At 45.0% G+C, this 72,089-nt stretch overlaps 1 protein-coding gene across 1 annotated transcript; it reads right to left on the reverse strand.

The window, feature by feature from the left end:
- Positions 1–1,536: 1,536 nt before the first annotated feature.
- RAB43 (RAB43, member RAS oncogene family) lies at positions 1,537–41,762 on the reverse strand. Its single transcript, XM_077452152.1, has 3 exons — positions 41,459–41,762; positions 16,809–16,992; positions 1,537–5,002 (listed from the first exon to the last, which is right to left on the reverse strand). The coding sequence occupies exons 1-3, from the start codon at positions 41,648–41,650 to the stop codon at positions 4,749–4,751; spliced, it is 630 nt and encodes a 209-aa protein (XP_077308278.1). The 5' UTR covers positions 41,651–41,762; the 3' UTR covers positions 1,537–4,748.
- Between the last annotated feature and the right edge of the window lie 30,327 nt (positions 41,763–72,089).

Consider the following 72,089-nt stretch of genomic DNA (forward strand, 5'->3'; position numbering starts at 1 on the left):
AACCACTTGTTACAACCAAGGTATGCAGAATACCATCTTTGAAACAGTTGGGTTCCAGCAGCAGAAGACCACACCAGGTGCCACTGTCTGTTAAGAACAGGAAACTGAGGCTACATTTTACACAGGCTCACCAAAATAGAAGATTGGAAAAACGTTGCCTGGTCTGAGGAGTCTCGATTTCACCTGTGACATTCAGCTGGTAGGGTCAGAATTAGGTGTAAACATGAAAGCATGGTTCCATCCTGCCCTGTATCAACAGTTCAGGCTGGTGGTGGTGTAATGATGTGGGGGGATATTTTCTTTGCACACTTTGGGCCCCTTAGTACCAATTGAGCATCGTTTAAACGGCACGGCCTACCTGAATATTGTTGCTGACCATGTCCATCCCTTTATGACTACAGTGTACCCCTCTTCTGGTGGCCCCTTCCAGCAGGATAATGCACCATGTCACAAAGATCAAACCATCTCACTACTGGTTTCTTAAACATGATAATGAGGTCACTGTACTCCAATGGCCCCTACAGTTACCAGATTGCAATCCAATAGAGCACCTTTGAGAGGTGTTGGAACGGGAGATTTGCATCATGGATGTGCAGCCAAAAAATCTGCAGCAACTGCGTGATGCCATCATGTCAATTTGGCCCAAAATCTCTGAGGAATGTTTTCAACACATTGTTGAATCGATTCCATGAATAATTAAGGCAGTTCTGAAGGTGAAAGGGGGGTCTAACCTGGTACTAGTAAGGTGTACCTAATAAAATTTCCCTCACTCATCTCCATACCTAGCAAGGAAGAGGATCCAATCGCCTCTGCAGACGCCTCCGGTAAGCGGCAGAGGGCACAGGAACGCGGTGGGAGCCCTCTCCTGCCCCCGATAAAAGTGATCTTGCGGCGAATCCACCACAGAGACCACAATTATCTGAAACCAGACCGCCGGCCGAAGAGGATACCGGGGTTATGGCACCTAGCTGCTGCCATAACAACGATTTTCCTCTTCAAAGTTAGGATGTATATCGCGGCAGTCCGGAAGTGGTTATCAGTACAGGTACATAGTGTTGTTGACAGTCCGTTCTAGGAAGTTAAGTTTAGAGGCTTTTTTTGGAATGCAAAAAAAAAAAAAAAAACACGGGTTCAGAAGCTGAGTTTAGAGGCATTTCAAGCGCCAACAGGCATTTTTCATTTTTGGCAATTTTGAAAATAAAAAATAAAAAATGTGTGTGTGTGTGTGTGTGTGTGTATATATATATATATATATATATTTTATATTATAAATATATATTGATATTATATATAGGTTGTGTGTATGTATATATATATTTTATTTTAAAGCTTCTAAATGCAAATGCTGACAGGGTCTCTAAGGACAAAGCCAACAACATCAGGCTTTATTTAAAAAAGAAAAACAAAATTACCTTTGGTTAAATTGGTAGACAATGATCCAAGACATCATTGTATACAGTATACGCACACAGCACCCATTTTGTTGTACATAACGACTGCTTAGTTATGTTTTTTTTTTTCACAAATAAATCAAACTTTTTACTTCTAAAATTATTTATTTCATACTTCTAAAATTATTTAAACTTTAAATATATCATCTATTTAAGAGAAAACACTTTGAGTAGTATATCAAACATCCTCTGAAATGTTAACTGATAGTATGATTGAGACATTGCACGTGACTCCCCGTCTTGAAATGTTCATTTGGTCACCCAAGTTTTAAAGATTCAGGAATGACTCCAAAGTCTTAAGAGGCTAAAGTGTCAAAGAAGAAGCATGAAAAATAAAATTAATAAAATAGATTTTTTTTTTTTATGTTCCAAATCTTAGAAAAAGATTCCAAAGTTTAGAAAAAATATCTACAAAAATGCAGGTTGTCCTACATATTTTTCAGTGGCTTCCTGCCACATGCAAAAAAAATTATCTTCTACTAAAAAGTTATTAAAATCATGTGCTATCATTATCAGAAAACAGCTAAGGTTCTCAGCCCAATGAGTACAAAGGCAATCGGTGTGGTTCATATACAAATTACAGTGCACAGATCCCTGTACTAACAGATTCTGCATCACTCACATAGGTGGACACCAGGTCCACTATTTTTGGCCATTGGTTCTCACTTCAACTTTTGCTCACTTAAAGGGAAGCCCTTGTGAACCAGGCCTTTATCGGCTTGTATTACAGCAGTGTGTACAGAAAACTTTTGAAAAGTATTTACAGAACTTTTAGCAAGCTTTGTTGAAGCCTTTAGGGCAGATCACACATGTGGCTAACATAGCTGCTCCTCTGAGAAGTGAGCCGTGGTGGATCATTTTTTTATAGAGGGCATTTGACAGGCTGCAAGACATGTCACCACCGCCTCGCCTGTTTAAACCCTTGAAATGCCACAACTGCAGCCCCATTCCAGTGGTGCTTCCGGCCAACAGTGACAAGCCATTCAAATCTTGCCACAAATGCACAGCAAGGGAGTCGGGGGTATTGGGGGCAGTGGTAAATCATTGGATTTTACTGCCCCCTGGCTGCTCGTGTGAACGAGACCTTAAAGCAGGGATCTCAAACTGGCGGCCCTCCAGCTGTTGCGAAACTACTAAAGTCCCATCATGACTCTGCCTGTGGGAGTCATGCTTGTAACTGTCAGCCTTGCAATGCCTTGTGGGACTTGTAGTTCTGTAACAGCTGGAGGGTCACCAGTTTGAGACCCCTGCGTTAAAGTGATAGTAAAGCCTCATTTTTTACATAAAAAAAAAAAAAAATGGAGGTTATACTTACCTGCTCTGTGCAATGGTTATGCACAGAGCGCTCCCTTTCCCCCTCTGTCCACTCCTAGCTGCTGGTGCCCCTTAGCAAGTCGTGTGCTATGCGGCACCCATGCAGGCATGCTCCTGAGCTGGGCTGTGTGTGTCCTTAGACACACATGGCTCGTTCCTGTCCCCTGCTCAAAGGATTTAACTAACAGTAGGAGGCTATGGCTTCTGCTGCTACCTCTGTCTCCTGTAAGATCAAGAGGAGGGAGAAGAGCTGCAACCAGGGCAGTGATGGATCACTGACAAGACTCTGGTAAGAATATAAAGTGGAACTTCACCCAAAAGGGCAGATCCTGCACTCCCTCCTCCTCTACATTTGGCATTTTTTTTTTGATTCCGCCAGGTACCCCCACTTTCGGTCAGATGGACCTGGTGATCTGAGCAGCCCCCCCCCCCCCCCCCCCAGCCTTATGGGACACATCACAGGACATCGCTGAATCCTGGGGCAGGCAAGTGTCCTTATATTAAAAGTCAGCAGTACTTTTTTTTTTGGGGGGGGGGGTCCAAATACTGCAGCTGCTGATTTTTAATAATCAAACACCTGTCCAGGGTCCAGCGTTGCGGTGGAACGAAACCCCGCTCATCTCTCCATCCTCTCTGCGGCGCTGGCATTGTAACTGTGGGCACCGCCACAGCCGGGCACCCACTGCGCAAGCTGCGCCACGACTGGCCAGGCAATCATCTAGGACCTGTGACATGTCCCAGATGATTGCCGAGAGGGAGGGGGAGGTGATCTGCCTTGCGGTGCACCAGGAGGGAGTGGGAGTATGGGACCCTCTGAAAAGTGACATGCTAAATGTGGCATGTCAGGGGGTCACCTCCCTTAAAGTGGAAGTTCCATTTTTGGGTGGAACTTCTCTTTAAGAGAGGGGGGAGACAGTTAACGGGGAGCTTTTGTTTTTCCCCAAGTTACAGTCAGTACTCCCATTATAATCTGTGTTGGATCTCCCCAAACTGGAAAGGTCCTTTAAAAGCTTCAACAAAATTGCTCATTAAACACACTGCTCTTGTACAAGCTGAAGCCCCAAGAATAGTGCCCCCTTCACAGGGGCCGTGTCTAATCAGTGGGAGATTCGTAAATAGATCCCCTGCTGAATTAGTGCAGAACATATCTTATGTCATTTGACAACACAAAACTTTTTTTTGCTGTAGGAGTTTTCCAGACCCATATTAGATCTTTGGGCAGCAGGATTGTAAATGGACTTGCACCCACCTCAAATCTATCAGGTTTAGGTCTGAAAAAATGGAAATACCTAGAAACCCTTTTCATTTTTTGTGCCAGATGCAGGCATGGAGGCAATCAGATGTAAACAGGTGCACATGCGTTTACATTTGCTTGCCCACAGACTTGCATGCAGCTTCTGATCAGGTCAGCTTCAGATTCTCCAAAGACCGAACCCAATTAGCTTCTAGTCCTTCAGATACCTAAAGTACAGATCTCTGGCAAAACTTACTTCTGAGCAGAGTTGGTTAGAACCTCGGTCAGATTTTTTTTTGTCATCTATGTCCAGACGGAGAGATTCTCCCTTACTTACTGTCCCGGTTACACAAAAGAAGGTAAGAAAATCTCAGCAGGGACACACATGACATCAAACGCCTAACCAGTATTCCAGCCTGAATTAAAGTGCTTTTATTGTTTTCTGTGTCCTCAGAGAGATTCAGCTCACTTCCTGCCCCAGTGACAACAAGAAGTTAATGGAAATCTTCACAATGAGGACACAGGCAATAAAACCATGACAGATTTTCTAAGCCTTCCCTACTCTATATAAAACAAGAAAAGTGCCCAGTGTTCTTCTTCCACCATAGGACCTGCTGCCTTTAAGTTCAACTAATACTGTCAGCATGCAAGCTGCAGATTGAGAGTTGTAGTTTTGATGAAAGTGGAAAAGCCCATTTACTGATGACACCAATCTATAGCTAAAGGTAACAGGCTAGAAAAAACGATCATCAACAGGCACATCCCCAAGACTCCCCAGCCATGTCTTTGCTGTCAAGTTTTATACTATCTGCTGGTTTTTCAGTGAAGACTGGTCCTCCATGCCTCATCATCAGCTCCATGGCCATCTTCACAAAGGCCTCCTCCACGTTACTGGAATCCTTTGCTGAGGTCTCGACGACGCTGATGATGTCATAATGTTTTGCCAGGTTTTCAGCATCTTGTAGTGGGACATCTCGAAAATCGTGCATATCAGATTTGTTTCCTGTAGAACAAAGGTTGTACTTCGTTATGGCACATACTGATCCACCAACCTCACAAAACTTAATATGCTATTCTACAGCCCTATGAAAAATATTTCAAAAATGTATTGAAGTATTATGTATTAAAGTGCCTGAACAAAGAACAGTCTATTCATTCTCCCAACCAATCAGTTTCTCCACTTACTGTTGCTAGGGCAGGTGAGAACATTTCTTTTGATAGCTGAACAGGGTTTTTGAATGGAAATATTGTGCCCTAACCTTGACCCAAGTGGTTGCAGTACATCCGTATTTGCTGCCTACCGAACGCAATATGGGGATCTTTTTTTTTTCTATGCCGCAAAAGGTACAACCCAATACAACTGCCTTACAGCTTAAAGCAATAATAAACCCAAAAGAAAAATGTAATATATTGCAGCCTACCAATCCCTCATACTGTGTAAGCTTAAAAAGTTGCAACCTGGAGCCCCCACATGGCCAACCCTCTTCCCTCTTAGCAGCAGAACCACAGAGTAGCAAAGAGAAGGTAAGTATGGGCCGCTGGTGGACCTGCCATTAAAGCGAACCTATTGCTTTGACTAGTATAGCCACAATAGTCACAAGCAAAGGTTCACCTAAGACTACTGGCTTATGGTATTGGCTGCATTATCAGACCCCAGACCAGTTAAAGGAGTTCTAAGTTCATAGAACATACTTTCATTTTATAACATCTGCACTGTAAGGCTGAGTTCACACTGGCATTAAGAGCAGGTGTTTGAGAGGCGTAAAAAAAGGCCCCTCAAACGCCTATGCACAAGATACAATAGTGCTGTTCACACTAAGCGTCCCTTCAAAATTGAAGCCTCGTGTTGAGTGAGGAGGCGTTTGAAGCCTTTCAACTCCTCCCATTCAAGTCTATGGCCAAATGCTCTGGCAGGCAGTTGGCGAGTGGTTGTGGGGCATTAAAGCGGAGTTCCACCCTAAAGTGGAACTTCCGCTCATCGGAAACCCTCCCCCCCTCCGGTGCCACAGCTGGCATTTTTCAGGGGGAGGGGGGTGCAGATACCTGTCTAAGATAGGTATTTGCACCCACTTCCGGGCATAGACTCCCACGGGAGTCTATGCTTCTTCCTGTCCCGCTGCGCTGTCTGCTGGGACACACACGGGTCCCAGAGAAAGCGGGGACCATTCCCATTGTGACTCGAGCATGCGCAGTAGGGAACCGGGATGTGAAGCCGCAATGCTTCCCTTCCTGATTCCCTCACCGAGAATGGCGGTGGCAGCAGCCGAGAGATCGATCGGCCTCAGCTGCCGACATTGCTGGACTCTGGGACAGGTGAGTGTCCATTTATTAAAAGTCAGCAGCTGTAGTATTTATAGCTGCTGGTTTTTAATATTTTTTTTCCAGTGGAATCCCTCTTTAAGATTCGTTCATTTACTGTAATGGAATAGGCATTTATGCAGCAGTTTTAACACTTGCCAAACGCTTCAAAACTGCCCATAGGGCATTTGGGGAGCATTTTTAACTCCTCATTAATGCTTGTAAAATGCCTGTCTAGCGTCCAAACTAAAGTTTGACGCCTGTCTTATGCCCATCCTAGCGCCATACAAACACTATAGGAGCGTTTGTTGTGCATTAGAAATTTAGTCAAGTGAGAACAAACCCTTAGAGCCCTTTCACACTGCCAGCGCCTGGGCGTCGGTGGTAAAGCACCTCTAGTTTTAGTGGCGCTTTACTGTCATTTTTGCGGCACTTTTCGGCCGCTAACAGGCACTTTTAACTCTGCTAACAGCTGAATAAAGGGTTAAAAGCACCCGCAAAGTACTGCTGCCGAGGCGCTTTGGCGCCATGCCCATCAATGGGCAGGGGCGCTTTAGGAGCGGTGTATGAACCGCTCCTAAAGCGCCTCAAAGAAGACTTTTTCTGGCTTCCTACCAGCGCAGCGCCCCAGTGTGAAAGCACTCGGGTTTTTACACTGGGGCTGCAGATGAGGCTTTTTACAGGCACTATTTTTAGCGCTAAAGCACCTGAAAAACGCCTCCAGTGTGAAAGCGGTCTTATAGAATTAAAATCCAATACAGGCAGTCCCCGTGTCATGAACAAGATTCAAGGTTCTGTAGGTTTGTTTTTCAAGTTGAATTTGCATGTAAGTTGGAACAGGTAAATTTTTTAGGTGCAACTCAAGCCAAAAAATATTACATTTTGGACAGCATAGGGAAGGGTTATCTGGCCATGCCGAGATGTGGGATTGCTGACAGGTCCACCGGACAGTTGGTGGCAGCATGCGGTGAGCAGCAAGATGGCCATCCAGGACCAGTAGGACGTCATGGTTCCTCCGTTCTTAAGTACGAGTCATATGCAAGTCAGATGTTTGTAACTCGGGGACTGCCTGTATAAGCTTGCTTCTCCTTTAGTATTGTGAGCTTTACCTGTCTGCTGGCAATCTCTTTCCACATTTTCCTGAATTCCTTGCATGCTTTGCAGCTTCTCTTCTGCCGTTTAATTTCTAAGGACTACATATCCCATGGTACCTTTCTGCCTCAAGTAGCGATGCCCTGCCTATTCCTCTTCTCAACACCTCTGTAGATCAGATGGCAGGCTCTGTGAAATGTGTGACACAGCAGTGTCTACTAATAGGGCTTCGTGAATACGTGTTGCGGAATTCAAGAAAGTAAGTGTGTGGAGATCTTCACAAAGTTTTCAAACTTCAATATCGTTTAGATTAATAGGAGTAGACTAGAAATAATTGAAATACAATGTGGAAATGAATTACATTCTGACCGCAGATATGCTTTAAAGGCATTGTAAACCGTTGAGGTTTTTTCATTCCATGCATTAAGGTGAAAAACCTTCTGTAGTGCAGCTGTCCCCAGAGCCCCCCTTATACTTACCTGAACCTGATGGATTCAGAGACGGGGACAAGCACAGCAGCTCCAGCCCCTGTCTTGGGTCCTCATTGGATTGATAGAAGTAGGAGCCATTGGCTCCCACTGCTGTCAATCAAATCCAGTGACATGGAAGCCGGGGGGCGTAGCCAAGTCCTGCGGTCTATGTCAATGGACGCAACAGCAGGACTCGGGAGCGTGCCCGCACAAGTGACCCCTTACAAAGCAGCTACCCATGAGGGAACTCTAGAAGAGGAGCCAGAAGCGCCACTGAGGGACCCCAGAAAAGGAGGATCGGAGCCGATCTGATCTGTGCACAACCCTTGTACAAAGGAGACAAGAGTAACAGGTTTGTTATTTAAAAAAAAAAAAAAAAAAAAAAAAAAAATGAACCTTTACAGCCCCTTTTAATGACATCTTCTAGTGCTGTCAGATGCCAGGGCTTGACAAATTTGTTTTGAATCGAGGAGCCAGTTTTTTTTTTTTAAACAATTCTTACAGGGGAACATGTAATGTGTTCCTGAAGGTGAACTTATCCTTTAACCCTTTCACAGGCAGAGCAGTTTTTGCACACCTTGAAAAAAAAATTTGAGGCCTGAAGATTAAATAAAACCCACAAACATTAGACATTAGACAGAGATTAGCAGACACCCTAGAGCAGCCCTCAAAAATTCCTCTCGCACGCTCGCATTTTGTGAGTGGATTTTGAGGGCTGGCGAGAGAAGGGCTGCCTGGGAGCCAGAGGACGACCGCCAATCACAGAGGGGAAGAGAGGAGAGCCACCACTGGATGATCAGAGCAGGGAACATCACAGCTTTCGTTTCAATAGCTGTGTTTTTTCCCGCTGTGTGCCAGCACATAAGCCCCTCCTCTTTTTCCAGGACTTTGAAAGACAGACCACCCGTCCAATCCTAGGACGGGTGACATGTATCAAAGTTCCCTGAACAAGGGGAGGGGCTTATGTGACGGCGCACTGCGGGGGAACACACAGCTTTTGAAACGAAAGCGGTGATGTTCCCTGCTCTGATCATCCAGTGGCGGCTCTCCTCTCTTCCCCTCCACAGGTAGGCTACACTGGCGGGACACAGGCTGCACTGACGGGACACAGGCAAGCTGCATTGATGGGAATGGATAAAGTTGTTAATATTTTTAGAACTTAATTGCATAAAACATTAAAGTGTCATTTCATGAGATAATTTAGGAGGGCGGGTTTAGGGGCAAGGCAGGGTAGGGGTTTGGCAAAGCAACTGGTGGGGAGTAACCCTTGAGGCCTGGCTAGCAGCTAAGGACTTGGAATTTTGAGCCTTGCCCTAGAGAATAAAATGGTGGTAGTTCCAATTTTTTTTATGTCACACTATATTACTGCAAAACAAACAAAAAAAACACAACACAACAACACATGAAAAGTTACTTTTAGTGGGCACCAAAACACAATAAATTACCAAATTACTTTGGTAAAATATAAAAGCTAATGTTGCACCAAGTAAATAGATACCAAACATGTCAAACCTTAACCCTTCATGACTGCGCTATAGCCGAATGACAGCTACAATGAGGTCGCACATTGCCAGGGCGGCATTATATGACACCCTCCCGTGCTCACGCTTCCCACGCACATCGGCAGTGATTGATGAGTAGGGTTTGGGGAGCTGAGGTGCCAGGACGAAATTCTTGTCACCATGGCGACCTAGTGTTTGTCAAGCCCTGTCAAATACTGTAAACTGAAATAAAGTAACCACATGGACTTATTAGTAAGTAAAAAGGTACCTTAAAAATGGACAGCCTGCCTAAGGGTTCTCAGCACACCAGGCCCTACAGCAGATGGCTGACAGCTTGGTGACACGGGTATGGCTACACCTGGCCACACTCCTGTCCAGGGGGAACAGGTGTTTGGGAAGGACAATCAATTCAATAGAGAACAGAGACAATAGAGCGCAAATACTCCAGCACTGCACACACCCTGACAGTTTATCTTCAATGTCGGCAGCACATTAGAGTGCATAGGACTAGAGGACAACCAAGAAGGCAACACAGCAATAAAGATAAAGGGCAAAGCAGAAAGCCTGGGAGGCAAACACACTCCACCTTCACAGGCCTCTTAGCTTTTGATGAGAGTATTTTTGTCATCAGGTAGAAAAATATTGACAGGTGTCCTTATAGAGAATACAAGGGTGGAAATGAATGTTCTTAAATAGAAAAAAAAGACAAGGCAGCAGAAAAGACCGCAGAGAGATAAAGGAATCCATTTAAAATGGTTATTGGAAAGCTTTAAAGTGGTTGTAAGAGTAATTAAAAAACAAAAAAAACAAACAAAAACAAACTTATTATACTTACCTCCACTGTGCAGCTCATTTTGCAAAGAATGGCCTCGAACATCCTCTTCCGGGGTCCCCCGGCGGCTCCTCCCCACATCAGATAACCCCCTAGGAGAAGGGCTCTACGGGGGGGGGGGGTTACCTTGTGGGCGTGCTCCAGAGTCCAGCAGATTGTATTTGATTGACAGCAGCGGGAGCCAATGGCTACACGGCTATCAATCTATCCAATCAAGAGCCGGGAGCCTGTGAAGAGAGAGACAGCGCATCCCGCTGACTGAATGAAGGGGTTCAGGTAAGTAAAACGGGGGGGGGGGATCCTGTGATGTCCCCCCCCGCTGTGTCCGTGGGCTCTGTCCTCCACCCGATGCCTCTGTGTGACGGGCTCCATTCCCTGCGAGCGTTGCAACGCACTGAGGCGGAGCCTCACAGAAAATTTAAAAAACAGAAAATTCATAAAACATACAGTACAATGTAATCTTACAGATCACATGACTGTATCAAATCATTTCACATCCCTTTTGTCCCTGGTGCTTTGTCCAGTGCATTGCATACAGTTTTATATTATATATACTGTTCTTTCTGCCTGGAAACTTGAGATTGTCCATAGCAACTAAAAAGTGTCCCTTTACATCAAAAGTGGTTTTAGACCAGCTAGAAAACAGCAATAGTAAATTAGAACACTTTCAGAATTGAGCGATAGTGAATCGTGGGGAAATTCATTTTATTATTTTTTTTTTATAATTATTTAGTATATTTATCATACCCGGGATATCTACCTAGACTCTTGTTTGGATAGATTTAAGTGTATTATTGCTAAGAATTACAGGCCTACAATATACAGCGCCAACTTTCTACGCAAAACAATTGTACCGCTTGGAGACGCAAAAATCTGGCATAATCATACCGCCAGGCTGGTAATAACCCAATGAGGATTTAACACTATTTTAAAAGGCTTGTTATGTCTAGGGATACCAGGATAAGGAAAAACACCTTATTCTGCATTCTAGCAGGCTCCTTCAAATGGTGTGACTCGTTCCCTGCAGCCTCCTCACGACCATGGTTGCATGCTCTCCCTCCTACAGGGTTAATAGCCCTGCATTGTACAGGATGATGCCACGGCACAGCAACAGAGTGTGAGACAGGATAGGAATCTTGACTGTTCCCCCTTCCCCCTAGACCAGGGGTCTCAAACTGGCGGCCCCCAGCTGTTGCAAAACTACAACTACCATTATGCCTCTGCCTTTGGGAGTCCTGCTTGTAACTGTCAGCAGCTTGCAATGCCTCATGGGACTTGTAGTTCTGCAACAGCTGGGGGAGGGCACAGGTTGAGCACCCATGCCCTGGACTTACTGTAATTAGCATTTAACCCTTGCAGGGAGTGGGGCTTTAACAAAGCAAAAAAGGCTGTTATAGGAGAGCTCTGCATTCCGATCATGTAAATACACCATCTTTAATGAATTTTAAACTTCAAATGTATTTGAAATAAAAAACAAAAAAAAAAAAAAAAACAGTATCTTATCCACCATTATCTGCATATCTCCATTCCTTTTTTTTCTCCTGTGGGCTTGCATTTTCTTTATTTGTACATAGAGAGCTCGTCAGTACGGCTCCATGCACACTGGGCTTAAAAAAGAAACGTCTGTTGTCTTGACAGTAAAAACACACATATAGAGCATTTTCTATACAAAGTTTAGACGAGTTTAGAAGTTTTACAATTTTTTCTGCCAGTAAGCTCCAATCAGAAAGGTTTTTTTTTCCTGCCTCTAATCATTGAACTTAAAATATGCCTGTAATCGTCCTAATGTGTATGGACACATAGGATAACATTGAGCTGCTTCTACAGGCAGAACACTAAACTGTAGAAGCAACATTTTTTTTAAGCCAGTGTGCACGGAGCTTTAGACCTTTCCCAGTGACGCCCTGTCCTTCAGTAACGCTCCCAGAAAATGTCAATGCAAGGAGCAGCGTTGTCACCCTAGGGTGCACACTCTTGCTATGACTGCTGTCTCCTATCTGTGGGTTTCTCCACCTCCGATGAGGGTGGCATGAAAGAAGAATTGGATTCGAAATTTTAGAAAATCTTGTGCGCCATACATAGATCAAGTAAGTGCCAGCTCACAATATGTGGTGCAGAAATTGCATGCAATTTTGAACAAGAATCGCACTGCATGTGATTCTTCAACTGTGCGATTTGAGCCGAATCCGCACCCTTTTTCGACGGCACCAAAATCAGATTGCATAGGCGTTCACACCTATGCGATTTGATTCTGCAAATCGTCTTGTGAACAGATTTTGGGGCGTTTACATACACACCAATAGCACTTTGCATGAACGGGTGCGATCTGTTACATAGTAAGGTTGAATAAAGACACCAGTCCATCCTGAGTGAGTGTCTACAGTTGTCCCTATCCCTGTACATCACACACTCACATCGGTCCCTACCCTCAAGGAGCCCACAATCTAAGGTCCCCATTCATATACTAGGGCCAATTTTGGACAGAAGCCAACTAACCTGCCTGCATGTCTTTGGAGTGTGGGAGGAAACCAGAGTACCCAGAGGAAACCCACGCAGGCACAGGGAGAACATGCAAACTCCAGGCAGGTAGAGTCGTGGTTGGGATTACTGCTAGGTGAGAGTGCTAACCACTACACCACTGTGTCTCCCAAATTATGGGGCGGAATCATGTGGTTCACTTAAGTAAGAAAAAAAAATAAAATACTTCCAAGGAATGGAGCTTGCCAATACTGCTATCTTCCAGCCCTCCCCCTGCAGCATCCAGATGGTCCTGAACTAACAATACTGCCCAGAGCTGTCAGAATTCTTAACATGCCAATTATGTGTTATTAGCATTCCGCCTCGTACTTTGCCCTGGGCTGCACACACAACTTTGTATAGCTGGCCATAGGCTGCTAGAATTATGGTCTAGTTTTCAATATAAGAATATTCTTTCAATTTTCGAATCATTAGTGGGGCCAAATAGACATCAGATTTCTATTGCGGTCCTGAGAAAATTTGAAGGAGCAGGACAGAAACGTTTTTCTTGAAAAGGACACATTTCCAACAGTGTATGTGGTTTTCATTCTGGAATGTCCATTCACAACAAAATGGAATGTTAAAGCAAATTAAAAATTTTTGTAAAGTGTTTTTGAATGTCATTCTTCAAGTCATTCCAGTCGTTCCAAAATCTACTAGTGTATGGGCAGCTTTAGTCTCACTAGAAGAAATTAAGGCAATATCCGTTTACACAGGGCAGACCCTGCCAGTGGATTTGCCTACTTAGCAGAGAATCTCTCCGCTGATTCCCGCTGAGCAAGCGGATGACAGATCCATGTCTGCCCCACTGATGCAGAGCGGACACAGACACAGCCTGCTGTCTATCTACCACCTGTCTATTTCCATCTGACTGTAATCCGATGCGAGGATCGGCATGCCGGCGGGTGTCAGTGGACATGTCTGCTAACATCCGCCACTCCGTAGAGAGCGATGTAGGCTCTGATCTGGTCCGCCTTGACAGACATGTGGACCCGATCGTAACGTTTTCGGGTAAAAGGGGCCTAATAGTAAGGAAGAATTCCAAGTATGGTTTGAACAATGGGGGGGGGGGGGGGTCATGCTCTTCACCGCATCCAATATTCATTTAGAAAGTGCAAAATGAGTTCTCTGTGCCAAGCTGCCGACCTCCTGTGTTCAGAATGCAGCAGGCCAGCCGCTCAGCACAGGACCCAAAAGTGGAGATCACTGAAGTATTGGTGTCTACTTTCGTGGTTTCCAGCTTCCAGGGGCATTGACCGGGAATACCTGGTCGATGCCCCTGGAAGCTGAACCATAGTCTATACATAGGTTATATTACTCCAAGCTGAACCAATGTAAGCATGTATGAAAGATCCATAGCTGGAATATTTAAAGCAGGAAGGGTTTCTCTATATGCAGTCTGAGCGTTGACAAACATGGTTTGCGCTGAGCAAAATAGCACTGGTATGTGATTATGTTAGGGGCTCTGTGACTAAAACTGATCCATCATTATGTTGGGCTATTTTATTAGCCAATATGAATGTCTAAAAGGCAGAAAAAAAAATCACCAAAGTTTTGCCTGCTATACATGCAGCAGGTTTATTTTTTCTTAAGCCTAGGTTCACACCATAGCGATGCAGGTACCAGCGCAATTCAGGCGGCAGTTCCCACATCGTATCTCTCCCTCAGGAAGTTCACAATGCCCTATGCGAACGCTGCGGTTGTCAATACAATAGAATAGCCCACGGATACAATAGTAATGACACCCCCAGATTAGTTCACAGATTGCAGTGCGAACGGTGGATCCGGACAGGAATCGGATCGCATGGTGAGAACACCCATGCGATCCGATTCCAGTGCGGGGGTGGAGTCCCTGCAGGTTTTTTCGGTGAATTTGCATTGCACAGACATCGTATGTGATCGGCACTGCAGTGCGGGTGCAAATCAAATGCGATGTTTGTGTTCGCTATACTGAGAACCCAGGCTTAAAGCGGAGCTCCACCCAAAAGTGGAACTTCCGCTTTAAGCACTCCTCGTCCCCTTATGTGCCACATGTAATTTTTTTTGGGGGGGGTGTTTAGTTTTGAAGAGGGACTTCCTGGTTCTGCCTAGGCGGTGACTCCTCTCCCCCTAGTCGGCCCCCCCCTCTCGGCAATCTTCTGGGACATGTGGCAGGTCCCAGAAGATTGCCTATCCACTGGGAGAGCGCAGCGTGACTTGCAGGGTTTTCCCAGTCGTGAAGCCGCAAGCTGTCACGGCTGGGTGCAGGGCTCTGTGCAGCCGCATTGTTGGACCGTGGAACAGGTAAGTGTCTGTTTATTAAAAGTCAGCAGCTACTCTTTTTGTAGCTGCTGACTTTTAATAAACAAAAAAAAGCCTGGAACTCCGCTTCAATGATGAACAGGCTATCCCTTGGTTTCCTCATGTCCAGTGCAGGACTGGGGACTCTAAAATGGTCCTGATGACATTAGGACTTTGTACTGTGGGAGCATGGGGGGGGGGTGGGGGACGACCGGTCTAGCATCGTAGAGAATCAGGTAAATAGATCTTCTTTTCTATGGCTCCGCTCCACTGCAAGGGATCATTTTTAACTAACTTTCCAAGAGTTAGGCTTTAGGAATTTAACACAATTTAGAAAACGTCCAGGGCATATGAGGGCACAATAGAAAAAAACAAAGTTCAGGGGCACGTGAATTATAATTTTTTTTTTTTAACAGAAAATGTTATTAAACAAATCAGCATTACATTGCAAAGTACAGTAAATCCGATATTACACAGTTGTAGAAAGGAAAAAAACCACCTTCATCCAGTAATCATTCTTAAATTCTACTTTCATAGGTCAACTTATACAGGGGGAGCACAAGGTTCACTGATCTCCTTCATGAGGCAGGGGTAGGGGGGTCTTCCAGTTTCCATCTCAATAGAATCTGGCATCTGGCATAATACAATGCGAAGGTAAGGCACAGTTTGCAGTACCTGTCCCCCTCAACGTCTGCCAAATGGCTCAATAGTAGTGTTTGAGGGTCGACCTGAAGGTTCGACCCGGTCACAGCATTTAGCGTAGAAACCACTTCCCCCCCAGTAGGGCTGGATTTTGGGACATGACCAGACCATGTGCCAGAAAGTGCCCACCTCCTGTTTACACCTTTGACAATTAGGGTCCCTTTGGGGGTAAATACGCGCCAGCCTCTGCGGGGTGAAGTAGGCCCTATGCAGGAATTTAAATTGTATAAACCTGTCTTTCGCGGCTATCATTGTGGGAATGTAAGAAGTCAGGCACTCCTCCCATTCCTCCTCCCCTAGGGACGGAATGTCCGAACTCCACTTCTCCCGGGATTTGGTCATAAAGTGACGATTCCTCTTTTCGCCCACAGAGAAGGGTCTGGGATACTATTCAGGCAAGGGAGCATGGGGTTGCCCCATAGGGGCATATGTGGGGAGATGTGGTTGGGTTTTCCATAGCTCCTCCTTGCCTCCCGCCAGACCCTCACCGTGGTACGCATCAAGCCCGTCATGGAGGAGCTCGCCCTTAGCCCCCGAAATGGTAGGTTACTCAGAGCTGCATAGGAGCCAAGGATGGCTGCCTCCATGGTGACGGCCGGGTTTTGTGTGGGCTGGGAGTACCACCACCGAATTGTGACCAAAACGGCCGCCCAGTAGTAGATCTGAAAGTTTGGGAGCGCCAGGCCCCCACCCGATAGTGGGAGATATAGTATCTGCTTAGCTACCCTGGGGGGTCTCCCAGCCCAGACAAAGGATATCAACAGACTCTCCAGTCTCTGGAAAAAAGTCCTGGGGATGTGGATGGGGGTATTACGAAAGAAGTACAGGTACTTGGGGAGATAGATAATTTTTAACAAATTGACTCTGCCCACTGGGGATAAAGGGAGAGATCGCCATGCCGTGCACCTAGCCCCTAATTGTGTCATGAGTGGCTGTATATTGTCCTCCAGATAGTTCTAAACTCTACCACTGACCTTAATCCCCAGGTATATAAAACTTTCCACCCATTTAAGCTGTGGATACGTGAATTATAATTTGCGTTATTTCCTGCAAGTCTTACAACACTAATGTCATACAAGACACTCATAAGGGAAAGTGTGAGACGATTTAACTCACCAATCAGCAGCTGTACGATGTTGGAGCCGGCATATTTCTTAACGTCCTCTATCCAGCGAGGAACAGACTCAAATGACTTTTTCTTGCTGATGTCATAGGCGATGATGGCTCCATTGGCGCTCCTGTAGTAGCTCTGGGTTATTGTGCGGAAACGTTCCTGTCCAGCAGTGTCCCAAATCTGCAACTGTTAAATGTAAAATACATCATAAAAGGTAGTACAGTAAGAGAGCCCCCTTAAAGCAAGAATGACCCAAACTTGACAGCTTATTACATTTTCAAGCAAGAATATAATTTATTTTTGCATAGTTCCACCCTGCAGCTTGCAACTGCTAGAATGCTTTGTCAGTGGACATCCCCGATTGCAGAAAATTCCATTTTAAAAATGGTGCCTGACGATTGTATGGAGTGCATTGGTTAACCTAGAATATGCAGATTTAAAGGGCAAAAACGAAGTGAAACTCATTTATGTGACCTGTAGCTTTCACTACTCATCCACATCACCTACCCCCTCCAGCCTCTTATTGTGAATGTGCAGCCAGACTATGGACATTCAAATATATCCTTAACAAGCAATACAATTAAACTTTTCACTTTGGATAGAGGACCTCTGCCAGGTTTGTTTTTGCAATCTGTGTCCCATTGGAAAAATTTCACTTCCTGTCCAATAACCTAAACAGGAAGTAGGAGGAAATCCATTTAAATTGAGGGAATGCCTGGTTGTCATCACATCTAGTGTCCCCATTGGAAAATCTACTATCTCTTTTACTGTACTGGGGACAACCCGAAGCATGGGAGTCTTTTACTTTCACTTTTGATGATAATGGTAAACAGGACAAATAAAGAGGGTGGATCAACAGCCATAAAAACCTAGCAGATGTTCTAATCCATCGCCACTCCATCCCAGACTTAAAAAAAAAAAAAATTCTGGGTCACACGAGTGTGCTTAGTTCTCTGTCTTTTGGCGAAGATCAAGTTTAGTATATGTTCTGATCAGTGTCCAGTAGGGGAGCTCGACCATCATTCTGGCCTTTTTCTGGAAATAACTGTCTATACATTATCCCTGATAGTATGATGGGGGCTCTGAAGGCTAGTACCGGCTGGAAGAGAAACTGGAGCACCCACAGGCCGTTGGGGGAGAGGAGTTATTCCCCCGGGAAAACTAGATGGGCCAGTTCCTCTGACTTGAATGGGTCTACCTTGTGTGGCCAAGGGTTGGGAAGGCAGAGAGTCTGCAGTGTCTGTGCCCCCTAGGAGTGGTCACCCCAGAATGCTCTTAGTAACACTTGGGTGTGGGACCCCACTTCATTAAAAACATTCTGCACTGACTGCGCCCCCATAGGCTAGGCCTTTTGGCTAAGTCCAGGGCAACCCTTAATACCGGGCCTCAGGGCTCAGCCGGGGCACATTGCACGGCCACGATTTTATCCTTCACAGTTGTCACCTTTTCACTTTTATGTGTTTTTTTTTTCTTTCACTGGATGGAGGGTGTGGGTCCTATCCTGAAGTCTAGAGGAAGGATTTGTGACCATCAGGTTCCTTCCTCCCCTGAGCTGGGGGGGGGGGGCTGGGGGTCTATCTTCAAGAGAGCCCCTTGACCTAGTACTCATTCATTGGCTCCGGCTGACCAAGAGCAGAGAGGAAACCTAGCCCCTGGCAGGAGCCTGGGGGTTGGACAAAAAGACCACCCTTCAATGCACGTGTGTGAGTGCTCTCCCATGACCCAAAATCAGCTGGCAGCAGGTAAAGCTCCAATGTGTATACTGCTGCTCCAGGTGGGTTTGCCACACCGTCTCTTTCACCTCCGGTGTATTCAGGTGCAAGCACTGCTCATCCGGCTATGTAAAACAAATACAATGTGATCCAAAGGGCTCCACACTTGAAAACTGAATCCACTTCACTGATAATCTTTAAAAACGCCACATATAGCAACAGCAAACACCGTGGGAGCAAGAAAACGCAGCCAAATGCTTTTCGCACTGCTACCACTTAATCATAGTTACATAGTAGGTGAGGTCGGAAAAAAGACACAAGTCCAACCTATGTGTGTGATTATATGTCGGTATTACATTGTATATCCCTGTATGTTGTGGTCGTTCAGATGCTTATCTAATAGTTTCTTGAAACTATCAATGCCCCCCGCTGGGACCACCGCCTGTGGAAGGGAATTCCAAATCCTTGCTGCTCTTACAGTAAAGAACCCTCTACGTAGTTAAAGGTTAAACCTCTTTTCTTCTAATTTTATTGAGGGGCCATGACATGGCAAAAGCCCAATGTCGGCTGATGTCATGCAGCAACTACTGGCACAGGAAAGACCCTGACCATATTGTCAGGATCCACCCAGATGCCTGAGTGACAGCTGGCTCCAGCTCTCAATGCTTAGCTGAGAGTCGAAGACCCCCCTCCCCCTCTCCAACACAGAGGTCTAGTCACTGCTCTCTGCTCAGACCGAGAAATGAGCGATCAGAGACCATTGATTACTCAGTTCTCTGGCTTAGAGCCAGCAGGGACAGACAGATGAAACATCACACCAACACTGCAGCATGGAAGAGAGTATGTATGTTTTGTTTAACAACCTCAAACTTCTCCTTTGAACAAGCCCTTGCTTACCTCAGTAGCTGCAGGCATTGTGAACAACAAATCCCCAAATTCATAGCAGAAGAGGAACTGAATGTCATTCTTACTGCAGCTCAGCTCTCCATGTTTCCACCTCATTAAGCACACACTCCGAGATTGTGCTGGAAGGCTGCAAAGGCACAGATTGGGGAGTAAGTGAACACAGTCACCTGAGCTGCTGAGCAATAAAGACCTGGGTGCTTCTGCTGTAAATCCAAGATTTGATTGCTCCACAGTGGCTGCAGCTACAGGGATCATTTGCTTTAAACACTGTCTATTACAGCAATGGACCAGTTGAACTTAGAAGGAGGGACGCCAGGCTCTAAACTCTGAAAGCCGGGCAAATAATTGATTTGGTGCTGCCAGCTTGGTAAAGAAAAAGTAAATTGTTAACATACCTTACCCTAAGACCCCTTTTACACTGAGGTGTTTTTCAGGCGCTAAAAATAGCACCTGAAAAATGTCTCCCCTGCAGTCTCAGTGTGAAAGCCCGAGTGCTTTCACACTGAGGCGATGCGCTGGCAGGACGTTAAAAACTACTGCAAGGTGTATTCACCTCTTCTAAACCACCCCTGCCCATTGAAATGGGCAGCGCCGCCGAATCGCCGGCAAAGCGCATGGGTCTTTTTAACCCTTTTACAGTCACTAGCAGAGGGCTAAAAGCTCCCTGCTAGGGGCCTGAAAACCTGTGAAAAAACAACAGTAGAGCCCCACTAAAAATAGCGCTGCTTTACCGAGACTCCTCGGTGTAAAAGCAGCCTAATCAGAAACAGGAGATGGATATGATTCTGAAGTTATTGGGGTCCATTGACTATGTAGGATTGCTATAATGAGCATGCCAACACGTGCTGCAGCACACCACAATGTACGGTAACAAAACATAGCAAGTTGTGGTGCGATATGCGGATAACAATAGTACAAATGCTCCTTTTTAGTGTGTTAACAGCCAGTTCAAAAGAATGGGCTGTGTCAATGCAACATGTGTTAATGCGCTCGCTTTAATGCGCCACAAAAATTTAATTGTGAAAAATGGAATTCATTAATAATGAAATGGCCACGTGTTCAGGGAATACTCGAATGCCCCGTACACAGGATTGGATTTCACGATCGCCAACAAAACTGTTTCGAAGGTTGTTGGCTCAAACGTGTCTTGCATACACACGGTCACACAAATGTTGCCCAACAATTCCAAAAGTGGGAACGTGGTGACGTACAACACGTACGACGAGCTGAGAAAAAGGAAGTTCAATAGCCAGTGCGGCTCCTTCTGCTTGATTCCAAGCATGCGTGAACTTTTGTGCGTTGGACTTGTGTAAACACGGTCGGACTTTCCAACAACAAGATTTTGTTGGCGGAAAATCTGAGAACCTGCTAGCAAACATTTGTTGGCGGAAAATCCGCCAAAAAATGTCCTATGTAGCATACACACTGTCGGACTTTCCAACAACAAGCTCACATCCAATATTTGTTGTCGGAAAATCCGACCGTGTGTATGCGGCATTACACTTTCCAGGGCAAAGACAAAGTTAAAGTTCACAGGTAGCTGCTTCTATGATAAAGTGCTGATCATATCATAAATCCAAAATGTTCAATAAAAACGGCCCCCATATGTAATATATAACCAGCATATTACCTGGATGGCTACAAATGCCAAGCTGTTGGAATGAGTTGATTATCACACTGTTGCAAAACTTCTCTTAGTAGTTACGTCACATCATACCAAAGAACAAAAGCTCCAGCATCTTGTGGAGGATTTACATATGAATATGTTCCTGGGTAGGTGTGGTGTACTCAGGGAAGAATGACTCAGATATATTGACTTCCCTTCAAGAACAATCTAGCTTCATTGTGTTTTACCTGAAACTTGACAAGGGCTTTCCAAGGCCAAATATTACCTTTTCTACTAGATCCCGTGACGATCACCATCCTATATTACATGTATGACATCACATGTGAAAACGCACAGACTTACTACTATGGTTAGAATAGGCACTTGTAGCCGAGAAATACCTTCTGCCATGGCATTGACTCCCCACTATCATATTAGGTGAAGCTTTCAAAACAGAACTAAACTCTGTCAATCAACATTACCTGTTTTTAATCCTTATATTTCTTGCATTAGTAAATAGAATGGTAGATTGGAAGTTATACTATACTTGCTTTTTTTTATTTTTGTTTCTTTGGTTGCTTCCTGGTCTCTGGCCTAGGCCACAATGACGTCAAATATCCTAAGAGTCTCATCTGGAGGAGGGTCTCTCTCAGCTAAAACACACCCACCTGTTTTCCACAGATGCACACAAATGCTCCTCCTGAAGAAGTAAGTGTTACCCCATGAAACGCGTAGCGAGCTTTAAGCCTTCATGAATTGAAAAATCACATGTTCCTGCAATTATGGGTGATATGTTGTATATACATGTCTGATTTGTGGATATTGATATTATCTAAATTGAATTACACTACTGTCTTTTGTAATACATTTTGTACGCTTTTAACACTCTGTTGGATCCTTCTTAAGCACCACTCATAAAAGTCCCATGGGCACATTTCCTTTTGGCTGGTCCCTCCTGTTTGCATGCCTGAACTAAGGGAAGATGGATTCCAGGGAGTAAATGCTACACAAATCATCTGCCCTTACTCAAGATGGCCATGGCTAGTAGTGCTGGGGCGGGCCTGAGAGACATTGAAAGGATGGGTAGATTTGCTTTGAATATTAAAAATGAATTAATAAGCATTTTAGTTTGAGGCACTCAGATACAGTTTAGTTCCGCTTAACTCTTTTACTGCTGTGTCATAAGTACTATGGTGGGACAGTAACAGGATGTAGCCAAGCTTCTATGTACTGTGCATCTACTATTTTAATAATAGTAAAAAATAAAAAAAAGACATTTATCTTGAAACAAACCATACCAAAACAAGAGTTCAGCTCAATCTTCATAAGGTCCCTTTCACAGGGGCTTTCTGATCAGATCCGCCCGTCAGTTTTTCAGGAGGACCTGATCAGACGCTTCATGCATTCCCCTCTACCGTCGCTGATAAAAGTGATCTCACTGTGAATCCGCTGCAGAGACCACTCTTATCAGAAAGAAGACCGCCGGTCGAAGAAGAGGATACTGGGGTTATAGCTGCTGCCATAACAAAGATATCCCTCTTCAAAATTAGGACATATCGGTGTGCGGCGATCCGTAACTGGTTAACCTTTGGGGAGTATCATCAAAAATGAAATTTCTATTGCAGGGAGTGCCTAAAATGTCACTTGTATCTTAGAGCAGACTTAGAAAAACGCATGAGCATGTGTGTACAGAACGGCTCCAGGTTGCCATATTCCATTGAATTTTACAATGGCTGTAGACTGAAAAGGAAAGATAATTTTATTAGCAATAAAATACAATATGATTTGCTTAGCAATTATATATACTTTTTTTCCCCACAAAAGTGCAGTTATCCTTTAACCGCTTGCGGATCAGCTGCTGCAGTTTTACTGCCACTGCGTGAAATCCCGTTACTGTACATGATCTCGCGAGGCTTGGATAGCAGGCGCTCGTGCGCGCCTGTCGCAAGCTCCGTGAGTCCAACCGCAGGTCCCACGGACTCAATGTCCATGGGGATACTTGCAATCATCTCACGAAGAGGAAGAACGGTGAAATGATAAATGTAAACAAGCATTTCCCCCGTTTTGCCTAGTGATACTGTCACTGATCACAGCTCCCTGTAATCGGGAGTGGTGATCAGTGTCGTGTCACACACAGCCCCCCCCCCCCCCCAGTTAGAATCACTTCCTAGGACACACTTAACCCCTGCAGCACCGCCTCCTGATTAACCCCTTCACTGACAGTCACATTTACACAGTATTTAATTGTACTGATCGCTGTATAAATGTGACTGGTCCCAAAATAGCACCAAAAGTGTCCAATGTATCTGCCATAACGTCGCAGTCACAATAAAAAAATAAAAATGTATCGCTGATCGCCGCCATTACTAGTAAAAATAAATATATAAATATATATATATATATATATATATATATATATATATATATATATATATATATATATATATATATATATATATATATATATATATATATATATATAGAGGCTTTTCCTCTATGGCGTCTGGGGTTTTTTTTTTTTATCCCGGAGTTCTACTTTAAGGACACTGGCATCTTGTGAACACAAACACTGATGAAAACAAATACCAAGCAATGTTCAGGTGTGACTTGCTTGTTTTAGAATAGTTATCTGACACAGCAGTCACGTAGCACACCGTGGCCTTCTATCACATCTGCTGAGTCAGATCTCCTCATAAAGCAGGTCACACATGGATCCAAGTTCAGCCAGTTCAGCAGGGACTGGCCGAATATCAGTCCATATGTTGGCAGGGTGGTTGTACAGAAGTGGATCTGCCGATTGGCATCTATACAACCACCCTGACTATTTTTTCCAGATCGATCAGTGCCGCCAGCTACAGCCAGCAGTGCCGTCTATCCACCGTCAGAATACAAAGGCACAGTGGGAGGAATCCTCCATCCAACTCCAATGTATGGATGCAAGAAATAGTCATTTTTTTCAACTTGATGGTGGAACGAAAAACAAAAAAACGCCCCATCTATGGGCTGTTTAAGAAAAGCACTGAAGACAGAGCTCCAGATCGCATCTGTGTGTGTAGAGAGGGGTTTCAGCAGAGAAGATTTCAATGTAGTTACATCAGCAATACTGAAGCACACAAGTGAAATAAAACTCATCCAATTCAGCGGGAATTTTAATGGAGCAGAAAACTGGCGTTTGTGCCGTGCATCACAGAACGGTTTCAGGTCTCTGCGCGCAACCCGCACCAGTTTCTATTTTAGAGTGAAACAGAAGCTGGCGCAGAGTCCGCACATAATTAAAGTGGAGGTCTGCCCTCCCACAACATATTTTACAAATACTGCAGTTGCTGACTCAATATATGGACACTTACCTGTCCAAGGATCTGGTGAGGTCGGCACCCCAGCCAATCTTCGGATTAGCTGTCGGGTGCAGCCACCACCATTCCTGGTAAGGGAACCTGGCAGTGAAGCCTTTTGGCATAACAGCCGGTACCCTACTGCACATGCGCGAAGCACGCTGCGCTTTCTACTTGGCCCGGTGGGGGAGGAAGGAGGCCAAACTTCCGAGAGACCAGACTGCGGCACCATCTCCCAGAAGTGCGTAAGGCAGGGCTCGACAAACCCCGGGCGCCAGGTCGCATTTGTGACTAGAATTAGCGACCTGGCGCAGCACAGCTGGGGGTATCCTGTCTCCGTGCACACCCCCGCGCCGCCGCCGGCAATTGAGGCTGCGGCTTTGAGGCCTTCTGCGGTCCTATGTTTCCTTCTGGAATCTGGCGCCCTCTAGTGGTGGCTGTTGGTATGACAGCCAGCAATGCTAATGGAGCTTTCACTGCCCGCCCATCTCCTCCCCTTTACTTAGAATAAAAAATATATATGTTTAGGAGTTCTAACAACCAAGAGAATAAAATGTTGGTCGTTGCAATACTGTCTGTCACACCGTATTTGTGCAGCGGACTTACAAGCGCACTTTTTTGGGGAAAAATTATTTATTTAATTAAAAAAAATAAAACAGTAAAGTTAGCCCAATTTTTTTTATATTGTGAAAAATAATGTTACGCCAAGTAAATCGATACCCAACATGTCACGCTTCAAAATTGCGTCCGCTCATGGAATGGCAACAAACTTTTACCCTTTAAAATCTCCATAGGTGACGTTTAAAAAATTCTACAGGTTGCATGTTTTGGGTTACAGAGGAGGTCTAGGGCTAGAATTATTGCTCTTGCTCTACCGATCGCAGCAATACCTCACGTGTGGTTTGAACACCCATTTTTTCACTGTTCTTTAAAAAAAAAAAAATTGTCACTTTTATTCCTATTACAAGGAATGTAAAAAACCCTTGCAATAGAAAAAAGCATGACAGGTCCTCTTAAATACGAGATCTGGCGTCAGAGAGACCTCAGATCTCATATTTTCACTAAAATGCAATTTAAAAGACAAAACAAAAAAAACAATTGTCATTTGAAAAAAATAAAAATAAATAAAATGTCCCTCTAAGAGCTATGGGCAATGACTTGGAGACAGGTGGCGGGGGGGGGGCTATCTTCCCCTCACTCATCTCCATGTCAGGCCAGGGACAGGTCCAGATTGCCGTTACGGACCCGGCTCCTAACTTTTTTAGCTGGCTCCTAGATTCCAAGCAAATTTGTCAAGCCCTGGCGTAAGGTTATCTGTCAAAAAACAGGTCCTCCGTGAAAGGTGCCAAATGTGGTCCCGGAGGGGGAGGGGAGAGGAGAGGAATAAGCGGAATAAGCAGAAAACTGCTGCAAATCCCCACTAGGTCAGACCTATTGTACAGGATGAGATCTGTCCACAGACAGCTCAAATCTTTCTCACTCTGCTCTGGCAGTGATTACATGACACAAGCAGAGCATTAGTTTCAAAAGGTAAATCTGCCATAATTTTCTATCACAAAAGTAAGTATACCCCTCACATTTTCTAAAAAATTTTCTTCTTTTCATGTGACAACACTAAAGAAATTACACTTTGCTACAATGTACAGTAGTGAGTGTACAGCTTGGATAACAGTGTAAATTTGCTGTCCCCTCAAAATAACTCACACATCCATTAATGTCTAAACCACTGGCAACAAAAGTGAGTACACCCCTAAGTGAAAATGTCCAAATTTGGCCCAATTAGCCATTTTCCCTCCTAGAGTCATGTGACTTGTTAGTGTTACATGGTTGCAACCTGTGAAGCTCTGGTAAACTCCATCATGCCCAAGAGGGTTAAGGCAGTGCTGGAAAATGATGGTGGCCACACAGAATATTGACAGTTTCACTTAGGGGTGTACTCACTTTTGTCAGATACTATCACACACATATATAAAAAAAATGTATATATAATTTTTTTTATATATGTGTGTGATAGTATCTGACAAAAGTGAGTACACCCCTAAGTGAAACTGTCAATATTTTGTGTGGCCACCAATAAATAAATAAAAAAAATATATATTTATTGGTGGCCACACAAAATATTGACAGTTTCACTCAGGGGTGTACTCACTTTTGTCAGATACTATCACACACATACATTTTATTTGTTTTTATATATATATATATATATATAAAATAAAAAACAAATAAAATGTATGTGTGTGATAGTATCTGACAAAAGTGAGTACACCCCTAAGTGAAACTCAATATTTTGTGTGGCCACCAATAAATAAATAATAAAAAAAAAATATATATATATATATATATATATATATATATATATATATATATATATATATATATATATATATATATAATACACACACACACACACAAATGAATGTGTGTGTGTGTATCTATATATAGTTTAAGAGTGTGCTACTGCTTTAACACACACATGTAAACACGCAATGCATTTAGGCAGCTCATTCATTTAAATCACTCCTACAGCATTGCTTTTAGTGCAGTGTAAGGTTGTGCGTTACAATGCATACAAGTGTGTTAAGCCGCCCATATTTGGATCGAATCCCCGGCCGGTTCAGCCACTGGACTGCGTACAACCAACTTGTCAGATATTTTACATGCTATTGCATTCTGCCCACCAGGAAGGCCCCCCCATCAGCAGAACACAATAGCGCTGCAGGAGAAGATTCCCTAATCAACATTGACTGTGTTGATGGGGGAATTGAGCAATTTTCTTTCCTTCCATACCAGTGCATGGCTTGCCTTAGGGCCAGTTCACACCAGACGCAGTTCCGTGTGCTTTTTTTCTGCACTAAAAATGCATGCATAGTGTTTTTCATGTACTCCAATGGCTCTAGTTCACACCATGCAGTAAGTTTCTGGTGCAAATACTGACCGGAACTGACTGTATTGGTGCAGAAAAAAATGCAACTGCATCTGGTGTGAACTGGCCCTGACAGAATGTGGTGACTCTCTAGAAAAAATTGCCCATCAAGTTTACCTTCCAGCAGAACAAGAGTTGTATCATACCCCATATATTATTATTATTATACCCCATATAATACAGATACTCTTCCACACTGGTGGGAATGTACAGGTTATCCTAACGCTCCATTTAGTCACACTTTCAGCGTTTTTAGTAGCTCGAAAAAATTCAACATCTAAAAACGCCATGGCTCTCCGGTGTCCCTGTCCACACCTCTATGTAGTATTCCTTGTAACTCGAAAAACTACATGCGCTTCTTTTGAGCTTCAAGCATTTCTGGCAGTTGAAGAGAATATTATTATTTTGTTCCCTTTGGAGTCATTTCGACACAAGGTAACGTTACACAACTTCTCATACAGGCCAGGGAATAAACCGGTTCAGCTTTCTGAACATTTCGTTACCTATCATACAGATGACAGTTGGGGGTCATCACACCTGACCACACAATCACTACAGAAGTACGGCGACAATTGTTACTTTTTTAAATTACAAAGAAGCCGAAACAATCACTTTTTTTTGCCTTTCCACATTGCAACTTTCTGCCTACCTGGGTTCCTATTATATGGCTGTATTTGCCATGAAAATTATTACAGAACGCAACCCTCGAAGCTGAGCTCCAGGCAAATAAACCCACAGAGTACAAATATGAGAGTTGTCAAAAGAGCTGCATTTCTGTTCATCCAATCCTGTGATTTACACAGCTCTGCCCCACAGCACAGTCCTGTCTAGCAGGGCAGGAGACCCGATTTTCCTTAGCTCAGTAGCACATAGCTAAGCTCAGTAGCACATAGGGCACCTTAACCCCGCTTTTGCTACAGCGCACTTACCACATGTGGGTTAGCTGCACTTTTCCATGAGCTATGAGTAAGCTTGCATTGCTGTGATCCTGTTTTTTTTACAATAAAAGGCATAAGAAATTTTCTTTGGGGGGGGGCTGTCCAGAGATTTTCAATTACTCTCAGTAGTTGTATGAGAGGTCTTTTGTGTTCCTGCGGACCTGCCTAGAGCGGTGGTATCCCTTCTCTCTACTTTCCCCTAGACCTCTGAGGTCCTGCGGTTTTAGTGCAATTTCAGAAAACTCCTGCATATTTGGTGTGCTGGATAACTCCAGGACATCATAGCAGTTTATAGGACAGACTAACCCGCATGAAACCCCCAGGAGCTGCGCTGTGTCCAAAGAGCGGGCCAGCATGAAGTCACCTTAAGTCCCCTTTCACACTGGGGCAGGAGCGGCGTCATTTTTAGCGCCCATTTACTGTCATTTTAGTGGTGGTATTTTCGGCCACGAGTGGGGCCGTTTTACCCCTCTACTAGCGGCTGAGAAAGGGTTAAAAGCAGTGCTTTGCCGGCGGTATAGCAGCGCTGCCCCGTTGATTTCAATGGGCAGGAGTGGTGTATATCTCTCCTTCACCACTCCAAAGATGCTGCTAGCAGGACCTTTTCTACTGTCCTGCCAGCACACCGCTCCAGTGTGAAAGCCCTCGGGGCTTTCACATTGGAGAGACAGCAGTGGCTCTTTCAGGGTGCTCTGCAGGTACTATTTTTAGCGCTGTAGCACCTGCAAGGCGCCCCAGTGTGAAAGGGGTCTAAGACTGGTAGAGATCTTATCCCCCCCCCCCCCCCCCCAAGCCTGTGACTGAACAGTATATTGCAGAATGAGCTCAGCTCTCTGCTCCTTGCCCTGCACCACACCCGATTGGCTCCTGACACTGTTTCTTCCTCTCCCAGCCTGAGCTCTGCTGTTCAGAGACTGCAAGAGGGAGATACAAAGCCAAATTCAGGTACTTACACCAAAATATTACATCTACAGATGTATTACTTAATACAAATCTGCATTGATTGTGTATTTAAGCTTTGAAGTCATACTAAAGTCTTGTTTTCTTTTTTTGTTTAAAAATAACAAACACGTTATACTTACCTGCTCTGTGCAGTGGTTTTGCACAGATCGGGTCCCTCGCTGGCACTCCTGCCCCCTCCCTCCTGAGTGCCCCCACAGCAAGCAGCTTGCTGGGGGAGAGAGGGGGGGGGGTGGGGGCGGGACAGCCGAGCCGCTGCTCTGTGTTCCCCCTCTCTCTCTCTTCTCATTGGCTCACTGACTTTGATTGACAGCATCGGGAGCCAATGGCCAATCAGGAGGGAGAGTCCCTCGTGCAACAATCGCTGGATCTAGATGGGACTCGGGTAAGTATTGGGGGGCTGCTGCACACAGAAGTTTTTTTTTATCTAAATGCAATCCAATAAAAGGACTGTAAACCCTTATTTAAAAAAAACAAACAAAAAAAAAGCATCTTATACTTACCTCCGCTGTGCATTTAGTTTTGCCCAATCCTCCTCTTCTGGGGCCCCTGAGCGACGCTGGTGGCTTCTCCCCACATTGGTTCTGCCCTTTCTGTTGCCATTACTGCATGACTGGTCAATGAAACAAGGATGGGTTAGCCTGGGTTCACTCAGGCTACAGGAATAGGTTTTTACCGTCTGCCAACCCACCAAATGAACCTGGGTGGCCACTCTGATGCATATACAGTCCCCTGGTCACAATTTTAATATTGGCACATCAAACTCGTCCATTGAAGTCACTAAACTGTGAGTCAAATGCTTGGCTTGTGGTTGCAACACAATATTTCAATTCAGAACAACTTTCAGAAGGGCAGCGGAGGTTGATATCCTTGTAGATGGGACCTTACGGCAATAACGGAGTTCAAAATTTGAACTAAGGATTTGTATAATGTTATGGGGTTCCTGGGTCACTCCTCAAGATCACTTATGGCATACTCTGAGGCTTGATTCACTCTAACGCGGTTTTTGATGCATTTTGCAGAAATGCAGGGACATTTTTTAACATGGGTTCCCATGGAACATGTTCACATCAATGCATTTTTGTGCTTCTGCCTTTTTGGAAAGAGTCGGGGACTTTTTTCATGCAAAATGCAGCGTTTTGCATGTAATAGAAGTCAATGGACCCGCATCAAAAACGCAAGTACCGCGTTTTTACCACAATTTGCGTATTTTTTTTTCACGTTTTTTTCACTGTAAATAGTTGGTTTCTAAGCAACCACAGTGTAAAAAAAAAAAAAAAAAACGCGGCAAAAATCGCGGTAAAAACACGTGTCCAAAAACGTGACAAGCACCGCAAAAACGCTCAAAAGCAACATACATAGATGTGAATCGAGCCTTAAAGAGGAGGGGCGGTTTAAAAAAAAAAATTTTTTAAAGTCAGCAGCTGCAAACTCTGTAGCTGCTGACTTTTAATAAGCACACTTACCTGTCCAGGGCACCCGCGATGTTGGCTGCCCGAGGCTGACCCGTCCCTCGGTCTCGGGTCCCGGCACCGCCATTTTGGCTAAGGGAAACAGGCAGTGGAGCCTTGCGGCTTCACTGCTCATTTCCTACTGCGCATGCGTGAGTCGCACAGCGCTTTGTGAATGGGGCGCGCTGTGTTCTGGGACACACAGATCCCAGAACACAGCGCGACCCATTACCCAGAAGACGCCACACGGAGGAGAGAAGACCGAATATCACCGCAGAGGAGGAAGAGGCAGATTAGGATGATGTGCCTAGCAAAAGGCATTTCTGGTAAATAAAAAAAAAAAAAATGTTTTCATTTTTTTTTTCTGATTTTTTTTCTAATTTTTAATGTATTTTTTTTTTTCAGGGTGGCCCTCCACTTTAAGCAGGCCATACACTGAGAAAATGTATTTCCTGCATCCATGGGTCGATTCCCCCATCAACATGGACAATCCTGACAGGGGAATCCCTCCCGCCGAGCCACTGTCTTCTCCTGGTGGGATAAGCTGTCCCCTCCGGGAGAAGACAGTGATTATTGCTAGTGACCAGCCACTAGCGATAATCACATGCAAAATTCGTCAGGCTGGTTGTATTTAAGTTGATTGATCAACCTGGCACATTCAGCCTGCCCATACATGGTTTGAATCAGCAGGAACAGGCCAAGATTCAAACTGTCTAGCCTTAAACCTCCAGGAACTACTTTGCATTGAAAAGAAGGTGTAATTTAACAATTAGGTAAATCTCTCCATAGCTTGAGATTAAATTTACAGGTGTGGCTTACCTAACCATCCTGTCTACCATTATAATTCAATGAGGAGGCAATTCAAAAACACAGCATGGAGCCCAATGACAAAGGAATCCTGTTCTAAATAAACGGGAAGGTTTAAATCCACTAATGGACAAGTATAATGAAAGTCAGGAGCCAGTTTGTCTAATCCAGGAGCACGCCTAATTGATTTTTTAACCGCTTCAGCCCCGGAAGATTTTAACCCCTTCCTGACCAGAGCACTTTTTGATATTCGCCACTGCATCACTTTGACAATTGCATGGTCGTGTGACGTGCCACAAATAGAGCTTTATTTTGGTGGTATTTGATCACCTCTGCAGTTTTTATTTGTTGCACTATAAAACAAAAAAAGGAGCGCCAAATTTGAAAAAAAAAAAAAGCTATATTTTTTACTTTTTTCTATAATAAATATCCTCCAAAAATATATTTTAAAAAAACAACAACATTTTTTTACTCAGTTTAGGCCGATATGTATTCTTCTACATATTTTTGGTACGAAAAAAAATAAAAATAATAATAATAATAATAATATCACAAGAAGCGTATATATTGATTGGTTTGCGCAAAAGTTATAGCGTCTACAAAATAGGGAATAGTTTTATGGCATTTTTATTATTTCTTTTTTAGTAGTAATGGTGGCGATGTGCGATTTTTTTTATCAGGACTGCGACATTATGGCGGACACATCGGACATTTCTTGGCGCTATTTTGAGATCATTGTCATTTATACAGCGATCGATGCTATAAAAATGCACCGATTCCTGTGTAAATGACACTGGCAGTGAAGGGGTTGACCACTAGGGGGCAATGAAGGGGTTAAGTGTGTCCTAGGGAGTGATTCTAACTGTGGGTGGGTGGTCTTCCAGTCACATGACAGCGATCACTGCTCCCAATGACAGGGAGCGGGTGATATCTGTCATGACACAAGGCCGAACGGGGAAATGCCTTGTTTACACAGGCACTTCCCCGTTCTGAGACCCCGTGACACGATCGCCGGGAAACCCGCTGTACGCGGCGGGCGCCTGCTATCCCCGCCTCTTAAAGGGGACGTACAGGTACGCCCATTTGCCCACCATTGCCATTGTGCTGACGCATATCGGCGTGCGGCAGTCAGCAAGTGGTTAATGTCTAACGCACACTGGGTGCATGAGGTCGTATACTGTAAATTGTGGGCATATCTCCATGCCTGGAACACGCAGCTGTCCTTCACAGCTGTCCTTAGTAATGAATGGCTGTATGTTTATGCCACAACTTGTGTAAATCCATGCATACAACCTTGAATGCAGGCTGTCTTTATTCAGCGGTGTGCAGGGTAAGGCATACGTTACATAAAAAGAAGTAGTGGTGTAAACCTGCATACAGTCATTCATTACACTGACCGGCTGTACATGGCCGCTGTGTATACCAGGCAAGAAAATACACGTGCAGTTTACATTATTATGCTGCCATGTGAATGGGGAACCAGCTCCATTGATAACTAGAGAAACCCTCAAAAGTTAGGCTCCTCCTGTATTTTCTAAGAAGCACTGAGTACCCAGATCCTGGGATTTGTCCAGCTCAGCCTTAAAGTGTTACTAAACCCACAACAGTAAAATCTCGCCATATAGGCATTAATGCATGCTTCATATACTCGCTGTGGAACCTACATAGTTAGTAAGGTTGAATAAAGACACTGATCTATCCAGTTCAACCTGAGTGAGTGAAGGTGCATGTCTACCCTAAGGAGTTAATCCTCTGCATTGTGTAAAAATGCTGTTTGATCCTGTATGCACAGATCCTCCTCCTCTCCTCTTCTTCCACCGACTCTAAAACATGTCCGGATAAGACCTCTTTTACACTGGGGCCGCGGCGCTCATTTCATCTGCGCTTTTCAGCCACTAGTTGGGAGCTTTTAACCCCAAAAGGAGGTGTTAAAAACGTCCGTGTTGCGGCGCAACCGAAGTGCTTTTCAGGCGCTTCGGAAGTGCTGCCCATTCATTTCAATTGGCAGGGCATTTTGGGAGCACTGTATACAGCGCTCCCACACCGCCCCAAAGATGCGATCCGCAAGCGCACCACCCCAGTGTGAAAAGACACACTGAAATGAATGGGAGGCGGTTTTCAGACGCTATTTAGAGGCTATTTTTACCGCTAAAATGCCTGAAAACCGCCTCAGTGTGAAAGGGGTCTAAGACAGAGTTACTGGAGTCAAACTGCACATGCTCAGTTTAGTGTGTATTGCTAGAGAGTTTATTTCTTGGGAGGGTGCATGTGATCACCACAGGGCCAATCAGCACTATCCAGACAGAGGGTCAGGGATCATTCATTCTGATAAATCAGCCAGTTCAGTATGAAAACTTCTCCCTACAAGCTAACCAGACACTGATAGAAGTCACCAGACTGGTATATCCCCTTGCTGCTGAGCGTACGCAGCTGTGCGTACTAGGCTTTCGGTGGTTATACCGGGATGATGCCCGCAGCTGCAGTCATCATCCTGGTACTGTTTTTTAGAGCCGGCAATCAGCTTTCCAGCGATAACAACCGATGCGGCTTAAAGCCGCTCTGCCTTTATACCGGAGAAGCGGGAGGGGACACCCCCCCTCCCAATGCCAACCATATGCAGGGGTGGAAAGAAGCACCCATTTCCATGTGTCTAATTTATTAGATCAGAAACTGTACATATTAACATCTTTGCCTGGTCCAAAAACTGAGATAAAATGGTTGATCGGTTACATTTAGAAATCGAAATATCTTTACTATTAGACTCTACAGAAAGAGCTTCGTTTAACCTGCAGCTGTTCTTTCACTGTCCTAATATAGTACAACTGAAACCTCCATGAGTAATACCAAACACCGCTACTAATACATATCACAGTTCCCGTATGAACACCAGCTGTACATTGCTGCACACCTCAGTAGTCTTAAAGCAAACCTATATGTTAGACATCTTCAAACAAGCAGGAAAATAGATTTAAAACAAGCTCTCACTGATCTCTGTAGCTGCAGGTGCTCTGGAGCAATTCATTCTCAAAGTTCACAACAAAAGCATTCAAGTCCTTCAGATCATTCTCTCTCCCAGGGCTTCCTCTGTATTTGGAGATCAGAAGGCTGGAAGGCTGCAAAGTCAACACTAGAGGGGGAAGCTGAGCTGTGCAGAAAACAACTTCAGTGCCTCTTCTATGAAGTTTGAGGATGAATTGCTCCACAGCTACAGATGTCAGTGAAGACTTGTTTTAAAGTGGTTGTAAACCCTTACAAACCACTTTGACCTACAGGTAAGCCTAGATTAAGGCTTACCAGTAGGTCCAAGAAATATCTCCCAAACCTATACGGTTTAGGAGATATTTGCCCGAAGATGGCCGTAGACAGCGGCGCGCAGGCGCACTGAGCGGGGCATCGTCGATGATGGCAATGCCGCGAGTCTCGGCTCCCGTGCGCGGGAGTGACATCATCGCTGCTCCGGCGAATCACAGCGCCGGAGCAGCGAGACCCATGGAGACCCACCAAGAAGATGGATGCTCAGAACTACAGGGGACAGCGGTGACTTCGCTGGCTCCTGTGTCAGGTAAGTGACACATAATGGACTACTATGCAATGTATAGTAGTCCATTATGCTTTGCCTTTACAGGGAATGAAAGAGGAAGTAAACTCATCAGGGTTTACTTCCTCTTTAAAGCTTGTCCTTAATGTTTATGTTTATGTCTATATAAGAACATTAATGTTTACATCCTGGCTGTATGTTTCACTTTGAAATAGTACCCCAGACAAAACCAGTTCCGTTTTGGAAATAAATGTCATCAGAATAGAAAGTGAAAAGCAAAAATTCAACAACAGACAACAAAAACCTGACCCTACCCAACTTTATCAAAGCCTTCAAAAAGCTCAATTTCAAATCCCGTCAATTCTGTTTCTTGTATAATTCTGCCAAATAGAATTTATGTGCCGGCTAAGGCATAATGTTATTTTTTCGGATTTGATAGAGTGCGAAAGGGTAAGACCCCCTGGCATGTTTTTACTGTGGTGTCTGCTGGTGAGATTGACCCTTGGATTTATCCTGCTAAACAAAAAGTAAGGAGAATCTCCTGCTCTCTAGCTCCCTTGTCACCTCATCCCATGCTCACCTCCAGGACTTCTCCCGAGCCTCTCCCATCCTCTGCATCTCCTACTCTGTCCACTTTCAGACAATCCCTGAAAACTCATCTCTTCAGAGAGGCCTATCCAGACCCACCTAACTACTGTACATGTATTTTCTCCATCAGCACATCCCCCACAGTTATCACCTTTTTAGTCTCTTGACCCTCCCTTTTAGAATGTAAGCTCTAATGAGCAAGGCCCTCTGATTCCCACTGTATAAAACTGTATTGTAATTGTACAGTCTGTCCTTATGTTGTAAAGCGCTGCGTAAAACATCGGCACTAAATGAGACGGCATTCACACTTCAGGGTTTGGCAGATTTGCTGCGATTTCAAAGCACTGACGTGTGAATGAAAAATCGTGGGACTCGCATTTGAGAATCCATTCGTCTCAATGACACCTAAAATTGTGAGGCGGGTCTAGCGCAATTGTCGGGCGATAAACAATACCATTCCACACGAAGCTTGTTGCTCCAAAAAAAAGAAGTTCAGGAGCTACTTTTGGGTGACATGCTTCTGAGTTGCCATGATTTACCGCACGACAATCGCGGCAGAGCCGAGGCCGATCAATCGCTTGGCTCCGGCCGCCATTCTCAGTGAGGGAATCAGGAAGTGAAGTGTTGCAGCTTCACTTCCCGGTTCCCTACTACGCAGGCGTGAGTCACACAGCGCAATGAGAATGCTCCGCGCTGTCTCTGGGATTCGTGTGTGTCCCAGCAGACGGCGCGGCAGGACAAGAAGAGGCATAGACTCCCGTAGGAGTCTATGCACGGAAGTGGGTGCAAATGCCTGTCTTAGACAGGTATCTGCACGTGCCAACTGTGGCACCGGAGGGGGAGAGGGTTCCCATGAGCGGAAGTTCCACTTTAGGGTGGAACTCTGCTTTAAGTGTGAATGCAGTCTAAATCCCGTATAACAATAATAATGTCAGAGTTGTCACGAGAACAGGAGGTGAGGGGAAATATTCCAATGGGGACAAAAGGTTTTGGTGACAATTACCTAAGATAATTCCTCTCACTTCCTGTTGTGTCTTTAAGACAGGAAGTAAAGAATCTCCTAAGCAGGTCACAGACAGCAGAAATAAAAAAAAAAATCCTGATAGAAGTTTTAACCCTCCGTGTTGGATGACAACATAAGGGGAAAGCTCCCCAATGGGGACACACACAGCAATATATAGACCTGACACAGCATCAAGCTCGTCTCCATCTAAAACTAAAGAATGGTTTTGCCCAGAGGTGAGATTTATACAACCAGAGGGGTTTGTATTGCGTGTTCTGTTAAACTCTGACTTACACAAGGAACACAACAACAGGATGTGTCTGCCTGATTTTGCAAGAAGACTTTCTCAACCTGTTTAGAGAACAAAGACAGTGAGGGCCGGTCTGTGACAATGACACAGGAAAAGCTGTTCAAACAGAAGAGAAGTTCAGCTGCTGCCCAAGGCTCTCTCCATGTAATATATCATATGAACACGGACTGCTGGAATCTCCATCTACAGAAAAAAGACATGACAGCGACTCGTAACCCCAAACACAATCGTCATGTAAAATGCAAGGCGTTAGTCTTAGAGCACCTGTCACTGGGTGGCCATACACATAACCATCTGATCAAATGAGTCTTCACAGAATCTGCCAGAAAGATCGAATCTATGAATTATGGAAACATAGGGGTTGGTTTATAAAGAAATCATAGTTATGCTCAGTGACAGTGCATTTAAATTTACTAGGGGGAAAAAAAAAAAAAAAGCGAATAGGCTCTATCCTGTTTTATTCAAATGTAAATCAGTTTAACCAGTTGCCGACCGCCGCACGCCGATGTACGTCGGTGCAATGGCACGGGCAGGCATAAGGACATACATGTACGTCCCTTGCCTCCCGCGGGTCAGGGCCCGATCGGGCCCCCGCCCGGTGCCTGCGGCGGTCGGTATTCGTTCGGGAGCGATCCCGGACGAGGGGACGGCCATTCATTCATGGCCACCCCCTCGCGATCGCTCCCGACGAATAGAAATCCCCGGTGACATCACTTCCTCTCCTGTAATGTAAACACAGGAGAGGAAGTGATGTATTCTCTCCTCCGTGTCGGTATTTTTCGTTCCGACACGGAGGAGAGCGGATCAGTAAGTTGCACCAACACTCTACACACACAGTAGAACATGCCAGGCACACTCACACCCCCCCTTTACCCCCCGATCACCCCCCCAATTACCCCTGCCCCCCAGTCACAGTGACACCAATGTCATTTTTTTTTTTTTTTTTTTTGCATTGGTGTCATTTGTGACTGTAATAACTGTTAGGGCAGTTAGAGTTAGCCCCCTTTAGTTCTAATGTACCCCCCTAACCCCCCCAATAAAGATTTAACCCCGTGATCACCCCCCGTCGCCAGTGTCACTAAGGCTGGGTTCACATTGCAGCGGTTTATGAGAACGAATGTGATTCGCACCGCACTGCAGTGCAAATCACATCCGATCTCTGTGCGATTCGAGTTCAGCCATTCGCCGCACCCGCCGCACCCGCCGCAAATTCGCACGGGACCCTTTTTTTGGCCCGCAGCAGAATCGGATCGCATGGGTGTTCACACCATGCGATCCGAGTTTGCAGATCGCACTGCGATATGCGAACTGATCTGGGGGTGTCAGTAACATTTCACTGACACTCCCAGCAGTTCGCATAGGGCAGTGTGAACTGCCGCCGGGAGGCATGCGATGCGGGAACCCGCCGCGGATTCGCGGCGTTTCCGCATCGCTCCAGTGTGAACCCAGCCTAATAAGCGATCATTTTTCTGATCGCCGTATTAGTGTCACAGGTGACGCTAGTTAGGCAGGTAGGTATTTAGGTTCGCCGCAGCTTTTTATAGCGCCAGGGACCCCCATATACTACCGCATAAAGCCCCCTGATTGCCCCCTAGTTAACCCTTTCACCAGTGATCACCATATAACTGTTACAGGTGACGCTGGTTGGTTAGTTATTTTTTTATAGTTTCAGGGCACCCGCCATTTATTACCTAATAAAGGTTTAACCCCCTGATCACCCGGCGGGTGTCATTTGTGACTAATAACTGTTAGGGCAGTTAGGGTTAGCCCCCTTTAGTTCTAAGGTACCCCCCTAACCCCCCCAATAAAGGTTTAACCCCGTGATCACCCCCCGTCGCCAGTGTCACTAAGGCTGGGTTCACATTGCAGCGGTTTATGAGAACGGATGTGATTCGCACCGCACTGCAGTGCAAATCACATCCGATCTCTGTGCGATTCGAGTTCAGCCATTCGCCGCACCCGCCGCAAATTCGCACGGGACCCTTTTTTTGGCCCGCAGCAGAATCGGATCGCATGGGTGTTCACACCATGCGATCCGAGTTTGCAGATCGCACTGCGATATGCGAACTGATCTGGGGGTGTCAGTAACATTTCACTGACACTCCCAGCAGTTCGCATAGGGCAGTGTGAACTGCCGCCGGGAGGCATGCGATGCGGGAACCCGCCGCGCATTCGTGGCGTTCCCGCATCGCTCCAGTGTGAACCCAGCCTAATAAGCGATCGTTTTTCTGATCGCTGTATTAGTGTCACAGGTGACGCTAGTTAGGCAGGTAGGTATTTAGGTTCGCCGCAGCTTTTTATAGCGCCAGGGACCCCCATATACTACCGCATAAAGCCCCCTAATTGCCCCCTAGTTAACCCTTTCACCAGTGATCACCATATAACTGTTACAGGTGACGCTGGTTGGTTAGTTATTTTTTTATAGTTTCAGGGAACCCGCCATTTATTACCTAGTCTCACTAGTGTACCCCTAAATTTAGGGGTGTCTACTTTCCAAAATGGGGTCATTTGGGGGGGGTTTGTGCCATCTTGGCATTTTATGGCCTTCAAAACTGTAACGCCCTTAGAAAGCCTGAAGGCGGTGCTTGGTTTTCGGGGCCCCGTACGCGGCTAGGCTCCCAAAAAGTCCCACATATGTGGTATCCCCATACTCAGGAGAAGCAGCAGAATTTATTTTGGGGTGTCATTTCACATATGCCCATGGCATGCGTGAGCAATATATCATTTAGTGACAACTTTGTGAAAAAAAAAAAAAAAAAAAAAAAAAAAAAAAGTTTGTAATTTTCCCGCAACTTGTGGCAAAATATAAAATATTCCATGGACTCAACATGCCTCTCAGCAAATAGCTTGGGGTGTCTACTTTCTAAAATGGGGTCATTTGTGGGGGTTTTGTGCCATCTTGGCATTTTATGGCCTTCAAAACTGTAATAGGTAGTGAGAAGTGAACTCAAAAATTTACGCCCTTAGAAAGCCTGAAGGCGGTGCTTGGTTTTCGGGGCCCCGTACGCGGCTAGGCTCCCAAAAAGTCCCACATATGTGGTATCCCCGTACTCAGGAGAAGCAGCAGAATTTATTTTGGGGTGTCATTTCACATATGCCCATGGCATGCATGAGCAATATATCATTTAGTGACAACTTTGTTAAAAAAAAAAAAAAAAAAAAAAAGTTTGTAATTTTCCCGCAACTTGTGGCAAAATATAAAATATTCCATGAACTCAACATGCCTCTCAGCAAATAGCTTGGGGTGTCTACTTTCTAAAATGGGGTCATTTGTGGGGGTTTTGTGCCATCTTGGCATTTTATGGCCTTCAAAACTGTAATAGGTAGTGAGACGTGAACTCAAAAATTTACGCCCTTAGAAAGCCTGAAGGCGGTGCTTGGTTTTCGGGGCCCCGTACGCGGCTAGGCTCCCAAAAAGTCCCACATATGTGGTATCCCCGTACTCAGGAGAAGCAGCAGAATTTATTTTGGGGTGTCATTTCACATACGCCCATAGCATGTGTGAGCAATATATCATTTAGTGACAACTTTGTGTAAAAAAAAAAAAAAAAATTTTTTTTTGTCATTATTCAATCGCTTGAGGCAAAAAAATAAAATATTCAATGGGCTCAACATGCCTCTTATCAATTTCCTTAGGGGGTCTACTTTCCAAAATGGGGTCATTTGGGGGGGTTTTGTACTGCCCTGCCATTTTAGCACCTCAAGAAATGAGATAGGCAGTCGTAAACTAAAAGCTGCGTAAATTCCAGAAAACGTACCTTAGTTTGTAGATGTGACAACTTTTGCGCAAACCAATAAATATACAATTATTGACTTTTTTTTTACCAAAGACATGTGGCTGAATACATTTTGGCCTAAATGTATGACTAAAATTGAGTTTATTGGATTTTTCTAATAACAAAAAGTAGAAAATATCATTTTTTTTCAAAATTTGCGGTCTTTTTACGTTTATATCGCAAAAAATAAAAATCGCAGAGGCAATCAAATACCATCAAAAGAAAGCTCTATTTGTGGGAAGAAAAGGACGCAAATTTTGTTTGGGTACAACATTGCATGACCGCGCAATTACCAGTTAAAGCAGCGCAGTGCCAAAGTGTAAAAAGACCTCTGGTCATTTACCAGCAAAATGGTCCGGTCTGAAAGTGGTTAAATAGAAAAATACAACATTTGGCCACTAGAGGGAGCTGAGAATGAAAAATCCTTATGATGATACTTAGCTCCATCTAGTGGCCACATGCAGTATTTCCATTTAAAATCAATAGAGCACATTTGACCAGCACAGGAAATAGCATTTATTTTTTGGACCAATCACACAGAATGAAGGTTCATGCGCTGTCACTGGGTGAATGGAGAATGTAATTTCTGCATAAATCAACTCCATTTTGCACAAAAATCCAATCATAACCTGCCAAAGGTTCTAACCCTTCCCTAGTCTATCCCAACCTGAAAAAGTTGTGGTGACACATACACTTTAAGAGTCTGATAGGCCAGGACTCTGCACTGTATGAGTGACAGGGCATGCTGGCTCCTGTAGTGCCCCAGCCTCACATACAGTCCAATGCTCGGAGCTCTCACCTTCACCCTCTTGCCCTGGATCTCCAGGGTCTTCATAGTGAAGTCCACCCCGATGGTGCTGCCCTGACGCTCTACAAACACGCCGCTCTTGAACCTCTGCACCACACATGTCTTCCCGACCCCGGCATCCCCGATCAGCACGATCTTGAAGAGGAAATCATAGGCGTCGTCTGAGTCTAGTGGGGTGGACATGCCGGGGTCCCGGGAGCCGAGATCTCCTCCAGCTGCCCGTGACGTGGTGCGAGCACCCGCGGATCTGACAACGCGGAACTACAGGACCTCGGTACAGGAGAAAGACACCAGGGCTGTCCCACCGCTCTGCCTAACTCAATTCCATAGAAAGTAATACACCGCTTTCACATTGCTGCCTCGACACTGCCTGACTGGAATAGAACAGAAAAGATAGAGCACTTTCATATTGCTGCCCTTGCTGCTGCCGGGCGACAATTTAAACACTGTATGAGACAATACAGGGCTGTACTGCTTAGTGAGTCCTTCACAAGTATGCATTGTTATTGACATAAAAGTGACTTGCACGTTTGTTCCAGGTCGTATTAACTCACTTGTAGTAAAGTAAACAAAAACAATATATATATATATATAGCATTGGCTCCCGAAGGAGCTGCTGGTTTTATTGGGCTTACCGTTACCTTCTTGTTTACTTTTCTGTCTAGGGGGTTCCTGTGGTAGATGGCCCAAAGAATGTGGATACTGACACTGAATCTTCTTTTGGGTTATTTATTTGTAACAGAAACAGGGTCTTTCAATAAAGGGTAGAGGGTTAGGAACGAGTTCAGGTACTTAGATTGCAGAAATTATGGAAGTCCTTAGAGAAAATCCAGAGGATAAAGACCGTTTCAGAGCTGGATTTGACAACCCCCTGGATAGACCTCCTTTCACTAGGCCTAGCAGCTGGTACGGTGCTTGACAAAGTCTCTGCCACAGACTTATGAGATACACTTGAGTGTTACTGAGGCACGTAGATAAATTTAAAGAGCTAACATACGGTACCAGGTTCTCTCAGCCGATCCGGCAATAACATATGTGTGTTGATCCAGGTTGCGTCCTTCAACTAAGCCTCCAGGCTCCTTCAGAGAAGCCAGCCTTGCGCACGGCCTTCTCCTGAAGAGTCCTCCCCTGGGGGTTCTTCAGTTGCTGGGCCTCTCCCTTCAGATGAGACAGCACCGGACCACCCTTGGAGCAGTAGGCCCCGAAATCCAGTCAGGCCTGTCCCTGCAGTTGCGTTGCCTCTGGCCAGCCGGCCCCAAGACTAAGGATGCATGGTTCCGCACCCCAGGCCAGGAGCACCATGGGTAGGGCCAGGAAGACCACCAGAATCAAACAGACAGGAGATATTAGCTCCCTCGCCACATAGCATCAGTACCTTAAATACCACCCCCCCAGAATGCACAGCAGGAAAACACTCCCACTGGGCTGGTTCCGAGAGAACTAGTGGCATTAAATACACCCAGCTAGACTGCGTTTCTACTCTTGCCGGCGGTGACAGCAACACCTGCGGTCAAGGAGAATCCGGCGCAACCCAGTTGGACTGGTATTGAAACCAGAAATTTCGAGAAATAGTCTTGAAACCCAACTGTGGTTTCAGGCAAATTAACTTTAGAAAAAACCATAGCACCTGCTCATCAGGAGCCAGCGCTACATATATATATGTAGCGGCGGCTCCTAAAGAGCACGCACTATGGGTTTTTCTAAAATTAAAGTTGCCTAAACTACAGTTTGGTTTGGGTGTAATTATCTAAATAATTCAGCATCAGTCTGACTGGACTGTGAGATGTTCAGACTGGCCACAGGGGGCACTGTCTCTTTTGGCAGGCATGGAACCGTGCTCTGGTCAGGTGCTTAAATTACTCTCTCTCGGAGCCCACCCAGTGGGAGTGGAGCTCTCGCTGTGCTTCTGGGAGAGGGTACATAAGATGCAGGTGTCACGTGGTTCGGGGTTCCGGTCCAGTATGATGTGCTGATTACATCATGGTCCTGGTCCTCCTGACCAGCCCCCAGGAAGGCTATGGCCTGGGGTGCGGATCCACCTGACTTTAATGTCATGGAGCTGGCTAGCCCAAGGCAAGGAAACTAAAGGAGTATTCTGAGGTGGTTGGGTGCCGTCTCCGGTTCCGGAGAGACCCAGTGTACTTCGAGCATTCCAGGGGAGGACGCTTTAGAAGAACACCACGTACGGGTTAATTTTCTTAACAAGAGCCTGGAAGGGCTGAAGTAACCGAGAGAATCTGGTCTTGTGGATATCATCAAGCAGGCTGAAAGATCCAAATATCCTACAAGTGTTTCAAGTTTAGTTTCCCTACATGTTCTGCAACAATGTCTGTGGCAAAGACTTACTGTACTGTACTGCTCCTCTCATCTGCCTCCAGTGCTCATTCTCTGTACTGCTCCTCTCATTCGCCTCCAGTGCCCCCCTCTCTGTGCCACTCCTCTCATCCGCCTCCAGTGCCCCCTCTCTGTGCCTCTCCTCTCAATCACCTGCAGTGCAGTCTCTCTCTGTACTGCTCCTCTCATCCGCCTCCAGTGCTACTTTTCTGTACTGCTCCTCTCATTCGCGTCCAGCGCCCCCCTCTCTGTGCCACTCCTCTCATCGGCCTCCAGTGCCCCCTCTCTGTGCCACTCCTCTCATCCGCCTCCAGTTCCCTCTCTCTGTGCCACTCTTCTCATCCGCCTCCAGTGCCCCCTCTCTGTGCCACTCCTCTCATCCTCCTCCAGTGCCCCCCTCTGTACTGCTCCTCTCTTTGCCTCCAGTGCTCCTTCTCTGTACTGCTCCTCTCATTCGCCTCCAGTGCCCCCTCTCTGTGCCGCTCCTCTCATTCGCCTCCAGTGCCCCCTCTCTGTGCCGCTCCTCTCATTCGCCTCCAGTGCCCCCTCTCTGTGCCGCTCCTCTCATACACCTCCAGTGCACCCTCTCTCTGTTCTGCTCCTCTCATCCGCCTCCAGGGCCCCCTCTCTGTGCCACTTCTCTCATCAGCCTCCAGTGCCCCTCTCTGTGCCACTCCTCTCATCCTCCCCCAGTGCACCCCTCTGTACTGCTCCTCTCTTTGCCTCCAGTGCTCCTTCTCTGTACTGCTCCTCTCATTCGCCTCCAGTGCCCCCTCTCTGTGCCGCTCCTCTCATCCGCCTCCAGTGCCCCCTCTCTGTGCCGCTCCTCTCTTCCGCCTCCAGTGCCCCCTCTCTGTGCCTCTCTTCTCACCCGCCTTGTCAGAAACCACAAATCAGACCGAGACAGAAGTACAATTAAATCACACTTGTTTATTAAATAAAAATAAAAAGGTAAATAGAAAAAGCGTAGTCAAAGCATAGCCAGAGTCCAGTAACCGGATCGAGTAGTCAGCCAGGCCAGAGTTCAATAACCAGATTGGGTAATCAGCCAGGCCAGAAGTCAGGAATCCATGTAGAGCAACAGCAAGCAGGATAAGGAGCCAGAAGGGATGTCAGCAAGCCAGTCTTTAAACAGAACCGCAGGAGATGGTTTCTTGTGATGTGACCAAGGCTAAGGCAGAGGTGAAGTGAGCTGGACAGCTTTAAGTAGACAGGTCAGACAAGTATGATCAGGAACAGCTGGTAACTGTGGAGAGAGATGAGAGCTGGCAGCTGAGCAGCCAGCCCAGAGAAGGAAGGGCTAAGACAGCCCTGACACACCTCCAGTGCACCCTCTCTATGTACTGCTCCTCTCATCCGTCTCCAGTGCCCCCTCTCTGTGCCTCTCCTCTCATCCGCCTCCAGTGGCCCCCTCTTTGTGCCGTTCCTCTCATCAGCCTCCAGTGCCCCCTCTCTGTACTGCTCCTTCCATCCACCTCCAGTGCCCCCTCTCTGTGCCGCACCTCTCATCCGCCTCAAATGCCCCCCTCTCTGTGCCATTCCTCTCATCAGCCTCCAGTGCCCCCCTCTCTGTACTGCTCCTCTCATCAACCTCCAGTTCCCTCCTCTCTGTGCTGCTCCTCTCATCCGCCTCCAATGCTCCCCTCTCTCTACTGCTCCTCTCATCCGTAAAAAAGAGCAGTGCTTAAATAAAACAAAAAACAAGTCCATATATAAAATATGAAATCATTATGAATATAAATGTAATCTGTGAATTCTTCAGTGATTAACCCAATGTTGCATGCAGGTAACTTTGTGGGAAACACAGACCTCCACCAATGATAAAGATGGCAGCTCACCTCACTACATGGACCCTTTCATTACAGAGGGTCTAACATGCCTTCCCACTCAGGGTGTCTAATGGTGAATCCACAGGCGCTTTAAAACCAAGTGCGAGGTAAACAGCATGTATATGTACACTTCAACAATGCCTGCAGGTGGCGTCACATCCGTTTGTATGGGTTACGCCCCTATGGGCGGGACTTCATCAGTGGATACGGAAATGATGCAAACACCCGATATAAATAGTCAAAGATCGCCATTGTAACCTTCCGTCCTGTTGATACGCACAAAACCCCCTCCAGTGAAGCAGTGCCGAGTCCCTCTGTTAGGAATCTTCTCTTGTGATCAGTCAAAACTCCAGATGTATTGAGAAGCAGACAATTTATTTCTGATGTGGCCCACAAAAGGGAGACATGCTTACAGGACAAGCTGCAAAAAACAGTCTCACAAAAGAATATGTCTCCCCCCTCCTCATACCCTACAAGAATACCACCTCTATGCTTCTATTGGCTGAGGAAACATAAATAACATGTCATGGTACGAACTGGTACTTTTATTTTGGCTATTCATGTTCCCCGTACATTCTTAGGCTATCATATTTAGTTAAATCTAATCATCCTACAACTTACTATGGAGTTAATTAAGACAAAACAATACAACAAGTTAATACAATAATGTGCTCAGAAGTAAGCTTTAAAAATCAGTCTCAGGAATATTGTTTTTCTAATAGTCACACAATAAACATTCCCTCCTCTTTGTGTGACTATTTTATCTCAACACATTTCGATAATAGTCCCTGTGTTATACACTTTCGGACTGTATGTCATTAAGTTGAGCTTCAATGTCCACATAGGTATCCTCAGAGGTAGAGAGGGTTTGATACATTGTTCTTGAGACTGCAGTTTCAATCAGTTTTTGTGAAAGTCCTCGAATACAGGGAATGCAGCAGCATCCGCAAGTGACCAAAACAGCCAAGGCCACAGCGATTGAGATCAAACATGATGTGCTAAATCCAGTCCATTTACCGAACCATCCTTCAAGCCAGGTTGTGAATGGATCAATAATACCTGAGTTTTCCACCAATTCATTCGATAGCGCAGTCAGTCCTTCCAAGGCTCTGGTCACGGTCCCTCCAGGAGCTGTATTATTAGGGATAAAGGTACAACACATGCTACCAAACATTTTTCATACCCCTCCTCTTTCAGCTAGGACCATATCTAAAGCCATTGGGTTCTGCCAGGCCATTAGAGATGTGGGGGCCAACTATTCTGCTACGCCCTTCACAGCATCCCTAGTATAGTTTACAAATCGTTGTTGGTTATAATATATATAATTAATCCAGTCAACATTTTTATTTATAGTCACCCACCAGAGAAGAGACGCAAACCCAGCTGTCACCTGATTCCTGGCTTTAAACTCATCCGGCACTCCGCGAAGAACCCCAATCTCATCTATGTAGATCTGAGAGTCAAATGACGCCAAGGGTGAGGTGTCCCTCCGATACTGTCGGTTACTCTTAGTCCACGGGTATTCTGACAGGATTCTTAGGGGCATAGCCAGCTGGACCATAGCGCAATCCCCTTGGGCATTGGCCGATAGTCCAGCTCGCAGTTTCTTATCCCCACACATCCACCAGACATCAGCTCTCTGAATGTCATGTCCAACCCAGTCACCGTTGTCCGTGTTAATCCTCTCCACACAGTAGTCATCAAGTAGTGACCCAAGATCCACCGCGCTACGGTTCCCTGGGAGTGCAAAACAAGTAAAGTTGCCTGGATAAGCGTTAACTGCTGGAGGTATCTGAGGTCTCTGTACTGGGGGAAACAACAAACTCAATGAGTGACAAGTAGAAGTTGTTTCAGGTTTATAGCTCTTATTATACAATTGCAACATACATTTTAAACCTTCTGGATCTGTATTGTGATCTAGAGGAAAAGGAACTGTTGCTAAATGTGGTCTGGCTCCTGCACAAACCAAACAGTTTTCCTTTTTCAGAGTTTTAACCTCAACCATTCTAACCACTCATTTTTTTCTTGGTAGCCCGTCTCCAAAGCTATGGCATCTTCTATTGTTACGTTAGTGAATCTTATAGTTTTACTCAGAACCTCTATTTTAGTATGGCCTTCTTCTTTCCCTTCTGAGTCTACCTTTTCCTGTTGTCTAGTTTTATTAGGTGGTAATACCTCAAGGAAAAATGTTCCTGAGGGGTCAGTTCCTGAAACCCATGCTCCCATGGAATACAACCGCTGATCTTCCTTCCTCGGCTCCTTTAATGTTATTAATAGTTGGTTACAGTTCTTACTATGTGTGCAGGGGGAGTTGGCCGCTTTTGTGATTATGAGTCTCTCCTTTATTCCACTCTTTTTAGCCCCTGGTTGATTATACCCCCAATCTTGATGCGCTGTAGTCCACAGGGCCTGATCCCATGCTTGACATCCTGCTCTATTCCAGAGCCAGCAGATATATTTATCTGCCCATAGAAGTCCTCTAGCCCCAGTTGTATCCCCACAATCTGCCATCTGACAGAAGTCTACCAGTATAGTGCTAGTTATTCCCTCTATAAAGTTTTAGATTTAATGCTTTTCCTGTTCTTTCCTAATTCAAAGGTTCCTCTACACTTCCATAACGTATAACCCCTCTTATGGATGCCTCTCCTAGAGTCACCAGTAACCCAAAGATAAATACTGTCCCTTTCATCCTAACCAGCTACAGAGTTCCAGCGGATAGGATAGGGGAGTTGGAAGGGGAGGGAGACTTCACCGGTTTGAGACAAGTCCCACCTTGTGTGAGACCTCCCTTTGTAGCCGGATTTTCAGGACCTCTTGTAGCCATCTGGCCCTATTCTGCCTGTAAAACCTTTTTGTAATGGGACTGGTGAATCCAGGTAGACCTCTCTGCAATCCTTATCGCAGTAGGGGTAGTTAAGAGGACTTTGAAAGGACCATCCCACCTTGGGGAGAACCACTGCTTTTTTCTTATTACTATTTATTGAGACCCAATCTCCCACATGCACCTTTTCATCTTCTTAAATTGGACCTTCTAGACCAGAACCAAAATCATTAGTATGTCTTTGTATTAAAAACCTAGACATGTATTCTGCTGGTGTGTGCTCAGACTGCTCACTAGGTGTTTCATTTGATTGTAAGGGTATCTTATATGGCCTTATCATTCCAAATGGGCTTAAAGCTTCTTTTGGGGGTGTGATATACATACTGGTCACAGCTACTAGTAGGCAATAAATTCAATTATTTTTACCTATTTCTTCCATAGCTTTTCTCAGTTTGCTTTTTAGAATGCCATTATGTCTTTCTACCAATCCAGCTGATTGGGGATGAAAGGCACAATGGTATTTCCCTTTAATTCTCATCACTTCTGTCAAATGTTCTATATTTTTAATTACAAAATGAGGTCCATTATAATTGTCTGTGCATCTGCACTTCCTGTCGGGAATATCTCCACCCATTTGGTCAGGGTGCCTGGTTACCAAACAATATTTCTTCCTTTCACATTCGTCTAATTCAATAAAATCCATGCAAATGTGTTGGAATGGATATTGCGGTGTAGGGAACTTCCCTTTCTGTGGTCTTATACCTCCCTGAGCATTGTGTCTTGCACATATAAGACATTGACAGCAAAAAAGTTTTTTTAGTAGTTAGTGAAGCCATAGACTGTACATACCTTAAATAAACATCTCAGTCATCCCCCTGTTTGACACATGAGTTACTCCATGTGTCAATACTGCTGCATATCAGTAAGGACTGTATGATCTATCTCTATGGATTTCTCGTTCTGTCATTATTTTATGTGTTTCTTGTGCCGCTATTTTGGCAGCTTCATCTGCCCTTTTATTTCCCTTTGAGATGGGGTCTGTATATATTGTGTGTGCTTGACATTTGCAGATTGCAAGCTTTTTTTTGGTAACTGTATTGCATCTAGGAGTTCTAAAATGAAGTCCGTGTGTGAAATTGGTTTACCACTGGAGGTGACCATCCCCCTGTTTTTCCATTGTTGTGCAAAAACATGTACTGTTGAAAAGGCATATTGACTGTCAGTGTATATGGTTACGGATTTTCCTTCTGACAGTATGCATGCTCTTGTCAGTGCTACAAGTTCTGCAACTTGTGCTAAATAATGTTTTGGTAGTGGCCCCGCTTCCAAAATCTCATCCTGTGTCACTACTGCATATCCTGTTGCATTTGTGCCATCTGGATTTTTCTTACTAGAACCATCAACAAAAAGTGTCATGTCAGGGTTAGATAACGGTATATCTTTCTGATCACTTTGTGGCAGTACCTTTTCAGTGATGGCAGCAGAGCAGTCATGTTTTATGACCATCAGTAGGAAGTGGTAGTAGTGTGGATGGGTTTAATGTAGTACACCTCTGTATTGTTAAGTGAGGTTGTGTCAAGAGTATTGTCATACAGGAAAGGTGTCGTGCTGGGCTCAAATGTGATATCTTTTGTTGTAACAGGATAACAGACACTGCATGTGGTACCTTTCATAGTTAGTAAAGTTGAATAAAGACACCAGTCCATCCGGTTCAGCCTGAGTGAGTGTCTAGCCCCTACCCCTGTACATTGCACACTCACATTGGTCTCTACCCTCAAGGATCCAACGTCCCTATTCATATACCAGGGCCAACCCGGGAAAGAAGCCAATCAACCCACCTGCATGTCCCTGGAGTGTGGGAGGAAACCAGACCACCCGGAGGAAACCCATGCAGGCACAGGGAGTACATGCAAACTCCAGGCAGGTAGTGTCATGATCAGGCATGTACTGGCCATCGGGACTACCGGGAGATTCCCGGTGGGCCGATGGCTCAGTGGGGCGGTTTCAGTGACAGCTTGCCAAATGAATGGCTGCGCTACTCGCGCAGCCATTCATTTGAGCACCGCTGTACTTCCGAGCGCAGCGCGGCGCACTTCGGCTCTTTCCGCCCTCACTCGGCGCTCTCATAACACTAGTATTGCACACATCTTCGGCCACAGTCGTCCTTTTCTGCCACCGCTCGGCTTCCCCCGCCCCACTCCTCTCCGACAGCTCTTCAGCTTCAGCAAACAAAACTCGGCTATCTCCGGCGGCCCCCGCGGTAACGGACGCTGTGAGTGTAAATGAGCCGGGGGCCGCCGTGAGAGCAGCTGACAGGCAGAGAAGTCCCCGGAGCAGACGAGGGAGGCTGGAGGATGGCAGTTCTGCAGGAACCCATCCAGGTAACCGGCCGGCCCAGCACAGCCATTGAATACTGTATGTAGCATATGGCTGTATATATATATATATATATATATATATATATATATATATATATATATATATATATACTGTATATAGCTGTGTATGTGTGTATCTATATATATACTGTATATAGCTGTATATAGAATATGGCTGTGTGTGTGTGTGTGTGTGTGTGTATATATATATATATATATATATATATATATATAGAGCAAAGGATGTGGTGCTAAATAAAATAACATAAAAAATCCATTTGGTGAAAATAATGGTTAAAATAATATGGAAAATCCAACATTGCTAAAAGTTCACCAAAACTGTCAATTAATATTAAAATGTGCATAAAAATATTTTCAGCAAAAAAATCATATATAAACCATGCTTATAATTAAAACCCCCCCCCCCTTTTTTTTGCACTCTTTTTGCACTTTAATACCAAGGACATAGTTTGGATAAAATGGTTTTAATTATAAGCATGGTTTATATATGAATTTTTTGCTGAAAATTTTTTTTATGCACATTTCAATATTAATTGACACGTTTGATGTACTTTCAGCTATGTTGGATTTTTTGTATTATTTGAATCATTATTTGCACCAAATGGATTTTTTTTATGTTATTTTGGTTAGCATCAGATCCTTTGCTATATATTCAATTTATCTGTATGTTTGTGTTAACCTGTTTGATGTTGGCAGCTTCTCATTACTGCGGTTGATCAAAAATAGGTGTGCGCATTAGTTGTTTATTTTAAAATATATAATGCAGAGCCAGGCTTCGGGCAGGTAACAGGGGGACACCAGGGGGTGGGGGGGGGCTGAAAAAATAAAAAATCACCAGCAGTGTGCTGTCGGCTTCTGAGTTTGCATACTTCTGCTATGTGTCTAGCCGGGCCGTGATGACGTCACTCTCGTGCAAGTGCGCAGCATACTGTTTTTGTGCGTGTTTGCAAAATTGGAGTGGGCCGGTCTGGATGAAGTCCAGGGCCAAATTTTTGTCCCAGTCCAGCCCTGGTCATGATTGGGATTCGAACCAGCGACCCTTGTTTACTGCTAGGTGAGAGTGCTAACCACTACACCGCTGCTGCTACCAGTGCTTGTACACAGGGTGGAAGTGCTCTAGTTGCACTGTCTAATTTTGAAGAGTAATCCTTATGATCCTGTTTCAATCCATTTAAAAAAGCAATCTTTAACTGTTGTTGATATGCACTATTCACACCCTCAGCTTCGGGGAGCCCGGAGAACACTCTAAAAATCCCTCGTAATTTATTTAGGTAGTCACTGACACTTTCCTTGTCTTCTTGTACTGTCATATTTATTTATTTTGCCAATCAGTCCGTTGTACCCATCTAAGCTGGCATCTGTTCAGTAAGGCAGTCAACCTGTTTCCTAAGTCTGGGCTTTCTGGAGGCAATGGATCCCCCCGTCCCTGTGCATTTGCTGGGGCGCAGGGGTCCCAATCCCCCTTTACCGAGGCTCAATCTGATCCTAATACTCTCCTCAGGGCTCTCTCTACTTCCACCCCATTCAATTTATAACTGTTCCGTAATCCCTCTATGTTTTCAGTGAATTCAGCTGGACCTAATTTTGGATGTTTTATGTGTTCTGTAGCCTTTTGTATATCACTGTCAGTCCATGGTCGAAAAACAGTCATAGTCAAGGGATATGGCTGGCCCAGTGCATCATTCTGTCCTTCCCTTGGGTTTGGGACCTCTATCAAGGGGTATTCCTCACGTCCTCCACACCATACCTAATAGGAGGTTTACTTAGTCTCTTGGCTCCTGCTGGGGCACCTAGTGCATGACTTATGGCGTCAGTTAATGTTTCAAGGATCGATCTGTTCATCTCCAGGACTGAACTACTGTCTGGAGAGATTGAGGAAGTGGAGTTGGGGTTTTGTTCAGAGGCGGTTCCTTTGACAGGGGTGGATGTCACAGGGCAGGTGTTACTCTGGGCAGTTACTTGCACCTGAGGGGGAGGACCATTATAAGGAGGTGGTCTCTGAGTATAGCAGATGAGATCATCCTCTTTGTCCACTAGGGACAATTGGGCTTGGCATTTTTCCTTTTGTTCTCCTTCCTTCTACTCTAATTCTAGCATGCTGAAGCCAATACTCCGCCATTTCCAACTCATACCTTTTTTTTTAACTTTGGGTCCTAACAATTTAAGCTTATCCACAGGGCCCCAAAATATAACTTTCTTTCTTTTTAATTAATTTTTAGTATTCTGATTCAGAACTTAGCCTTTTGACTTTATAAATGTACCCAAATATAAACAGCATTGCATCATTAACACTTCACAGTTGAAAGTCTGTGAATTCTAAAAATAACTCATCCAATATAAATATTTACTTTAAGACTATTATTCAGACTTTCTTTCCCACCAAAAGTCCTAATATTTTCACAGATGCACAAATTGACCTCTGTCAGGCAATCTGCATTTTCTTGTTTCCGAGAAACAGCTTCTTGACCATCATAGTAATGAAAACATCCTCAGCCTTTTTTTTTTTTTTCTTTTCTTTTCACATTCATCAAGACACCTGATAATAATTCTACAACATTCTATTCACTCCACAGTGCAATCCACCTTCACGTGTCCCAGCTACCCAAACTATAAACAATTTCTGCCACTTGCTTCCTGTAACACCATGGCATGCTAAAATAATAAAGCAACCTGGTGTCATCAGTGTACCTTTTTTTTTTTCTTTTATGCTAAGTTTCAATATTTACAATATAACCCTTCTGTAGTGTCATAGCTAGTCAAGGGTTAACCTTTACAACTTCTTTAAGACAGGAATCAGCACTGCACACATGAGGGAAGGGGGAGAGTGAGTTCAGTGCGTTCCTTTTTTTTTTTACAGACACACAGATCATGAGAACGTGAAGAATGACTTCTTATCTTCTTCTTAGGAATACGCAGCACAAAACATGTAAACGAACAAAGACTGTTGTACCGTGGGGTAACAATACAAGAGTAAAAATATCAGCACTCCCCACACTATCGAGAGAATCAAAAAAGTTTAAACATGAGCAAAGATAAAGTAAACACACACAGAAGAAAATTAGCCTTACAATCTCTTTAGATCACTTAACTAAACAGCGCTTAAATAGTCGGGCATTCAACCTCCGACAGCGTCAGGCAATCAACCTCTGACGTTCGGTATACCTCAAATCTTTTTGTTATCTGTCCAGACAGCGGGCGACGTAATTTTTTACCTTAGACAACGTCCCCAAATGTCTCTGTCTACGAGCACTGGAATGATCTAGATATTATGCGATCAATACCAATGTCGGCAATTACAACACATTAAACCAGGATCAAAGAGAAAGAGAAGAAAAGACTCTTAGAAAGAATTAAGAATAATTTAACCACTTAAGGACCGCCGTATTGCCATTGTACGTCATCGCAATGGCACAGGCAGGCACAAGCACGTACATGTACTTGCCTGCCTTCCAGCGGGTGGGGGGTCTGATCGGACCCCCTCCCGCTGGATACGGCGGTCCGGTTCGCTGCAGGAGCGATCCGTGATGAGGGGATGGCCGTTGGTTTCTGGCCATCCCCTCTCGATCGCTCCTGGCCAATGAGAAGCTTCCTCCCCTGTGAAAATGTAAACACAGGAAGGAGGAAGTGATGTCACACTCCTCGTGGCGGTCTTTTTGACCGGACAGCGCGGAGTGAAGACATACAAGTAAGTGCACCAACAGTCCACTGACACATAGGTACACATAGGCACACATTTCACCCCAGTCACCCCCCGATCACCCCCCCCGATCGGCCCCCGCCCCCCCCCCCCCCCCCAGTCACAGTGTCACTAATTGCAGTGTTCATTTATTTACTGATCACTGCATTTAGTGTCAGTTGTGACTGTAAAAAGTGTCAGGGCAGCTAGTGTTAGGCCCCTTTAGGTCCAGGGTAGCCCCCTACCCCCCCCTAATAAAGGTTCAACCCCTTGATTGCCCTCCCAGTTAACCCTTTCACCCCCTTTTACCAGTGTCACTAAGCGATCGTTTTTCTGATCGCTGCATTAGTGTCACTGGTCCCGCTAGGAAGCTAGTTTTTTTTTTTAGGTTCAACGCCAGGTTTTTATAGCGTTAGGTACCCCGATATATAACCTAATAAAGGTTTTAACCCCTTGATTGCCCCTAGAGTTAACCCTTTCACCAGCGATCGCTGTATAAGTGTCACTGGTGACGCTGGTTAGCCAGTTAGTTATTTAGTTATTTAGGTTCCCCGTCAGGTTTTTATAAAGCTTCAGGTACCCCCATATAAATACCCAATAAAGGTTTTAACCCCCTGATTGCCCTTAGTTAACCCTTTCACCAGAGATCACCGTATTAGTGTTATGGGTGACGCTGGTTAGGTAGTTCGCTTTTTATAGCATCAGGGCACCCGCCATTTATTACCTAATAAAGGTTTAACCCCCTGATCACCCGGCGGGTGATATCAATTCGGTTTTAGGGTCAGAAAGGGTCTGTGTCGCCCCAGGCAGTGCTAGGTTAGTGCCAGTACCGCTAACACCCACGCGCAAAGCATACACCTCCCTTAGTGGTAGAGTATCCGAACAGATCAATATCTGATCTGATCAGATCTATACTAGCGTGCCCAGCAATTTAGGGTTCTAAAAAAACGCATTGTTAGCAGGATCAATCCAGATACCTGCTAGCACCTGCGTTTTGCCCCTCCGCCCAGCCCAGCCCACCCAAGTACAGTATCGATCGATCACTGTCACTTACAAAACACAACGCAACACACATAACTGCAGCGTTCGCAGAGTCAGGCTTGATCCCTGCGATCGCTAACAGTTTTTTTGTAGCGTTTTATACAGTCGCTGACAGGCTAGGTGCTTTTTTACCTGTGAGGCCGCGTACACACGGGCGGACTGTTCGTCCAACTTTGTCCGCTGAACAGTGTTTCAGCGGACAGTCCGCTCGTGTGTGGGCTTCAGCGGACAGTTTCAGCGGACAGTCTGACGAACAAAGTTTTTCGGAATTTCCGTAAGACTGTCTGCTGAAACTTGGTTTGAGCGAACAGTCCGCTCGTGTGTAGGCTTGTTCGGCAAACTAAGTCTCGCGCATGCTCAGAAAGAATTTACACGGCGAAGGTTGCATTGCAGTGTATCGGACGCCGAATTTCTCGTCCCGTCGTACGTGCCGTTCACGTCATCGCGCAAGTTTTCAGCGGACTGTTCGTTCGTCGTGTGTGGTCAAGTCCGCTCATGCTAATTTTGAACGGACTGTTTGTCAAACTGTTTGACGAACAAAGTTGGGCGAACAGTCCGCCCGTGTGTACGCGGCCTGAGTCTCACTAGTGTACCCCTAAATTTAGAGCCCAAAATGGCAAAGCGAAGGTACACTAGTGAAGAGGCCTACACGTTTCTGAGCATGATAGATAGTGAAGAGGAAGACACTGATCTGTCAGATTCAGTCTCAGAATACGAACCTGTAGAGGACAGCGCCTCCATGTCAGATAGCTCTGACGACGAAGAAGAGGTCCCTGCTAACGTCAGGCGTACCCGACCCCGATCTTCTGATGTTGTTGAGGTGCAGGAACTGCAAGTCCCTCGTATGGAGTATAGAGCCAGTACTAGCGCCGCTCATCCTTTACCTTAGGCCTAGTACACCCTGGACGTACATCCAGCACTGCAGTAACACGTGGGGACGTGGCGAGTCCCATAAGTGCAGTTCAAGCTGGCGAGGTGGCAAGCACAAGTAGTGTCCCGCTGCCACCAAGAAGAAGACGAAGACAGGCCCGTCGTTCCCATAGTGCCCTTCCTGTAGAATTTGCCAATCCTGATTGGGTGCCCACCACTTCTGCAGCACCAGTACTTCCCCCATTCACTGCCCAACCCGGTATTCAGGTGGATACAGATGATTTTATGCCACTTGATTTTTATTCTCTGTATTTCACAGAAGATCTCTATAGATCTATTGTGGACCAAACCAATTTATATGCTGGTCAACACATCGCCACTAATCCCCAATTGCCTTCCCTTTCAGAGATTGGAAACCAGTTACGGTTTCCGAATTTAAGACCTTTCTGGGCCTTTCCCTCAACATGGGCACACATAAATTCATGACGTTGCGGGCTTATTGGTCCACGCATCCGACTGACCACATGCCCGTGTTCTCTAACTCCATGTCCAGGAAACGATACGAGCAGATCTTGCGGTTCATGCACTTCAGTGACAATGAACTTTGTCGTCATCGTGGAGACCCTGAATGCGATCGGCTCTACAAAATTCGGCCCCTCATAAACCACTTCAACCAACGTTTTGCAGACTTGTTTACTCCCCAAAAAGTTGTCTGTGTTGATGAGTCCCTGATTAAGTTTACTAGTCGCTTGTCATTCAAACAGTACATTCCCAACAAGCGTACCAGATACGGGGTCAAGCTGTATAAGTGCTGTGACAGGGCCACAGGCTATGCATGGAGCTTTATGGTTTATGAGGGTAAAGATAGTTACGTAGAGCCGGAGAACTGCCCTGACTACATAGGAAGCGCTGGCAAGATAGTGTGGAAATTGGTGTCACCCTTATTCGGAAAGGGGTACCACTTGTACGTGGACAATTATTACACCAGCGTGCCACTGTTTAGACACTTGTTTGATAATCAGATTGGAGCATGTGGCACCGTGCGACCTAATCGCCAGGGCTTTCCCCAGCGGCTTGTAGATTCCCGTCTTAGGCTGGGGGAGAGAGCCTGCTATCGGTGTAATAATTTGCTCGCTATGAAGTGGAGGGATAATAAGAATGTTTTCGTTCATACCTCCCTTCATGCAGACACGACGGTCCAAATTTCCACGGCCACTGGTATTGTGGAGAAACCCCTCTGTGTCCACGAATATAACAAAAATATGGGAGGGGTGGACCTCAATGACCAGTTGTTGGCGCCGTATCTAGCTTCCCGTAAGGCCAGACGCTGGTACAAAAAAGTGTCTGCTTACTTATTTCAATTGGCTTTGCTGAATGCTTTTGTGCTATACAAAACTTCAGGCGGGACTTTAACCTTTCTTTTCTTACAAAGAGAGGTTGTCACAGAGCTTCTGTATCCAGACGGTTCTGCACCTCACCATTCCCAACCAAATGCAGTAAGCCGGCTGCATGAGAGGCATTATTCTTATGCCATCCCGAGTACCCCTACCCAACGAGCCCCCCAAAAAAGATGTCGTGTCTGTACCAAGCGCGGATTTAGGCGTGACACCCGTTGTTATTGTCCACGCTGTCCTGGCAATCCTGGTCTTTGCCTTGGCGAGTGTTTTGAACGCTACCACACACTAGTGAAGTATTAGCGTAGGGTACAGCATTTCACAGGCTAGGCACACTAACACAGAGTCTCCCAAGATGCCATTGCATTTTGAGAGACCCGAAATGTTACAGTTGTTACAGTTTACAGTTCAAAAAAAAGTGTATAAAAAAAAAGGAAAATAAAAAAAACCCCAAAAAATATAAAATATAAAAACCAAAAATAGTTGTCGTTTTATTGCTCTCTCTCTCTCTCTATCTTCTCTCTAATTTTTTATACTTTACTGTTTACTGTGTTTTATTGTTAACCATTTTTCATGTTTTCAGGTACGCCATTCAGCTGCAGCGTGGATTTATTTATCTTGACAGCAACAGCGTTTGCTCCCACGATACATAAAGCCGTGACTCCAGTGCTGTAGGAGGTGATTTCACCACCACAGTTAAAAAAGAGCATATATGCCGAAGCATGGGGGCATAAGGGGTGGAGGAGCGATTTTGCTCCTAATGCCGCGTACATACGGTCAAAATTCCGACGGAGGGCTTGCCCGTGGAAAAGTTTGAACGTATGTACGCGGCATAACTTTTTTGCGGGAGGATGCCCCCATGCTTCGGCATATATATATTTTAGGCACAGGTTGTGTTAAAAAATGTTTTTTTTTTACAGTTTTTTTTGGCATTTGCTTTGCAGGTATGGTATGGTAAGGTTTTACTGTTATACTGTAATGTTACTTTGTTTTAACGTTAACCATAATTTGCTTAGCAGGTACGCCATTCAGCTGCAGCACGGATTTATTTATCTTGACAGCAACAGCGTTTGCTCCCACGATACATAAAGCCGTGACTCCAGTGCTGTAGGAGGTGATTTCACCACCACAGTTAAAAAAGAGCATATATGCCGAAGCATGGGGGCATAAGGGGTGGAGGAGCGATTTTGCTCCTAATGCCGCATACATACGGTCGAAATTCCAATGCATGCTTGCCCGTGGAAAAGTTCGACCGTGTGTACGCGGCATAACTTTTTTGCGGGAGGATGCCCCCATGCTTCAGCATATATAAATGGTGCATGTATGTCAATCATTAGAAGTGGGTGGATGAAGGGAGGTATTCTAATGGTGGGCATACCCACCGATCAATCTCTTTTTTTTCGTTCAGACAACATGACTCTCAGCAAATAGCTTGGGGTGTCTACTTTCCAAAATGGGGTAATTTGGGGGGGTTTGTGCTATTTTGGCATTTTATGGCCTTCGAAACTGTAATAGGTAGTGAGGAGTGAAATCAAAAATTTGCGCCCTTAGAAATCCAGAAGGTGGCGATTGGTTTTTAGGGCTCCGTACGCAGCTAGGCTCCCAAAAAGTCCCACACATGTGGTATCCCCGTACTCAGGAGAAGCAGCAAAATGTATTTTGGGGTGCAATTACACATATAACCATGGCATGTGTGAGCAATATGTAATTTAGTGACAACTTTTTGTAAAAAAAAAAAATATTTTTATTTTTTGTCATTATTCAATCCCTTGGAACCAAAAAAAAAATAATATTCAATGGTCTCAACATGCCCCTCAGCAAATAGCTTGGGGTGTCTACTTTCCAAAATGGGGTCATTTGGGGGGGTTTTGTGCCATCTTGGCATTTTATGGCCTTCAAAACTGTGATAGGTAGTGAGGAGTGAAATAAAAAATTAATGCCCTTAGAAATCCTGAAGGCGGTGCTTGGATTTCGGGGTCCCGTACGCGGCTAGGCTCCCAAAAAGTCCCACACATGTGGTATCCCTGTACTCAGGAGAAGCAGCAGAATGTATTTTGGGGTGTCATTTCACATATGCCCATAGCAATTGTGAGCAATATATCATTTAGTGACAACTTTGAGCAAAAAAAAAAAAGTTTGTACTATTCCCGCAACTTGTGGCAAAATATAAAATATTCCATGGACTCAACATGCCTCTCAGTAAATAGCTTGGGGTGTCTACTTTCCAAAATGGGGTCATTTGTGGGGGTTTTGTGCTATTTTGGCATTTTATGGCCTTTGAAACTGTGATAGGTAGTGAGGAATGAAATCAAAAATTTGCACCCTTAGAAATCCTGAAGGCGGTGATTGGTTTTGGGGCCCCGTACGCAGCTAGGCTCCCAAAAAGTCCCACACATGTGGTATCCCCGTACTCAGGAGAAGCAGCAAAATGTATTTTGGGGTGCAATTCCACATATAACCATGGCATGTGTGAGCAATATGTAATTTAGTGACAACTTTTTGTAAAAAAATTTTTTTTTTTTGTTGTCATTATTCAATCCCTTGGAACCAAAAAAAAAATAATATTCAATGGTCTCAACATGCCCCTCAGCAAATAGCTTGGGGTGTCTACTTTCCAAAATGGGGTCATTTGGGGGGGTTTTGTGCCATCTTGGCATTTTATGGCCTTCAAAACTGTGATAGGTAGTGAGGAGTGAAATAAAAAATTAATGCCCTTAGAAATCCTGAAGGCGGTGCTTGGATTTCGGGGTCCCGTACGCGGCTAGGCTCCCAAAAAGTCCCACACATGTGGTATCCCTGTACTCAGGAGAAGCAGCAGAATGTATTTTGGGGTGTCATTTCACATATGCCCATAGCAATTGTGAGCAATATATCATTTAGTGACAACTTTGAGCAAAAAAAAAAAAGTTTGTACTATTCCCGCAACTTGTGGCAAAATATAAAATATTCCATGGACTCAACATGCCTCTCAGTAAATAGCTTGGGGTGTCTACTTTCCAAAATGGGGTCATTTGTGGGGGTTTTGTGCTATTTTGGCATTTTATGGCCTTTGAAACTGTGATAGGTAGTGAGGAATGAAATCAAAAATTTGCACCCTTAGAAATCCTGAAGGCGGTGATTGGTTTTGGGGCCCCGTACGCAGCTAGGCTCCCAAAAAGTCCCACACATGTGGTATCCCCGTACTCAGGAGAAGCAGCAAAATGTATTTTGGGGTGCAATTCCACATATAACCATGGCATGTGTGAGCAATATATAATTTAGTGACAACTTTTTGTAAAAAAAATTGTTTTTTTTTTGTCATTATTCAATCCCTTGGGACAAAAAAAAAATATTCAATGGTCTCAACATGGCCCTCAGCAAATAGCTTGGGGTGTCTACTTTCCAAAATGGGGTCATTTGGGGGGTTTTGTGCCATATTGGCATTTTATGGCCTTCAAAACTGTGATAGGTAGTGATAGGTAGTGAGGAGTAAAATAAAAAATGTATGCCCTTAGAAATCCTGAAGGCGGTGCTTGGATTTCGGGGTCCTGTACGCGGCTAGGCTCCAAAAAAGTCCCACACATGTGGTATCCCTGTACTCAGGAGAAGCAGCAGAATGTATTTTGGCGTGTCATTTCACATATGCCCATAGCATGTGTGAGCAATATATCATTTAGTGACAACTTTGTGCAAGAAAAAAAAAAGTTTGTAATATTTCCGCAACTTGTGGCAAAATATTAAATATTCCATAGACTCAACATGCCTCTCAGTAAATAGCTTGGGGTGTCTACTTTCCAAAATGGGGTCATTTGTGGGGATTTTGTGCTATTTTGGCATTTTATGGCCTTTGAAACTGTGATAGGTAGTGAGGAATGAAATCAAAAATTTGCACCCTTAGAAATCCTGAAGGCGGTGATTGGTTTTGGGGCCCCGTACGCAGCTAGGCTCCCAAAAAGTCCCACACATGTGGTATCCCCGTACTCAGGAGAAGCAGCAAAATGTATTTTGGGGTGCAATTCCACATATAACCATGGCATGTGTGAGCAATATGTAATTTAGTGACAACTTTTTGTAAAAAAATTTTTTTTTTTTGTTGTCATTATTCAATCCCTTGGAACCAAAAAAAAAATAATATTCAATGGTCTCAACATGCCCCTCAGCAAATAGCTTGGGGTGTCTACTTTCCAAAATGGGGTCATTTGGGGGGGGTTTGTGCCATCTTGGCATTTTATGGCCTTCAAAACTGTGATAGGTAGTGAGGAGTGAAATGAAAAATTAATGCCCTTAGAAATCCTGAAGGCGGTGCTTGGATTTCGGGGTCCCGTACGCGGCTAGGCTCCCAAAAAGTCCCACACATGTGGTATCCCTGTACTCAGGAGAAGCAGCAGAATGTATTTTGGGGTGTCATTTCACATATGCCCATAGCAATTGTGAGCAATATATCATTTAGTGACAACTTTGAGCAAAAAAAAAAAAAGTTTGTACTATTCCCGCAACTTGTGGCAAAATATAAAATATTCCATGGACTCAACATGCCTCTCAGTAAATAGCTTGGGGTGTCTACTTTCCAAAATGGGGTCATTTGTGGGGGTTTTGTGCTATTTTGGCATTTTATGGCCTTTGAAACTGTGATAGGTAGTGAGGAATGAAATCAAAAATTTGCACCCTTAGAAATCCTGAAGGCGGTGATTGGTTTTGGGGCCCCGTACGCAGCTAGGCTCCCAAAAAGTCCCACACATGTGGTATCCCCGTACTCAGGAGAAGCAGCAAAATGTATTTTGGGGTGCAATTCCACATATAACCATGGCATGTGTGAGCAATATATAATTTAGTGACAACTTTTTGTAAAAAAAATTTTTTTTTTTTTGTCATTATTCAATCCCTTTGGGACAAAAAAAATATATTCAATGGTCTCAACATGGCCCTCAGCAAATAGCTTGGGGTGTCTACTTTCCAAAATGGGGTCATTTGGGGGGTTTTGTGCCATATTGGCATTTTATGGCCTTCAAAACTGTGATAGGTAGTGATAGGTAGTGAGGAGTAAAATAAAAAATGTATGCCCTTAGAAATCCTGAAGGCGGTGCTTGGATTTCGGGGTCCTGTACGCGGCTAGGCTCCAAAAAAGTCCCACACATGTGGTATCCCTGTACTCAGGAGAAGCAGCAGAATGTATTTTGGCGTGTCATTTCACATATGCCCATAGCATGTGTGAGCAATATATCATTTAGTGACAACTTTGTGCAAGAAAAAAAAAAGTTTGTAATATTTCCGCAACTTGTGGCAAAATATAAAATATTCCATGGACTCAACATGCCTCTCAGTAAATAGCTTGGGGTGTCTACTTTCCAAAATGGGGTCATTTTGGGGGGTTTTGTGCTATTTTGGCATTTTATGGCCTTCGAAACTGTGATAGGTAGTGAGGAGTGAAATCAAAAATTTGCACCCTTAGAAATCCTGAAGGTGGTGATTGGTTTTCGGGGTTCCGTGCAAGACTAGACTCCCAAAAAGTCCCACACATGTGTCCCCATACTCGGGAGAAGTAGCGGAATATATTTTGGGGTGCAATTCCACATATAACCATGGCATTTTTTTTGTCATTATTCAATCCCTTAGGACAAAAAAAATAAATATTCAATAGGCTCAACATACCCATCAGCAATTTCCTTGGGGTGTCTACTTTCCAAAATGGGGTCATTTGGGGGGGGGGGGGTTTGTACTGCCCTGCCATTTTAGCACCTCAAGAAATGAGATAGGCAGTCATAAATTAAAAGCTGTGTAAATTCCAGAAAATGTACTCTAGTTTGTAGACGCTATAACTTTTGCGCAAACCAAAAAATATACGCTTATTGACATTTTTTTTACTAAAGACATGTGGCTGAATACATTTTGCCCTCAATGTATGACTAACATATAGTTTATTCGATTTTTCTTATAACAAAAAGAAGAAATATCTTTTTTTTTCAAAATTTTCGCTCTTTTTCCATTTATATCGCAAAAAATAAAAATCGCAGAGGCAATCAAATACCATCAAAAGAAAGCTCTATTTGTGGGAAGAAAAGGACGCAAATTTCGTTTGGGTGCAATATTGCATGACCGCGCAATTACCAGTTAAAGCAGCGCAGTGCGATATTGTAAAAAGACCTCTGGTCCTTAAGGTGTTTATTGGTCCGGGGCTGTAGTGGTTAAATTATCTTACCTCTCAAACACCTGGATTGGATCACACAAGGTTCGGAAACAGACTGTGGAATCCAGATCTTACGCCCCTTTTTCACCAAATAACATTGAATGGGGGGTCTATTCTTTTCAGTGAGCTCCAAAGTCCAATACTCACCGAAGTTTTGTCGGGGCCGTCTGATCTGAAAACCAGCGTGTTGTTTCTGGCTGCGAAGGACCAAAAATTTTAGGAATCTTCTCTTGTGATCAGTCAAAACTCCAGATGTATTGAGAAGCAGACAATTTTTTTCTTATGTGGCCCACAAAAGGGAGACATGCTTACAGGACAAGCTGCAGAAAACAGTCTCACAAAAGAATATGTCTCCCCCCTCCTCATACCCTACAAGAATACCACCTCTATGCTTCTATTGGCTGAGGAAACATAAATAACATGTCATGGTACGAACTGATACTTTTATTTTGGCTATTCATGTTCCCCATACATTCTTAGGCTATCATATTTAGTTAAATCTAATCATCCTACAACTTACTATGGAGTTAATTAAGACAAAACAATACAACAAGTTAATACAATAATGTGCTCAGAAGTAAGCTTTTAAAAATCAGTCTCAGGAATATTGTTTTTCTAATACTCACACAATAAACATTTAAAACTTTTCTAACACCCGCCACGTGACATTACGTCACATGACAGTGAGACAGTCTCTCCATTAAGCAAATGGAGGCACAAAGAGCACATGATCCAGCGTCACAGTACTCAGTACGGACGCTAAATAGGATGCGCAATAACCACCAAGTGTCCCAATCCAAGGGAAATACAGAAAAAAGTTAAAACAAAATAAAACACTGAGACATCCTGCATGATGAGGCATCACGCGTATTACATATGTTAAAAACAATGCCACATATTGTGGTATGAGGAACATAAAACAAAGCACATAAATATGCAATGAAAATATTATATAAAACATATATATAAATATATATATATTCACGGACATTACGTCGGGACAAACCTGAGGAATCTAAAAGGACATGATGTCACCCGCAGCTTACAAAAGAAATAAAATTACTAAAAACAATGCAATCATCGATCAGTAATAAAACAATTTGAATCAAAATCAACATTAAGCCCCAGGGGTTAAAACCTTGGTCTCATATATCCAATATTATTCTCTGCGGCTTAACTGACAAATACCCCCCCCCCCCCCCAATGCTTCAATTTTTTTGTGTTGAGCATTGTAGTCTAGTATCATCCTACAGTTTTGGTCATCTCTTTTAATATCCCCATTCTGACCAGAAACTAGAATTTGTCTGTCCATCATTTTAACCTTATCTATTTCCATTTTAAAATTTGATATGTCATAACCTTTCTGCTGAAATCTGGAGACCAATACCTCAGACTGGGCAAAAAATCCTCCCCACAGGTGCAATTACGACGCAGCCCCCTGGGGATGTTGCACAACCATGAACGGTGGTGACAACTCTCCAGGGGAATATAGGCATTGCGATCCGTGGGTTTGAAGTGATTGCACAGCCTAAAATGATCCTGATCTCTGTTAATCTCTAAATCCGAAAAAATTATTTTATCATGATCAATATTCCACGTCCGAACAATATTTTTATCATTATAATTTAATAAATGAATGAAACTCTCAAGGGCTGATCTCTCACCATCCCAGGTCATGATCAGATCGTCAATGAATCTACGATAGTAGACCAATTCCGGGGGATGATGTTTAAAAATGGCCTCTTCCTCCCAGTGAGCCATGAATAAATTGGCCACACTGGGAGCAAAACAGGCTCCCATCGCAACACCCCTGGTCTGCAAATAAAATTCCTTATTATACCAAAAAAAAATTTTGGTAAGGCAACAATCAAGACTGCTCAACAGAAATTCCTGGTGTCTACCTGACAAAGCACCTCTCATCCGCCTCCAGTGGACCCCTCTCTGTACTGCTCCTCTCATCCGCCTCCAGTGCCTCCCTCTCTGTGCTAGACATGTGCAGACTGAAATATTTTGTTTCGGAATTTCGTTTTCGTCCAAAAGATACATTTATTTCGTTACTCCCAAAATTCATTTTTATTTATTTTGTTTTTCGTTAAAAAATGTAATTCGTCCGAAAATCCAAATGAATTACGGTTGAATCTGTCATTGAAGGCTTATGGTGTCTGTCGAATGTTTAAAGAAGATTCGACGGAGCAGCGAAACTCACTGTATAATGCTGTAATCATACATTCCCTCGGGAAAATTTTGACTACAAGCTATAGTAGGATTCTAATGTTCTTCTATTGTTTTTTTTAAGGCTATTTGCATTGCACACAAATCATTAGCATTAAGAAAAAAAAAAATAAGAAAAAAAATGCGTGGGGATCCCCCAAAATTCCATACCAGGCCCTTCGGGTCTGGTATGGATATTAAGGGGAACCCTGTGCCAAAAAAAACATGGAACCGTGCGTCAGAGGGGGGTGGAGTCACTGGGTGGCCCCGCCTTCCCTTATAAAAGAACTGTCAGAAGAAGAGAAGCGTCACATAGCGGGAGCCTCCCATTGTGCGGAGCGGCCCGAGAACCAAAAAGAGATGCCGTGGAGGAAGATGCCGGACGAGAACACCGAAGCAAGAAGAAGGGGATCGGAGGAATAAGAGGATCGGAGGAAGAAGAAGATGGAGGAAGAAACCAAAGGATGAAGAAAGGAAGAAGGAAGAAGACCAGAAGAAAGAAGATGAAAGAAGACTTTAATAAAGGAATTGTCAAAGACCGTCTCCTGTAATTTTTAACACTTTTTTGTCACTTTTTTGGTGAAATGGTACTTTTGTACCCCCTTACCATTTCACACAGGGGGGGAGGCCTGGATCTGGGGGTCCCCTTGTTAAAGGGGGCTTCCAGATTCTGATAAGCCCCCAGCCCGCAGCGCCCCACAACCACCGGCCAGGGTTGTGGGGATGAGGCCCTTGTCCTCATCAACATGGGGCTTTGAGGGGCCCTCAAAGTGCTTTGAGGGGCTTTCAACCTCAAAGCACCCTTCCAATGTTGAGGGCATGTGGCCTGGTATGGTTCAGGAGGGGGGACGCTCTCTTGTCCCCCCTCTTTCCCTGCAGCCTGCCAGGTTGCATTCTCGGATAAGGGTCTGGTATGTATTTTATTTTTTTGGCACGGGGGCCCCTTAATATTCATACCAGACCCGAAGGGCCTGGTATGTTCTTGAAGGGGAACCCATGCCATTTTTTTTTTTACATTAAAGTCGTGTTATAAGTCGCGCTGTGATTTACACTCAAGTCGTGTCCAAGTTGCCTCCCAAAGTCGTGCTGGAAGTCCGTGTTGCCCCTGTGTGAATGAATGGACTGTTATGATACAAGTTCAATAGACACAGATTGTTATTGTTACTGCCCCTCTCTTTGCCTCCAGTGCCCCTTCTCTGTACTGCTCCTCTCATTCGCCTCCAGTGCCCCCCCTCTCTGTGCCACTACTCTCATCTGCCTCCAGTGCCCCCTCTCTGTGCCACTCCTCTCATCTGCCTGCAGTGCACCCTCTCTCTGTACTGCTCCTCTCATCCGCCTCCAGTGCCACCTCTCTTGCATAGTTGCATAGTTAGTAAGTTTGAATAAAGACACCAGTCCATCCAGTTCAACCTGAGTGTCTACAATTGCCCCTATCCCTGTACATTGCACACTCACATCGGTCCCCACCCTCAAGGAGCCCACAATCCAAGGTCCCCATTCATATACTTGGGCCAATTTTGGACAGAAGCCAATTAACCTACCTGCATGTCTCTCTGTACTGCTCCTCTCATCCACATCCAGTGAACCCTCCCTGTGCCGTTCCTCTCATCAGCCTCCAGTGCCCCCTCTCTGTACTGCTCCTCTCTTTGCCTCCAGTGCCCCCTCTCTGTACCACTCCTCTCATCCACATCCAGTGACCCCCTCTCTGTGCCATTCCTCTCATCAGCCTCCATTGCCCCCTCTCTGTACTGCTCCTCTCATCCACCTCCAGTGCCCCCTCTCTGTGCCGCTCCACTCATCCACCGCCTGCTGCTCTGTGCAAAATTGTATAGGTAATCTCCACACCTTGTGTCCACTGCCTTAAGAAAACTTGCTCACCCACAGATCACAAATAAATATCTATTGGCATTCAATAGTAACCAGTACTGGGACAAGATTATCCAGTGCCCAAGGCAAAGATGGCATCAGGGTCAGTGAGGAAAACTGCTGCTGCATCACTGGGGTCAGTCGGAGGAGGACTGTTAGTGGGATGAAGGAGAGAATGGGAAGTGGGCTTTGGGTGGTGCCTAGAACTATAGGGGTCTAGGGAGGCTCTGAGAGAGGATATGAGGCTGAAAAGGCTCTAAGGGCTCATTCAGATGTGCTCCTCCCCTCTGAAAAATTATCCGCGGCAGATCACTTTTCATTGGGCATTTGATAGGCAGTGAGGAGGTGATATTTCATGTCACCAATGCCTGTTTTAAACCCCACTGTGCATTGCATGCAATTGCAGTATGACCCCAATTCATTTTTGCCATGGCTGTAAAGGAAAGCATCAGGCCATGGCATGTGTACAGTCCTGAGCAGCTTCATCTCTTTGTAGGTAGGTGGTCGGAAGGTGGAAAAAATGGGGCTTAACTGTTTGCTTTTACCACCCTATGTCTGCTCAAGTGACAGAACCCTAAGGCCTTGTTTACATCTGCTGTTCAGGGGAGATGGGTGGTAAAAACAGGAGGTTGAGATGTGTTTTTAGTACTTATCCCCCTTCCTGAGCTGCAAAGGAAGCTGTATGGGTATATCCACATGCGCAGCAAAAATTATCCCCCATCATGTTTGACAAGGCAGTACTGCCCGCTGGAGAGGGATGAGTCGAACACCCCCCAGGTTCAGTTCGCAGCGGAACATGCGAACAGGCATAAAATTAGTGTGAACACCGTTAAAGTCTAGTCAGTCGAACGTGAAAAATCAAAAGTGCTAATTTTAAAGGCTTATATGCAAGTTATTGCCAAAAAAGTGTTTGGGGACCTGGGTCCCGTCCCGGGGGACATGTATCAATGCAAAAAATGTTTCAAAAACAGCAGTTTTTTCGGAAGCAGGGATTTTAATAATGCTTAAAGTGAAACAATAAAAATTAAATATTGCTTTATATATCGAGCCTGGGGGGTGGGGGGGGGGGGGGGGGGGTTCGCCTTAGTCTGCCTGTAAAGTGATGTATCTTTCCCATGTTTATAACAGTATCACAGCAAAATGACATTTATAAAGGAAAAAATGTCATTTAAAACTGCTCACGGCTATAATGTATTGTTGAATCCCAGCAATATAGATAAAAATCATAAAAAAAAACATCCCTGCTGTGAAATATTATAGCAAAAATGATATTATGTTTATGCCACATGTTAAACAGGGGCATAAAAATTGGGCCTTGGGTGGTGGTGATGTCCTAAACCAAAAATACTGTTGGAAGCTAGCATCATCAAGATTGAGAAGGAATAAGATAGTCAGCATAGGCAGTCTTCAAGGGATCCCAGATCCATAGCAAATTCAATCAGTTATAAGACTGATTCATTTTTGTGAATGTGAGCCTATTAACGCTGTGGAAAGGCACACTCTTTGATCCGTTACAAATCCTCCAACAGCACTGAATGTATGTTCAGAAAGCATGCTGGATGCAGGACAGGCCAGTAGCTCGAATGCATATTGAGCAAGTTCTGGCCAGTGGTCCATCCTCAAGACCCAGTAAACCAGTGGATGCTCTGTTGGAAAGGTCTCCAAGTCTGCTTTTGCCCCTACATATTCCTGCCATGGGCATCCACAGGTAGGGGCAAGGGGGGTCAAGTGCCCCCCTAGAATCAAGGGTTGGATCTGCACTGTTAAATTCAGCACAGTGGCATTGCTATGGGGGCGTGAGCAGCCCGCGCCCGGGTCCCACTCGCCAGTCAGGTTTCACCATCAAGGTGCTGTCAAGCCCTCCCATCAGTGCAATGTGATTGCAGGCTCTTTTCTCTGCTCAGTCCAGCAGAGAGCTCCGTGGCATTGTGACAGGAGAAAGGTGAGCTGCGGGCTGTCAGAGGTTTCCCCCGCTTGTCCCCCCTTTCTCCTGCCAGGGAGAAGGGATGGCGGCTCTCACTAAGCTTCCTGCCCACTCCGTTCCTTCCCCGTTGGCCATAACTGAGAGCCAATCAAAGGAGACTAGGAGAGGACAGCATCATGGGATATGTAGACCCAAAGATTGACAGCTCAATTTTTCACAGGGAGGAGGCTACAGCTCGATCAAGAGAGAGATTGAGAGACTGCAGCCTGTAAAAAAGCTGAGGGAGTAAGTGCTACAGGACAAAGAAAGAGGAGTGGGCTGGGCAGAAGCCAGAGAGAGAGAGTCACGCTGCCTAGCACCACCAGAGAGAGAGCCACACTGCCCAGCTCCACCAGAGGGAGAGCCACTCTGCCCAGCGTCACCAGAGAGAGAGCCACGCTGCCCAGCGCCACCAGAGAGAAAAAGACTGAGCAACTGCCACGGTACAGACATGTTACACTAATGACCAGAGTTGCCCCCCACGGAATCCAGAGTGAGCGATCACCCCGATGGAGGGATTACTGCGGTAGTTTCCCTGGGTCTAGTAAGAGGGCCTATCACACATTATCCATTGCTTATCCTAGGAACTGTACTACGTACAGTTGTCGAAAAGGGGTGGCGCATGGGTGACCCCACAATGATGCCCCCCTGGAAAAAGATTCTGTGAATGCCCATTATTCCTGCGCCATATAATGCGATGGTTGCTTCAACCTATCAGACCTTGGTGCTGAGGACTGAAAAATTGTCTAAAGGCATCGGTCAGTCGGCCGCCTTCTCCACCGCTGTTGCTCTGACTGAACGAAGCCTCAGCAAAACATTGTCCAGCACCAAGAAATGGTAACCTCCCAGGGTCTGAAAATGCATTACACAAGCCTTTTTTCAAGGCCTCCTGAAGATGTTTAATCCTCTGCTCCCTCTGTGAAGGCAGGATGAGTTCTGTGACCTTACCCTTGTAACATGGATCAAGAAGGGTTGCCAGCCAGTAATGATCCCTCTACTTGATACCACAAATCTTAGGGTCCTTTCGCAGGCTTTGCAGAATCAGGGAGGCCATGCAGCGTAAGTTTTCATTTGATTCTGAGCCCTCTGGGTCACTAAGGATCACATTATCCGTAACTACCTCCTCCCAGCGATGTACAACTCAAGGTTTCTGGATACTTAAAACCATCCCTTGAAGACTGCTGCTGAGTGTCAACCTCTACATCCATGCTGACACAATCCTCTTCCTCCTCCTCTTCTTTCTGTGTGTTTGGCGGGCCCACAGGAATGCTATCTGGATAAAGGGGGCCTTGAGAGGAAAGGAAGTCCTCCTCTTCCTCCCGCTGTTCTGCCGCAAGAGCTCTGTCCATGATTTCACAAAGCATGTGCTCCAACAGGAAGACTAGAGGGACAGTGTCACTGATGCATGCATTGTTGCTGCTCACCATCCTTGTAGCCTCCTCAAATGGTGATAGGACAGTGCATGCATCCTTGATCAGTAGCCACTGGCATGGCGAACAGAAGCCCAGCTCCCCTGACCCTGTCCTGGTGCCATACTTGCACAGGTTCTCAATGATGGCCCTCTGCTGTGTGTTCAGCTGCTGCAGCATTGCCAACGTTGAGTTCCACCTGGTGGTCATGTCACAAATGAGGCGGTTGGTTGGAAGGTTACATTTCCTTTGAATGTCAGCCAGCCAAGCACTAGCATTGTATGACCGACAAAAAATGAACACAGACTTTTCTGGCCTGCCTCAGGAGATCTTGAAAGCCTCAGTACCTGGTCAAGAACAGCTGCACCACCAAATTCAAGACGTGTGCCAAACATGTAACATGGATCAAGTGTTCCTGTTGGAGGGTGGAGAGAAGGTTATTGCCATTGTCCCATACAACCATTCCTGGCTGAAGCTGGCGTGGCCTCAACCCAACCACCTCTGAGCCTGCCCCTGCAGAGCTGACACAATCTCTGCCCCAGTGTGGCTCCTGTCCCCTAGGCAGAACAACTCAAGCACCGCATGGCATCTGTTAGCCTGACTGCTTACATAGCCCCTTAAACGCTTACCAGCACTGCTGGTTCAG

Source organism: Lithobates pipiens, unplaced genomic scaffold, assembly GCF_037356315.1.
Source record: "Lithobates pipiens isolate NorthernLeopardFrog02 unplaced genomic scaffold, aLitPip1_a1.2 Scaffold_23, whole genome shotgun sequence".
NCBI lineage: Eukaryota > Metazoa > Chordata > Amphibia > Anura > Ranidae > Lithobates > Lithobates pipiens.

Excerpts from the sequence above, each read along its gene's own strand:
- RAB43 (XM_077452152.1), bottom strand. The coding sequence starts at position 41,650 with ATGTCCACCCCACTAGACTCAGACGACGCCTATGATTTCCTCTTCAAG. Across the intron at positions 16,993-41,458 it reads TCCAGGGCAAGAGGGTGAAG|TTGCAGATTTGGGACACTGC; the intron begins GTGAGAGCTCCG and ends TACATTTAACAG. Across the intron at positions 5,003-16,808 it reads CATCGTACAGCTGCTGATTG|GAAACAAATCTGATATGCAC; the intron begins GTGAGTTAAATC and ends TTTGTTCTACAG.